Source organism: Musca domestica, unplaced genomic scaffold (assembly GCF_030504385.1).
Source record: "Musca domestica strain aabys unplaced genomic scaffold, Musca_domestica.polishedcontigs.V.1.1 907, whole genome shotgun sequence".
In the NCBI taxonomy this organism is placed as follows: Eukaryota; Metazoa; Arthropoda; class Insecta; order Diptera; family Muscidae; genus Musca; species Musca domestica.
In genome coordinates, this window is record NW_026712437.1 from 10,122 (window position 1) to 82,210 (window position 72,089).

The following is a 72,089-nucleotide window of genomic DNA, read 5'->3' on the forward strand; positions in this document are numbered from 1 at the left end:
CAAACAAAATGCACAAATGCCCTGACCACCTTGTGGTGTAGGGTATAACAAGTGGACTGGAATTTTATACATTTTTAAATTTTATTAAGTGTACTACCCGCTACTTCGTCAGCGAAAAGTCCACCTTAATATTTTAGATTCTTTCCAACCGTTCGAGCTAGGCTTTTTTATACCCTCCACCATACATAGTATGGAGCCTATTTTAGACATATATTCCTGATCAGGGTAAAATTTTAAGACGATTTAGCTCTGTCCGTCTGTTGTAATCACACTAGAGTCAAAACAAATAAAGATAGGAAGCTAAAATTTTACACAGATCAGTCTTTTGTATGCAGGTCAAGTTCGAAGATGGGCTATATCGGTCCACGATATCGTACAGCGGTACCCCCCCGATATTCGGTAGTTTGATGATTTTAGCCACATTTTCCAATGGAAGTGCCTGAAAATCCACACAAGGAGTTCTTTCTGAGTACTTTACCCTCTGGAAGAGAATTGTTAATATTGGTCAACGATATCGTATAGCCCCCATACAACGGTACGCCCCGATATTTGGTATTTTGATAATTTTAGCGACATCATTCACCGGATTTGTTTCAAATTTCGTATTGAGAGTTCGTAAATAAAATTGTACTTAAATGTATATTATGTCTGCAGGACTTTTGGTATTGAAAATGGGTCATATAGGCCCACGTTTTGGTATAGCTCTCATATAACGGTACCTCTCGAAATCACTCCAGCTTGCGAACGAAATGAAGTAGGTTGATAAAATGTTACTTAAATGTACATTATGTCTGCAGGACTTTTGGTATTGAAAATGGGCCATGTAGGCTCACTTCTTGGTATAGCCTCCATATAACGGCACCTCTCTATATTCGGTATTTTGATGATTTTAGCGACATTATTCAGCGAAATTGTTTAAAATTTGGTATTTGAAGTTCGTTATGGATACTACAGCCTAAGACAGAAAATCGTATGTGCAGGTCCACGTTTTCGTATAGCCCCCATATAACTGTACCTTCCGATATTTGGTATTTTGATGATTTTAACGACATTATTCACCGGAATTGTTTCAAATTTTGTATCTGAAGTTCGTAATGGGTAATACAGCCTATGACGGAAAATCGTATGAGCAGGTCCACGTTTTGCTATATCCCCAAATATTAATACCTCCCTATATTCGGTATTTTGAAGATGCAGGTCTACGTTGTCGTATAGACCCTAATATAACGGCTACATTCGGTATTTTTAAGATTTTAACAGAATTTTTAACGGATTTTTTTTTTTTAATTGCCAAATTCGTTCCAAATGGTGGAGGATATTCAAAGTTCGGCCCGACCCAACCTTTTAGCTTTTTAACTTGTCCTTATTACCAAATTAAGTACATTTAAAGTACAGACACGTAGAGTGACATCCATATCAAAGTTCAGGATTCCTCTCTCCAATACCAAATTTAGTATGATTCAGAACTTTTCGTACAACTAAAGTACACATTTCCAAAAACCACCTCCATATCTCCCTTCCAGATTTCAACCGAGAGCATTGAGGATTTTGAGGATTCCACCTAATACCAAATTTAGTACCATTAGGTTCTTTTCACACAAATATAGGACGCATTTCCAAACCATTGTCAAATCTGAAACGCAGATATCGTCAGTAATCTAAACATAAATTTTCAGAATTTTATCTCTATCCCTTTACTCAATAACATATATTGTACCATTCCGTACTATTCGTACGATTGTAGAACACATTTCTGAAATAACCTCCATCAGTCCACTCTATACATGAACAACGATCCTAATTCCAATTTTAGATCTGTTCACCAAATTTATCCAAGTATAGTATCATTTTCCAGGAACCCCAGTCCAAAATTTCAAAATTCCAGCTTTATCCGTTTAGTATAAAACAAACAATTTCAAATTTAGTACAATTGACTTATTTAGCACACATTTTCCCAAAATCACCTTAATATCTTAACTACAGACAGCAACAGTGATATTTATATCAAATTTCAGGTGTTTAGTCCCATCCCTTTAGTCCAATCCCTTCATCTAATATTCAATTTGGTACCATTTGGTACTTTTCATAAAATTATAGTACACATTTCCAAAACCACCTTCCAAATCTCAATCACAGATACAAGCAGAGACCACAATATCAAGTTTGAGGATTCCAGCCCTATCCCTTCACCCAATACCAAATTGAGTATCATTAGGTACTTTTTGCAAAAATATAGGGCGCATTTCCAAACCACCGCCAAAACTCAAACCCAGATCGGTAATCTTAATATAAAATTTTAGAATTTTTCCTTCTATTCCTTTAATATAGTACTTTTTATACAATTATGGAACACATTTCTGAAACCATCTCCATATGTGTAGGTTACACATCAACAGCTACCCAAACACTTAGTTTCATATTTCAAGCAATATCTGTTCACCCAATACCAAATTGTACCGAATACAGTACTATTCAGTACTTTTCGTACAAATTTCCAAAAACAACTTTTTTTTTCACAAACCTCCCACCAACACATAATGAAATAGTTAATTTATTAACATTAACATTTTATTTTCACACATTTTCCGATATTCACAAATAGGGTAAGAGGACCAGTAGTCGCCACTGTTAGGATTTTCGATTTTCCAATCTTTCAACATTCTGAGTGAAATCTTTCAATTGCTAAAAAAATAAAGTTGTTCAGATTCCAAATTTTATTTAGTTTTCGAAATAATAAAAAAAATTGAATTTGCAATTTTACAAATAGCAAATAGCTGATTTAAAAATCCTACATAATTTAGAAAAGTTGGTCAAAAAGCACAAATAAAAGCAACTGCCGACTGAAAACCTTTTTATACCCTACACCACAAGGTGGTAAGGGTATTATGTCTTTGTGCATTTGTTTGTAATAGGCAAAAGGAAACGAGATAGACCCATAGTTCCTTTTGATGATCTGCATAGAATCACTTTCTGAGTTGATTTATGCATGTCAGTCCGTCCGTCCGTCCGTCCGTCTGTCCATGTATTCTTGTGAACAAAATGCAGGTCGCATTTAATTTCCGATTGAGATGAAATTTTGCAAACAACATTTGTTTGGCCCAAGGACGAACCCTATTGAAATTGGAGATAATCGGTGAAAATTTAGATATAGCTCCCATATATATCTTCGCCCGATTTGCCTTTTATTGTGCACCAAACGTGTAATATCAGCCCGAATTGTATGGAATTTTGCACATACAACCAAATTAGGCCTAAAAATAAGTGTGACAAATTTTATCGAAATCGGTTCAGATATAGCTATAGCTCCCATATATATTGTTCATCCGATTTGTTATTTTTGTCCTCCGCAGCCGTAATATGCACTCTGTAACAACAATATTTGGGGAAATATATCAAATGCAGCTCAGAAATACCTTTGATAAATTTTATCGAGATCGGTTCAGATTTGGATATACCTCCCATATATAACTTCGTCCGATTTACCATTTATTGTGCACCAAATGTCTAATATTTGTCCAAATGGGATGGAATTTGGTACATAGACCCGAATTTAGTCTAGAAGGTAGTATGCCAAATTTGGTGAAGATCGGTTCAGATATAGTTATAGCTCCCATATATATTGTTCAACCTATTTATTGTATTTGTTACCCACAGCCGTTATATGCACTCCGTAACAACGATATTCAGGGAAATATATCAAATACAGCTCAGAAATATCTTTGCCAAATTTTATCGAGATCGGTTCAGATTTAGATTTAGCTCCCATATATATCTTTATCTGATTTAGAATTAATTTTGCACCAAATGGGCAATACAAGTCCGAATTTAAAAGATACAAATGCTTCGGCGTATTTAGTCCTTTAAATTTTAAATTATAATTATAATCATAGGTCGTATGATTGAATTCTCCCATAAAAACTTTTACTTGTTATATGGAGCTCAACTAAATTAGCAAAGTGGTGTAGGGTATCATAAAATCGGCCCCGCCCGACTTTAGGACTTTCTTTACTGGTTTTCATTTGAGTAGTTTTTGGATTATTTTTTAATATTTTCCTCAAGTTTTGGTGAAATTGGCCAAAAATGATATTTTTCTAGTAATCGGCACCCCCTGCCGACTACTGGCAAATATCTTGTTTTGTGTTCCTAATGTCGGCATTAAATAATAATACAGAAAATGCTTGATTTGTATATTTTTTAGTTATAAAATGATCTTTAGACTGTTATTTACTATTTTAAAATATTTCTGATTCCAAAAGTATTAAATGTAGTTTATTTAAATCGATTATTAAGTTGACGCCACCACTAATTTTTATACCCTCAGCCATATGGCTACAGAGAGCATATATCATTTGATACGGTCAAAACGTGCCTAGTCGAAATAACGGTTTTAGACCCTAGGTCTCTTTGGACCAAATCCGTTTCAGAACATTTGGAGTCGATCTAGCGATGTCCGTCCGTCCGTCCGTCTGTCTGGCTGGCTGGTGCGCACGATAACTCTCGAAGGGAGTATCCGATTTGGTCCAAACTTGGTACATCGTAATATTTTTGTCAAACTTAGATCGAGTTCGGAGATGGGCAATATCGGTCCACTCCTTCTGGTACCTCCCCCACAAAAGTTCGTAATTTTCAAAAAAATATTTTTTGCACAGAAAGATAAACGGTAATCCGATTTTGCTCCAACTTTGCTCCAACTTTGCAAATCTTAATATTTGCGTCAGTGCTAGGTCAAGTGTGAAAATGGACAATATCGGTCCACTCCATCAAATACCTCCCCCACAAATGGTCAAAATTTTGAATAATTACAACTCTTATAAAATGTGATATAAGAGTCCGATTGTCTTCAAATTTCACACATTTTGAATAATTATAACATTTTGAATAATTATAACTCTTATAAAATGTGATGTAAGGATCCGAACGTCTTCAAATTTCTGTATCGGTCCACTCCTTCTGGTACTTCCCCCACAAAGTGTCGAAATGTTGAATACCCATGAAGCTCATAAAACGCCACATTAAGATCCGATTCCATTTAGACTTGGCACATCCAATATTTCTATCAACACAAGATCTGTTATAAAGGTGGTATAGATCGAACCATTTCTTCTGGTACTTCACCCATAATTAGGGTTCAAGATTTTGAAAAACAAAACGCTCCAAAAAAGCAAAATAAGCGTTTAACTCTCTTCAAATTTCACACATAAAAATATTTTTGCTAACACAAGATCTGTTATGAAGTAGATATATATCTGCGAACCCCGTCTGGTACCTCACCCACAAAGGGTCTCAATCTTCATTAATTTTATATGTCATAACTTTCGAAACAATTTAGCAATTCTTTACTACTTGCTATGCTCAAATATTTCTCTCAATAAGAAGCATGATATGAATATAACATTTATCGGAATTTATGATTTCGCATATTTCGATCAATATTTTTTTATTTGTATCAGATGAAGTATAAAAATGGAATATTTCGGTAGACTATATATGGTTCATCATGCACATTTTAACATTTTCTAAAAATTATTACATACCTCATATAAAGTGAAGGAGTGAGTCAATATATTCCATACCAGGAACGTTGGAATATTAATATCATATTTTTGGGTCTGATACAAAATGGACAATATTGGCCCATTTCTTCGGAACCGGCTCCATAAAGGGTCAAACGTTTGAATAATTGTAACACTAGTCTAATATATTTCGATTATTTAATCGAATATAGGCTGAGGGTATATATCTGTCGGCAATACCGACTGATACTTTTTAACTTGTTTCTTTACAAACAAGCACTATCGCACGCGTTGGAAGACACTCACTGACGAAAACCGTTATTCTCCCGTAATAAATGATCGGAGCTCATTGTTTTTTTTTTTTACAGAAAGAGAGTCGAGAACACTGTTGACTTTTTTTTTGCAATTATTTAATTATTTGGTCAATTCTGTTCTTAGTTATTTAAGTTTAAATTTCAAAACTGCCGACTTACCCTATTTCCCATATCAATATTAATAAAGATTTATAATTACCAAAACAATGTGACCATAAAAAAGAAAGAAAGAAATTGCACAAAATTATATTGCCAATTTGGTTGGAAAAGATCTTCCTTCACTTATTGTCACTTTGAATATTGAACAATGTCTTTGCTTTCGAGATAGGCGTTAGACTCCAACGACTCGATCTTTAATTCACACCTTGTTTCGCATCTCTATACACTTACGTTTACAAATTGAATGTGAGTGTTAATTTTTCAATACTGCCGCACCACAGGCGAAGAAACATTAAAAATAATTGACTTCGAAAAGACGAATGAAAAAAAAAAAACAATCAGAGTGTTGCTGAATGAATTTGCAAAAAAAAGAAAAAACCCCAACCCCTCGATTATTTGAACGCAGAAATATTATTTTTATTCACTTTCAAATGCTTCGCTGAATATTGCATATCTGGCAAAAACAGAAATCTCAATGAAAATCATAAATGCAGGAATATCTATCCCAACATTCGAATAAATCATATTTCCCTTGTGCACGACTTCCTTGCTACCATACCCAAACCGACTCAGCCATGTCGACGGTGTGTGCCTAGGTGAGCCTAGAGATTTCGACTTGAAATATACAAATTTGCTAATTTACCATAAAACTTTGAATATTTATTTAAGTTTTAGAAATGTTCGTTCGGCTACATGTGTTGCGTTGTCATGCATGGTCTGAAGAGATCCGTCCGTCCGTCCATGGGTGGAGATGCAACAAGACTTTCAGTCTTCTTATTCTTTTTTTTTTATTAACACAAAACGCAACGTAAAAAGTAGAGTTGTTGTTTTAGTTGTTATTGTTTTTAGTTGATGTTTATTGAAATCATTTTTGAAATTTTGATTAAATTTTGGCTCATATCCAATAGAAAACTTTAGCTGGCAATAATGAGTACGTACACCCATTTGATATTATCAATACCCAAATTGCAAAAGTTGAAGGGGGGGGGGGGAGGGGATGGATTTTTTGAAAGTAAATTGAAGTGTTTTGGATGTTGTACCAATTATGGATTGTTGTTTAAAATCGCTATTGAGTTTTAAGATTTTGGTGTGTGTCATCTAGAAAAAATCTTGTGATTCAAAATAGTTCAGATCAACAAGTACTTAATATTGATTACACCGTGCAAACAACAACAAATATTCGGATTATCAATTCTGGAAATCCTTGCTTATCAATTTTACTGATAACAATATGAAGATTATTTTGGTCGAATTTTTTTAACCCTCAGATAAGTCATCAAAGGAATCTTTTTGGTCCTTAGTTCATAAGAAGTACTCAAAAGTCCCTTTACAGGGGATTGTATGAAGTAAAATTAAGCTGCAAAACTATTTGTCATAAAATTTAACTATAGGCCTCAAAATCTATATTCCATAAAATTAAAAGTAACAAGTAAAAAACATTAAGTTCGGCCTGGCCAAACCTTAGGGTAAAGGAAACATTAGAAGAAATGTGGCAAAAACCATTAAAATGCCGAATATCGGGAGGTACCGTTATATGGGGGCTCTACCAAATCGTGGACCTACACATGCAAGGTTCCGCCAACGGAGCTAGAACCCATTATGACTTAAAAATACCAATTTTCAGACAAATACGTGAAAAAAAAAATGTGGCAAAAATCATCAAATTACCGAATATCGGGAGGTACCGTTATATGGGGGCTATACCAAAACGTGGACCTATAATTACAATGACTCGCCACTCGAACTGGGACCTATTATGATCTACAACTACCAAATTTTCAGTGAAATTCGTGAAAAAAAATCAGACAAAAATCATCAAAATACCGAATATTGGGAGCTACCGTTATATAAGGACTATACCAAAACGTGGACCTATACATACAATGTTTCGCCACACGAACTAGGACCCATTATGACTCACAAATACCAATTTTTAGACTAATCAGTGAAAAAATGTGGCAAGAACCATCAAAATACCGAATATCGGGAGGTACCGTTATAGGGGGCTATACCAAATCATGGACCCAAACATACAATGTTTCGCCACCGGAGCAGGAACCCATTATGACCAACAAATACCAATTTTTAGACAAATCCGTTAAAAAAAAATGTGGCAAAAATAATCAAAATATCGAATATCGAGAGGTACCATTATATGGGGGCTATACCAAAACGTGGACCTATACATGCAATGTTTTGCCTCACGTACAGGGACCCGTTATGACCTACAAATACCAATTTTCAGAAAAATCCGTGAAAAAATGTGGCATAAATCATCAAAATACCGAATATCGGGAAGTACCGTAATATGGGGACTAAATTTTGGCGCTCTACGTCAAATAATGTGGGCTGTATCGTGATTTCAACAGACAGACGGACATACGGACATCGTTAAATCGACTTAGAATTTTATGCTGATTATGAATATATATACTTTATGGGGTATACGACGAATATTTAAGGATGTTACAAACCGAATGACAAAGTTAATATACCCTCCTTTCCAAGCTGGAGGGTATAATAAAACATATTTTAGGGTTAAATGATTTATTCATATGAGTTTATGCAAAATTCTCCTACAAAGAGTCATTTTAGAAGAATAATGTTAAAGAAAACAGGTAAAATAGCAGCCAAGTTCAACATTTTGAAAGAACTTGACAAATTTCAAAAAAAAACCGCCTCAAATGAAACCCGTTATACGGGGGCTATACGAAGATGTGGCCCTGCATAAGTATTTTTTTTTTTTGTGTCATAGGCTGTAGTACCGATTCCGAACTTCAAATACGAAATTTGAAAAAATGCCGGGGAATTGTGTCGCTAAAATCATCAAAATACCGAATATCGCTAAACCGATATCATTATACTATACGAAGACCTACATATGCTATTTTCTGCCATAGACTGTACTACTCATTACGAACATCAAGGATGAAATTTGAAACAATTCTGGTAAATAATGTCGCTGAAGCTATACGATATATACTACATCTCAATTCGTTCCAATGATAGCATGATTACAACAGATAGACGGACAGACAGACGACATCGCTAAATCGACTGCAAATTTTATGCTGATCAAGAATATATATAATTTGCGGGCATGATTATTTCGAGGAGACACCACAGTAAAAAATTTACACATTTCACAAAACCGACCCCTTTGGTGACACGCTTGAGGGTAACAATTATCTACCAAAATAGCTCTCAATAAACGTTTAATGAAATCTTAATCCCAAAATTTCAAAACATTGAACAGATAGAAGAAATTGGTACCCTTTAAAAATGCCGATACACGTGACTGCTATTTTAGCACTACTTTAACAATTATTATAATTTACAAATTTTTTCCTCTAACGGTGGACAAATTTAATTTTGCCGTACTGTGTTATTGTCGATAATTTTAAATTAATTAGCTGAAGCCTGTCTGTACCTTCCTGGTCAATTAAATACCTTTTCGCCTAAAAATTAATTCTATTTGCAAATATTTAAAAAAAAAAAAAAAAATTCTATAAAAATTAAGGTCAATGCATGCTTGAAACTGATGTTCAATGGCTTGAAACTAATTTCGAAAGCATTTTTGGATGTCCGCCCATGTACATGTTTTTTGTGAAGAAGGTGTCATTTATAATCCGATTTAAATACAACTTTACACAGATGATTTATTTCACGCAAGGAAACCCCCTATTGAAATTGGAGCTAGTCGGTCAAAATTTAGATTAGCTGCCATATGCATACATTGTGATATTTGTGCAAATGGGATGCAAATTGGCACATTAGTGCCTAGAAGCAAATATGTCAAATTTGATGAAAATCGGTTTAGGTATAGCTGTAGATAATAAAAATATTGTTCATTAGTTTGTTAATTTTGTCCCCCATAGCGATAATACGCTCCATAACAAGGATATTCGGAAAAATATATATCGAACACAGCTTAAAAATTTGTCGAATGTTAACGCGATCGGTTCAGATTAGGATATAGCTCCCAGATATATCATTAAAACAAGTAAGCAAAGGCTATAGTCGTGCGGGGCCGACTATGTTATACCCTACAACACTACATATGTTAGAAGCCCCCTTATGTCAAAATCCATATTGGAAGATTTCTCTTTTGAAATTAGGATTTTGACTAGGGACATTTGCCCAACATTTATGCACTCCGTCGGGCTGTTAGTTGTTGTAGTCCATTTTACAGCTAAATATAATCCAATGGTCCTCCAAAATGCTAGAATTCTTCCCTGTCCTTAACTCTCTTTTGGCTTCAATTGTGTGATCGGAAAAACATTTCTGTTTTTGGTTAATTTGAACCCCTAAATATTTTTCAATCATCTCCAAAAGCAAGAAGTCCTTCTGTATCTCCAAATTTAGACTCATCTATATGATTTGCTTGTCTACGATATTTGGCTATATTCGTCAACGAAATCAGCATGAAAAAGCCAGAAGTTCGCCTTTTGTGTATTTCAGATATCGCCTGTAAGTAATGCTGGTATTTTTTCACACAAAATTAGTGTACCCGCTGTCCTAAACTCTAACTTTATGCGAGATTTTGTGTCCTTTGGTTTCTATTTGTGACTTTTATAAGGGCTGCAAAATCAGGAAAATTTTTAGTTGTTGGTCCATTTCGACCCCCTAATATATTGCGGACATCTTTGAAAATAGTAGGCCTAGCCCTTCTGAGCCCAACCCTACCCTTGTGAAAATTTTCGTGAGGATCGGACGATATTTGCAATACTTATATAATATCCCCAACCTGTGTTGTAAGGTGAAAAAATATTACAAAATATTATAAGTCAAATTGAAAAAATCGCATGCGATAAAAAATATGAAAAAATAAAAATATGTCACAAAATATAAGCATTCTAACTAATATCCCCTTCTTTTGTATATACACATTGTATATATTTCGCCATATATAACCGCTATATATTTACTATGTAACGGTCAGAATTGTTCGTCTATTTGTGATTTCGCCGGGATTAAAAATATTCCCGGTTTAATGGAAAATTTGACTTTTATTTATCACAAATGTTATGGCCTATTTCACCCGCTAAATATTACCCGATGACCATCCCAGCCCTAAGCTCTAGCCCCATACTAACTTCCGCTTTGATTGGTCTATAATTGCGACCTGTAGAGCAACTGCAAAATCAGGAAATTTTTTAGGTTTTGGTCCATTTCAACCCCTTAATATTGTGCGATCATCTCCAAAAGAAATAGGGTTCTGTTCTGACCCTAGCCCCACCTCCATTCTAAATTTCGGACAGACGGACGGACATATAGCTAGATCGACTCAGCTCGGCGAGATAGGAAGATCCATATATACTTTCCTATGTGAGAAAACAATATTTCGTGGTGTTACATAATTTTTGGCCCAATCAAACTAATAATACCCCCAACACATAGTGAATTGTAACCATTTCCAGAAAATTGTGAAAATCGGCCCAGCGGTCCTTGACTTATAAGCCGAATAAATAACATTTATTTCTTTTACATATATTTCTTAGCTATCAGCATCACTTTAATAGTTAGAAGTGACCTTTGTGACTTTGTGATTTGGATGGGATTAAAAATATTCGCGGCTTAGTGGAACTTTTCGTATATTCTTAAAAATTAGGTTATATTTTACCCGCTAAATATTTTCCGATGGCCGCCCAAATTGGTAGGCTTCTGTCCAGTCCTAAACTCTAACTCCATGCAAATTTCCGTCGATTGGTTCATAATTGTGGCCTATAGAGCAACTGCAAAATCAGGAAAATTTATTGTTTTTGGACCATTTCAACCCCTAAATATTTTGCAATCATCTCCGAAAATAATAGGTTTCGACAGTCGAGCGGGGCCGACCGTTTAATACCCTACAACACTACAACAATATTTCCCAAAGACCTATAATCTCTCAGAAGTGGGAAAAAATTAACATTTATTATTGGTTTTTGACTGAAACGCATCTATGTGAGATACAGACATTTGAATATATTCTTCAACGAAATCAGCGTTAATGAAATTGTCAGAGGTGTGTCTTTCCTGTATTTGTGAATTCTCCAAAAAGTCACTGGAATGGACATTTTCGTATTTTGTCTACAAAAGTTGGCAATCTCCTTCACACATTGAATATTTTTGGATGGCTATCCAAAACCGCTTGGCTTTTACAATGTCCAGTAACCCCCATTCAAATGTGCGTGAGGATCGGGCGATAATTACGACCTGCTGACAATTTTGCCGTTTTTTTGGTCCATTTCAACCCCTAAATATATGGCGATCATCTCCAAAACGAGTAGACTTCTATTCTGACCCTCATCTTATCCCCATGCAAAATTTCGTAAGGATCGGTCCATAAATGCGATCTGTATATGATATCCTGATATCCTAACTACTTAGTTTTGTTAGCTGTAGAAATATTACCAAATGTTTAATTCAAAATGAAAATATGACAAAATGGAAAAAATATGAGAAAATGTTACAAAATCAATATTTTCATCTTTAGGGAGATATTTTTATGCGATTTTTTAGACGTTCTTTTCTTTTCTGCCAAGAGGCCATTCTGAATTAATGAGAACTGTCGAAATCAGTTCAGCCGTTCTCGACATATATGAGATCTTTCAAGCATATCTTCTTTGATAGACATATATATCGTACATAGTTTGCTATCTATCCGATTTGTTGGATCTTAACATCAATGTAAAGATCAGAAGTAACCTTGTCATGGCTTTGTGATTTCGCCGGGATTTAAAATATTCGCGGTTTAATGAAAAATTTTGAATTTCTTCATCACAAAAGATATGGTCTATTTTACCCGCTAAATATTATTGGATGGCCCCCAAATTGGTAGGCTTCTTCCCCGCCCTAAACTCTAGCTATATGCGAAATCCCGCGTCGATTGGTCTATAATTGCGACCTGTATAGCTACTGCAAAATGCGACATTTTTTCAGTATTTGGTCCATTTCAAACCCTAAACATTTAGCGATCATCTCCAAAAGAAATATTCTGACCTTAACCCCACATTCGTGCAAAATTTCGTAAGGATCGGGCCATAATTGCGACCTGTAGCGTGATTACAAATTAACATGGACAGGCGGACAGACGGACGGACATACATAGCTAGATCGACTCAACTCGGCGAGCTAGGAAGATCCATATATACTTTCCTACATGGGAAACCAATATTTCGAGGTGTTACATAATTTCTGGCCCAATCAAACTTATAATACCCCCAACACATAGTGTTGTAGGGTATAAATAATCTAGAAAATTTAAAATTCAAAATTGTAAGTCAAATTGAAAAAATCACATGCGATAAGAAATATGACAAAATTGAAAACATGGAACAGAAGATATTCACTTTTTTATTGATATATTTTTCCGCGATTTTCTTAGATGTTTTCCTTTTCTGGCAAAGACCATTCCAGAAAATCATGAATCGTGACCATTTCCAGAAAAATGTGAAAATCGGCCCAGCGGTTCTTGACTTATAAGCCGAATAAATAACATCTATTTCTTTACATATATTTCTTAGCTATCAGCATCACATTAATGGTTAGAAGTGACCTTTGTGACTTTGTGATTTGGATGGGACTAAAATATTCGCGGTTTTGTGGAAATTTTCGTATTTTTTTACATAAAAGTTATGGTCTATTTTACCCGCTAAATATTGTCCGATGGCTGCCCAAATTGGTAGCCTTCTGCCCAGTCTTAAACTCTAACTCCATGCAAATTTCCCTCGATTGGATCTTAATTGTGGTCTATAGAGCAACTGCAAAATCAGGTAAATATTTTGTTTTTGGACCATTTCAACCCCTTAATATTTTGCATTCATCTCCAAAAATAATAGGGTACTATTCTGACCCTAATCCAACCTCCAATTTCAATTTCGTGAGGATCGGGCCATAATTGCGTCCTGTAGCTTGATTACAAATTAACATGGACAGACGGACATACATAGCTAGATCTACTAAGCTCGGCGAGATAGGAAAATCCATATAAAGTTTCCTATGTGGGGGAGCAATATTTCGAGGTTTTAAATAATTTTTGGCTCTATCAAGCTTATAATACCCCTAACCCCATAGTGTTGTAGGTAATAAAAATCCAAAATTTCCGCTCTGGTAGTCCTCTAAAAACATGTGTAAAAAATTCACGATAATAGTTCGGTTTGTTCACCCAATTATGTGTATAAACAATCACGATCATTGGCTATGTTGGTCTCTGTTGGTCTCTATTGGTGCTTTTTCTTTAAAAAATCCACTAGAATAGCTCTCTTGGGCCTTCAGGAAATAAATGGTAACATGTAAAAAAGCTGTAAGTTCGGCCGGGCCGAACTTTGGATACCCTCCACCATTTGGTACAAATTTGGCAACTTTCGAAAAAAAAAAAAAAACAAAATCCGTTAAAAATTCTGTTAAAATCTTAAAAATACCGAATGTAGCCGTATATTAGGGTCTAGGCAACTTTTTTCAGAAGCTATTACATAGGCAACTGTTTTCAGAAGCGATTACAATATTCAAATGCGGAATTCGAAAAAAAAAACTGTTTATAATGTAGCTAAAATCATCAAAATACCGAATATAGGGAGGTACCATGGGGGCTATAAAACACGGGGATATGCACAGACGAATTTCTGGCATAGGCTGTAGTATCCATTACGAACTTCAAATACAAAATGTGAAACAATTCCGGTAAATAATGTCGCTATAATCATAAAAATACCGAATATCGGGGGTACCGTTATATGGGGGCTATACGAAGACGTGGACCTGCACAGACAATTTTCTGTCATAGGCTGTAGTATTCATTACGAAATTCAAATACCAAATTTGAAATAGTTCCGGTAAATAATGTTGCTAAATTCATCAAAATACCGCATATTTGGTGGTACTGTTATATGGGGGCTGTTTTATGCTGTAGTATCTGTTACGAGCTTCGAATATCAAATTTGAAACAATTCCGGTAAATAATGTCGCCAAAATCTTCAAAATACCGAATATAGGGAGGTACCATTATATACTCTGAGCAGATAAACTATCAACTATGCTAGGCCCATAAAAACTGTTTCATTTGTTCCCCTCACTCTGTTACAAAAAAATACCACCATAAATACTCACCATATCCCCTTTCTGATGTGGGGCATAATTAAAAGGACCACAAAGCTAATCACAAAGGCGTTTACACGATATTTCGCCAGATCATTAGACAACAAAAAACGTTTTGAAAAACAAACACTTGAACACTTTTGTATTACAACAATTTAGACAATTGTTGGCATCTTGTTTGTGGTTCAATGAATTTTAATTGGATTCACATTTGGCCAACAAACAAGAACAACACAAAGACGACAAATAAATACCAACCAAAATACTTGACTGGTGTCGGGCATATAATGATCTCAAAATGCTTCATCATTTTAGATGTGCATGCATTTAAATAAGTCTGAACCTTTGTATGGCCGTCTCATATCAATATCATCATGCAATGCAATGAAATGGGCAAATGCAATTTTTGGATGCTGTTGCTGTTGTTATTGTTGTTGCTTAGTCAGTCGGTGACAAAAGGACAGACAGACAGAAGGCCTTTTTTTATTGAAACGCCTTTCCCTACCATACACGAACTGTGGTGTAGCCGCAGCAGCAGTAGCAGCTAGCAAAGCGATGTGTTTATCTAATTTGGCCAACAATTAAAAAACATAAATTTTGGCCTAATCTCATCATTAGACTAAATATTTTGTTTTGCTTAGATACAAATAAAAGCAAACACACACGCGCACGTGTATAGTAAGCTAATTACAGATTTACAACGAGATAATATGTTGGGGCATTTGCATATGGGACACTGCGCGAAGACTGGTTCAATATGTTAGGAGGTGAAAACGCAACGAAAAATAAGAATAAAAATTTAACGGATATGCAAGGAGTTACTGAAAAATAAAAAAATCTACAAAGGTTTGCTATTTCCTAAAAATCCCCGCTCCTACAACTCAATGATTATAGCTCAGAATGTTATGAAAGATCTTTAAAAAAAAACTCCATTCAAATACTAAAAAAAGTAGAAAAATTAACCAAAAAATTGTAACTATAACTCATAACGAGTAAAAAGCTGTAAGTTCGGCCGGGCCGAACTTTGAATACCCTCCACCATTTGGAACGAATTTGGCAATCGTCAAAAAAAAATCCGTTAAAAATTCTGTTAAAATCTTAAAAATACCGAATGTGACCGTTATATTAGTTCCTATACGACGACGTGGACCTGCATATGTAGGTTTTGTCATATGGCGTTACAATATTCAAATGCGAGACTTGTAAAAAAATCGGTGAGTAATATGTGAGTAAAATGAAAGTATAAAAATACCAAATATAGGGGAGTACCGTGTAACCTGGACCTGCACAGAGAACTTTCTGTCCATTACGAACTTCAAACACCGATTTTGAAACAATTCGGTGAATAATGTCGCTAAAATCATCAAAATACTGAAAATACTGGAGTTATACGAAGACGTGGGCTTGCACAGACAATTTTCTCTCTTAGGCTCTAGTATCCATTACGAACTTTAAATATCGGGATGTACCGACAATTTTCTGTCATAGTCTGTAGTATGCATGACGAACTTCAAACACCAAATTTGAAACGATTCCGGTGAATAATGTCGCTAAAATAATCAAAGTACCGAAAATCGGGAGGTACCGCTATATGGCTGCTATATGAAGACGTGCACCTGCACAGACAATCTTCTGTCATAGGCTGTAGAAACTTCAAATACCACATATGAAACATTTCCGGTAAATAATGCCGCTCAAATAATCAAAATACCGAATATCGGGAGGTCAACCTACTTCATTTCGTTTGAAAGCTAGAGTGACTTCCAAAGACGGACGGACAACGCTAAATGGACATAGAATTTTATGCTGATCAAGAATGTATATACTTTGTGGGGTTTATAATGTATACAAACGGAATGACAAACTTAATATACCCTCCAATGGTGGAGGGGATAAGAATAAGATAAGAATCCATGAACGTGGTTGATCTTGGCAAAATCTCTTAAAATATCCACGTTTATATTGCTATTGGAAAATATGTTTGAAAAAAAGCCCTATAGTGATCTGAAGAATTCGTTTAAGATTTCGACGATCATAGCTCTTTCCGTTGAAAAACTTTGGATTATAGACCTGTAGGCTCTTGAAAAAATCTAAATTTATTTCTCTATTGATCCTTAAACATTTTTTTAAGCCCGTCGATTATAGCTCTGCTGGTACTTGAGTCCATGGTCCTAAATAATTTGAAAAATATATCTAAAAATCCATAATTATAGCTCTGTTTGGTCGCGATTTTAGCTCTATTGGTCCTTGAAAAAATCCACGATCAAAAAATGTTACTCATTGAAAAACAATACGTTTAAAAATCCTAAAATCTTATCCACGATTATAGTTCCCATGATCGTTAAAAGTCTAAGCTTATAGCTCTATTGATCCTTGAAAATGTATTTATACCCTACAGCAGTTTGATTGTTTGACCGAGCCAAAAATTATGTAACACCTCGAATTATTGGTTTCCCATATAGGATGGATCTTCCTATCTCACCGAGCTGAGTCTATCTAGCTATAAATGGCTGTCCGTCCGTCCTTCTGTCCATTTTAATTTGTAATCAAGCTACAGGTCGCAATTATGGTCCGATCCTAACGAAATTGAATATGAAGGTGGGGTTTGGGTCAGAATAGAATCATATGGTTTTGGGAGATGATTTCAATATATTTAGGAGTTGAAATGGTACAATATTAGATAGTTGCTCTGTAGGCCACAATTATGAACCAATCGACGCGGAATTTTGCATAGAGTTAGAATTTAGGACTGGGCAGAAGCATACCAATTTGGGCCATCGAACAATATTTAGCGGGTAATATATATTATAATATTATAATATTAATACATTACATTACAAATACATTAAGAGGTGACTTCTGTCCATTAAAGTGATGCTAATAGCCACGATATCGGATATGTAGCAGAAATAGATCTTATTTATTCTGCTTAAAAGTTCAGAACAGCTGGGCCGATTTTCACAATTCCCATCAATTTGAAATGGTCTCTTGTCACAAAGGGAAAAAATCTAAGACAATCGCGGAAAAAATATACTAATAAAAAAGTGAATATTTTTTTATCGCACGCATTTTTTCAATTTGACTTAAAATTTTGAATTTTAAAATTTCTTAATTTTTACATCCCGCAACACTACGTTTTGAGTGTATTTTATACATGTCGCAGTTATCGTCCGATGCTCACGAAATTTTGCATGGGATTAGATTTAGGCCTATTGTTCTTAAGATGTACATTTAGGGGTTCAAATGGACTAATCATCAGCATCAGAAGAGAGTTAAGGACAGGGAAGAAGTCTAGCATTTTGGATGACCATTGGGTTATATCTAGCTGTAAAATGGACCACAACTTTCACGTGAAATTGTTTTGAATACCTAACAACACGACGGAGTGCGTAAAAATTGGTCAAATTCCCAGGGTCGAAAACCAAAGGGTAACATCTGTGCAGGTCTTTTTGACATTATTCCAAAATCGAAATCTTCCAAAATGGATTTGGACATAAGGGGACTTCGGGACATATTGTAGTGTTGTAGGTATCACATGGTCGGTCCCGCAAGACTATAGCCTTTGCTTAGTTGTTAAAATATACGTTTATAGCTCTGTTGATCTTTAAACAACCTTACTTTGTTTAATTTCCATTTGTTTAATATCCATATTTATAGTCCAGCTATATATAGTATAGTGTATAGATGGACCTTGAAGGAGTATGTTAAAGCTATTCACGATCATTGGTCTGTTGATCCTTGAAAAAAAATGTTTTAGCTCTGTTGGTCCTTATAATTTATGTCCGAAAACCCCAAAAATGTTAATGAAATCTATGATCATAGCTCTATAGGCTCTTAAAAAATATTAAAAAAGTCGTGTCTACCACTCTGTTCGTTCTTGAAGAAATATGTTTTGAAAATCCATGATATTATAGACCTTTTAGTCCTAGAAACTTGCGTTTAAAAATCCTCGATTATAGCTCTACAGGTATATCTTTGTCGTTCTAAAAAAATCCACAATTGCACCAATGTTTGGTCTTCGAGAAATATGTTTAATTTTCATGAATTTAGCTCTGCTTCTCCTTAAACAAATTGTCTACAAATCCAAGATGTTGTGGATAGATAAATAAATTAAAATATAACAAGTAAAAAAAAACATTAAGTTCGGCCGGGCCAAACTTTTAATACCCTCCACCTTAGGGTAAAAGAAACATTAGAAGAAATGTGGCAAAAACCATTAAAATACCGAATATCGGGAGGTACCGTTATATGGGGACTATATCAAATCATGGACCCATACATGCAATGTTTCGCCACCGGAGCTGGAACCCATTATGACCAACAAATACCAATTTTCAGACAAATCCCTGAAAAAATGTGGCAAAAATCATCAAATTACCGAATATTGGGAGGTACCGTTATATGGGGGCTACACCAAAACGTGGACCTATAATTAAAATTTTTCGCCACACGAACTAGGACCCATTATGACCTACAAATACCAATTTTTAGACAAATCAGTGAAAAAATGTGGAAAAAACCATCGAAATACCGAATATCGGGAGGTACCGTTATATGGGGGCTATACATGCAATGTTATGCCACCGGAGCTCGAAACCATTATGACCCACAAATACCAAATTTTAGGCAAATCCGTGTAAAAATGTGGCAAAAAAAAACTAAAATACCGAATATTGGGAGGTACCTTTATATGGTGGCTATACCAGAACGAGGACCGATATATCTCATTTTCAATACAAACCATCCTAGACACAATGCAAATTGCTCTGTTAAATTTTGACACTCTACGTCAAATAATGTGGGCTGTATCGTGATTTCAACAGACAGAAAGACGGACAGACAGACAGAAGGACAGACGGACAGACAGACAGACGGACATCGTTAGATCGACTTAGAATTTTATGCTGATTATGAATATATATACTTTATGGGTCTAAGACGAATATTTAAGGATGTTACAAACGGAATGACAAAGTTAATATACCCTCCTTTCCAAGGTGGAGGGTATAAAAAAAAACATTGTGGTTTCTTTTATCAGCATGAGGTGGAATACCCCATAATGCCCCTACCACTTTTCTCCTTACTAAACTTACTGTGACTGTGTCATTGATTTCTGTGCAACAACACACAGAAATACATTTTTGACGTTGTCATTTAATGATGGCGAGCAATGTTGAGGCGGTGATGAAATCGTTGCCATTCCATGGTGGGCATTTGTGTTTTTTTTTTTTGTATTTTAATTATTCTTTAAAGTTCTCAACCGTTAAACCCGATTAAAAAGATATTTGCTCCCCAATACTTTAAGTCTAAATGCCGAGGTAAAAAAAAGTCCAAATTGCATTACATCCAACAGGGATAAACATGCGTACATATGTGCGCTGCATGGGGAAGAAATAAATTGCAGTGGATTTTTCTCTCTGCCATAAATAAGATTCTAAATGCTTGGCATTTATCGTAACTTCTATGGGCGTTGTTATTTTGCCACAGGGAATTGCTCGTGTCTTTGCTTCCTGTGTTCGCTCGTTGGTCTGTTCTTTTTTCTGAGTGTGAAAAAAATAATAATAAAACTTAATTTTTAATTGCTTAAGTTTTGTTGTCATCATCATCATCCACAATGATGATCATCAAACCGGAGGATCATCTCTTTGTTGAAATTTCCGAAAAAAAAAATATTTTTAAGTTAATTTATTTACAATAGCTAATACTCCAATTTGTTAAATCATTTAACACACAAACACATTAAGGTTTTTTATTTATTTTTCGATTCTTCTCTTTTCGTTTCAGAATTCGTATACAGGTGCGTATATCTCTGACAGATTGAATTTCTACAACCGTTTATGCGACACATTTCAAGGTATTTAGATTTATGGATCCATTTTGAAATTTATAGCAAATTTGGTGAAATGTTTTTAGTTTTTTTTTTTTTTGTATTCGTTGATTTTAATGGTATTGAAATTGTCTTAAATGTTTATCGTAAATTTTCTTGACATATTTTTTATACGCGGAGGGAGGCTGAAAGACGTCAGAGTAAGGAAATTTTAGAATTTTTATAACTTTTTAAATATTTTCAATATCATTGGCAAGAATAAAGATTTCCAAACATAAATGTATGTTGACAAAATACTAAGGAAGAAATTAAACAGTTTATCCACACTTGTTTCAAATTTCAGAGGTCTTCTTCAGAATAAAGCTTTAATATATACATCTACGGTTAAATTAAGGTTAAGGTTTAATGTATATATATATATGTATGTAAGTATATATAAAAAATTCCTTCATTAAAAGGCAATTTCAATCATTTCGAATTTTTTTGAGATATCCGGATTATGATCTCAATTACAATATTATTACAAAACAAGTAAAAGAACATTAAGTTCGGCCAGGCCAAACTTTTAATACCCTCCATCTTAGGGTAAAGGAAACATTAGATGAATTGTGGCAAAAACCATTAAAATGCCGAATATCGGGAGATATCGTTATATGGGGGCTATACCAAATCGTGGACCTACACATGCAAGGTTTCGCCACACGAACTAGGACCCATTATGAACTACAAATACCAATTTTCAGACAAATACGTGAAAAAATGTGCCAAAAATCATCAAATTGCAGAATATCGGGAGGTGCCGTTATATGGGGGCTATACCAAAACGTGGACCTATAATTACAATGACTCGCCACACGAACTGGGACCCATTATGATCTACAACTAACAAATTTTCAGAGAAATTCGTGAAAAAATGTGTCAAAAATCATCAAAATACCGAATATCGGGAGGTACCTTAATATGAGGGCTATACCAAAACGTGGACCTATACATGCAATGTTTTGCCACACGAATTAGGACCCATTATGACCCACAAATACCAATTTTTAGACACATTCGTGAAAAAATGTGTCAAAAATAATTAAAATACCGAATATCGGGAGGTACCTTTATATGGGGGCCATACCAAATCATGAACCCATACAAGCAATGTTTCGCCACTGGAGCTGGAACCCATTATGACCAACAAATTCCAATTTTTAGACAAATTCGTGAAAAAATGTGGCAAAAATAATCAAAATACCGAATATCGGGAGGTACCTTTATATGGGGGCCATACCAAAACGTGGACCTATACATGCAATGTTTTGCCACACGTACAGGGACCCGTTATGACCTACAAATACCAATTTTCAGACAAATCCGTGAAAAATGTGGCATGAATCATCAAAAGACTATACCAGAACGTGGACAGATATATGTCATTTTCAATTCCAACCATCCTAGACACAATGGCAATTGCTCTGCTAAATTTTGGCGCTCTACGTCAAATAATGTGAGCTGTATCGTGATTTCAACAGACAGACAGGCAGACGGACAGACAGACGGACATCGTTAAATCGACTTAGAATTTTATGCTGATTATGTATATATATACTTTATGGGGTCTACGACGAATATTTAAGGATGTTACAAACGGAATGAAAAAGTTAATATACCCTCCTTTCTAAGGTGGAGGGTATAACCAGAGTTATTTTGATGGACAATTTTTAAATTAAATACTAGCTGTAAAGTTTCTCTAGATCTGAAATTATTTGGACCGGAGATAACGAATAAGGAAAAGCATTTTGCGAAACATAATAGGGCCTCTTAAGAGATCATTCTAAATATCCAAATTCAATTAATGTACTCTGTAAGAAAAGGACTAAAAATTTAATACGTTGCATTGGACAAAAGAAATGCGATTCAAGTTTATTTAATTATAAATACAGGGTGTGATAAAAAGACTGCAACAAAGTCAAACTTTTTACTTTTTTTTTAAATTTTATTGAATGAAAACAAAATATGTCGAAAATAGCATCAAATTTTAGAATAAGTTTAGATTTGTTCGCTTTTGGCACGAATTGTGGCCTTCAAACGGCCACACACACACGCTACCCGAATGTTGCTCTGCGGTATTTTAACCCATTCCCGGCGAAGCGCTTTCTTGAGGTGATCGACACTTTGGTAATTTTGAGTGCCAACTTTGCTTTCTAAAATACTCCAGACACAATAGTCCAACGGATTGGTATCCGGAAATTTTGGTGGCCATTGTGCGTTGGAAAAGAAGCGAGGAACATCAATGGCTTTACCCCGAGCTCAGTTTTCAATATTTGCCGAATGGAATATTGCGATATCTTCAGCTCACGAGCCATTTTTCGGTCACTGCGGCGTGGGTTTCAATCAAGTCGCTTCTTTACTTTTCGAACCATTTCTGCTGATGTTGCTGTTTTCTTCCGTCCACTTCCTTGACGTCGGGCTACGCTACTAGTATTAAATGCTACTTATCTTGGTATTGAGTGAATGTATAGGCCTGGAATACCGAAATTCGTTATTGAGGTCTTTGCTGGTATCTAGTATGAGTTTTGCAAGTGTGTACTATAATTGTTAGAAATGAACTAAATGGTACCAATTTAGAATCAATCTTGGTGTCTAGGATGGAGAGATGTAGATCTTTTTGGATATGTTACTAAATTTGTTTCTGGGTGAAGGAATTCTGAAATAGTTTTGGACAGAAAAAATCAATGTGGTCCATTGTGCAATGGTTATATATATATCCTCTTTGGTAAACTTCAACATGAATTATGTTGAAGATTTTTTGATGTGAAGGATAAACATTTTCCTTTTAGTCTCTCCGAAAAACTTGAATAATATATAAAATTGTAAAAATTCTGGAAATTTAGTACAATATTGAAGTTTTGATAAAAAAAAATTGTCAAACTGTGCATTTTAGGTACTAAAAAGCCTAACACTAACTGTTGTAGATTTTGTAGTGTTTTTTGACATTTTTTGAATTTTTTCATATTTTTTATCGCATGCGATTTTTTTTATTTCAATTTAACTTATAACATTGAAGTGTATACTTTGTAATATTTTTTCACTTACAACACAGGTTGAGGTTATTGTATACAGATTGCAATTATCGTCCGATCTTCACGAAAATTTTCACAAGGTTAGGGTTAGTCTCAGAAGGACTAGACCTATTGTTTCCAAAGTTGTCCGCAATATATTTAGAGGTTGAAATAGACCCACAACTAAAAAATTTTACTGATTTTGCAGCCGTTATAAAGGTCACAAGTAGACACCAAAGGACACGAAATCTCGCATGAAGTTAGAGTTTAGGACAGCGGGTAGAATGGACCACTACTTTTGTGTGAAAAAATAAATACCAACATTTCCATTCTACCGATTTCGCTACAGGCGAAATTCAATATACATAAAAGGGGAGCTTCTGGCTTTTTATATCCTCCACCATACATAGTATGGTCATCGAAATAATAATTTTAGACCCAACAAAGTATATATATTCTTGATCAGCGTAAAATTCTAAGACGATTTGGCCCTTTCCGTCCGTCTGTTGTAATCACGCTACAGTCAAAACGAAAAATATAGGAAGCTAAAATTTTGCACAGATCTGTCTTTTGTCTGCAGGCAGGTCAAGTTCGAAGATGGACTATATCGGTCCACGATATCGTATAGCTTCCATATAACGGTACCCTTCGATATTCGGTATTTTTATGATTTTAGCCACATATTTCAACGGAACTGTCTGAAATTCTACACAAGGAGTTCCTTGTGTGCAATTTACGCCCTGAATGAGAATTGTCTATATATGTTCACGATATCGTATAGCCCCCATATAACGGTACCTCCCGATATTCGGTATTTTGATAATTTTAGCGACATTATTTACCAGAATTGTTTCAATTTTGGTATTTGAAGTTCGTAATGGATACCACATCCTAGGATAGAAAATGAAGCATGTAGGTCTACGTCTTCGTATAGCCCCCATATAACGGTACCCCCGATATTCGGTATTTTGATGACTTTAGCGACATTATTTACCGGAATTGTTTCAAATTTGGTATTTGAAGTTCGTAATGGAAATTACAGCATTAAACAGAAAATGGTCCATGTAGGTACACCTCTTCATATAGCCCCCATGTAACGGTACTCCCCGATATTCGGTATTTTGATCATTTTAGCGACATTATTTACCGGAATTGTTTCAGTTTTGGTATTTGAAGTTCGTAATGGAAACTACAGCATAAAACAGAAACATGTAGGTCCACCTCTTCATATAGCCCCCATGTAACGGTACCCCCCGATATTCGGTATTTTGATGATTTTAGCGACATTATTTACCGGAACTATTTCAAATTCGGTATTTGAAGTTCGTAATGGATGCTACAGCCTATGACATAAAATTGTCTGTGCAGGTTCAGGTCTTCGTATAGCCCCCATATAACGGTACCTCCCGATATTCGGTATTTTGATGATTTTAGCGATATTATTTACCGCAACTGTTTCACATTTTGTATTTGAAGTTCGATCTTCGGTATTTTTATGATTTTAGCGACATTTTTTTCATCGGAATTGTTTCAAATTTCACATTTGAAGATCGTGAAGTTCGATATAACAGCCTATGACAGTAAATTCTCTGTGCAGATCCACGTTTTATAACTACCATGGTACCTCCCTATATTCGGTATTTTGATGATTTTAGCTTTATTATAAACAGATTTTTTTTTCAAGTTTCGCATTTGAATATTGTAATAGCTTGTGACAAAAGGTCCACGTCGTCGTAAAGACTATAACATACGACTATATTAGGTATTTTCAAGATTTTAACAGAATTTTTAAGGGATTTTATTTTTTTGAAAATTGTTAAATTTGTACCAAATGGTGGAGGGTATTCAAAGTTCAGCCCGGCCGAACTTACTGCTTTTTTACTTGTTTATGCTGATTTCGCTGACGAATATAGCCAAATATCCTAGTCAAGCAAATCATATAGATAAGTGTAAATTTGGAGATACAGAGGAGCCTCTTGCTTTTGGAGGTGATCGGAAATTAGTTTGGGGTTCAAATGAACCAAAAACAGGAAAAAAAATCCTGATCACACAAGCTAATCGACACGCCTGAGAAGAGAGTTTAGGACAGAGAAGAATTCTACCATTTTGGATGACCATTGGATTATATTTAGCTTTAAAATGGACCACAACAACCAAAAGCACGACGGAGTGGGTAAATATTGGGCAAATGTCCCTGGTCAAAATGCCAAGGGTAATATCTGGGCAGAGCTCTGTGACATAATTTCAAAAGTGTAATCTTCCAAAATGGGTTTGGACATATGGGGACTTCTACCATTTTGTAGTGTTGTAGGATATCACATGGTCGGCCCCGCACGACTATAGCCTTCAATTACTTGTTTAGGGTTGTGGTTGTCATTTTTCCAATATTTTGTTCAAAAATGAGAGCCACAAGACAATGCCAAATTGGCTGGCAATTGCCTTTATCAATAATTATGCACTTCTACGTTGTCCTAAACTTCAATCCCATGCAAAGTTTTGACCTGTAGAGCAACTTTAAAATAAGCAAAAAATTAATCTGTGGGCGAACGTCGCCAAAAATCAAAAAGCTATTTTTCTAACCCTAAATCCATGCAATATTTCATGAGGATCGGGCCATAACTGCTATCTGAATCGTGATTACAAATTAATTTGGACTGACGAACAGATACACGGTCATGGCGAGATCGTCTTAGCTCACACATTGTGCTGTTGGCTATAATAACAAGGAGTGCTTAAAAATATTCTATAAGAAATGTAAACTATAAATGTGAAGAACTCATTTTATATGTTTAGACTAGCCTTTACCCTTACACTCAAAAAGCTACCAATATACCATACTTCAAGGTTCTTAGACTTAGTGCCTTTAATTCGATTTCAAATAAATAGATCTAAATACGCTACAGCTTGTGTCGCATACATTTTTTTGAATAATACACTTTTTATTTATTTTTATAAATCTTATACCCCTTTGATAAGTTAAAACCATTCTTTCTCTCTTTGCAGATTCCTACGATTCATCGTCGTCCCCGAATGGTTCCAGCTTGGATTGTCTCAATTTGATCGTTCAAAATATCAACAAATGTACGACAACAACGACTGGCATTAAGACAGCAACAATATCTCCGACAAATTTACATGGAACAACAACAACATATCCCACAAACAGTTTACATCACAACAGCAGCAGCAAAAGCAACAACAATAACAATATCAATGGCAGACATACAAGTTCCAGCAACAATATTTTCTCTGACATGTCAGTAAGAGGAGGATGCAGGATTGGTGGCGGTGGTAATGCGGCATTAAAAAATGCGACAAACACACGACTGGGGGGACTTGGACATGGATCACCAACAACACCGGCAATGGGTGTTGTTGTCGCAACAGTGACAACGGCAAACGCAACAACATCATCCGCAGCAGTCACAACAACAACATCAACTCATTCATCATTAAATGCAACATTTAAGCAGAAATGCACAACATGAAGAAGAAGAAGAAGAAACTGAGGAAGAAGAAGAAGATGATGAGAAAGAGGAAGCATATAACGATTGGTAAATCCCTAGACAGAATGATGGGCCGGAATATACATATATTTTCAATCTTTTCGTGTTGAGCGCGTCAAAACGAATGTGCCTATGTGTGGGGCCGACTAGAGATTAACCATAGGAGCAGAACAAACAAACCAAAGATTTAAACATAATTTAGAATAATGATATATATGTATGTAGAAATATTGTAAGATAGGAATAAAACAGAAAACAACTGTAAGATAAATTAAACAAAAAAAAATATTGTGATTTTTTTGTCGAAAAGGGAGGGAAATGGGCATTTATGTTAATGCAGACAATTTGGCGCCCAAACAAATAAACAAGAACTCCGTTGACGCGTCCAGGATGCCGCATATAAACTATTTAATTTAGACTTCTTCACATTGTCGTCCGAATTATGACTTGCAATATGATTATTCAAAATGTTGGTCCTTTATGGAGAAGATACCAAAGAAGTGGACCAATATTATACACTTCTCTCTATATATTACAACGTGCCTGATTTGTACTTCATCGACCTTCACTTTACATGATACTTTTTATACCCTCCACCATACTATGGAGGGTATATTAATTTTGTCATTCCGTTTGTTACTCCTCGAAATACTTATGTCAGACCCAACAAAGTATATATATTCTTGATCAGGGTAAAATTCTAAGACGATTTAGCCAATCACGCTATCTTTCGAGCAAATTGAGATAGAAGGCTGAAATTTTGCACACATGTATATTTTGCCAGTAGGCAGGTTAAGTTCGTAAATGGGCCATGTAGGTCCACGTTTTCATATAGCCCCCATATAACGGTACCTCCCTATATTCGGTATTTTGATGATTTAAGCGACATTATTCACGGGAATTGTTTCAAATTTGGTATTTGAGGTTCAAAATGGATACTACACTCTAAGACAGAAAATTGTCTGTGCAGGTCCACGTCTTCATATAGCCCCCATATAACGGTACCTCCCTATATTCGGTATTTTGATGATTTTAGCGACATTATTCACCGGATTTTTTTTCAAAATTGGTATTTGAAGTTCGTTATGGGAACTACAGTCTGTGACAGAAAATTGTCTGTGCGGGTCCAGGTCTTCGTACAGGCCCCATATATCAGTACCTCCCTATATTCGGTATATTGACGATTTTAGGTACAATACCCATCAAAATTGTTTGAGATATGGTATTTGAAGTTCGTAATGGATGCTACAGCCTGTGACAGAAAATTGTCTATACTGGTCCAGGTCTTCGCACAGCTCCAATTTAACGGCACCTACGATACGATATTTTGATGATTTTAGCTACATTATTCACCGTTTATATCAAGTTTCGAATTTGAATTTGGTAATGGCTTATGACAAACAATGCTTATGTATATCCACGTCGTATAGACCCCAAAATAACGGCTATATTCGGTATTTTTAAAATTTAAACAGAATTTTTTAAGGATTTTATTTTTTAAAAATTTCCAAATTCGTTGCAAATGGTGGAGGTTATTAAAAGTTCGGCCCGTCCGAACTTACAGCTTTTGTACTTATTATACCCTACAAAACATAGTGGTAAGGGTATTATGTCTTTGTGCATTTGTTTGTAACACGGAGAAGATAGCGAGGTAGACCCATAGTTACTTTTGAGAACATTCTTAGAATCACTTTCTGAGTCGATTTACGCATGTCAGTCCGTTTGTCCGTCCATCAATGTATTCTTGTGAACAAAATGCAGGTCGCATTAATTATCCAATTGAGATGAAATTTTGCAAACAATATTTTTTGGCCCAAGGACGAACTCTATTGAAATTGGTTATTATTGGATCAGATTTAGATATAGCTCCCATATATCTTCAACCTATTTCGGATTAATTGTGTACCAAATGGCTAATCTTAGTGAAAATGACCTGCATATTATTACATCCGACCGAATTCAGTCTAGAAGCAAGTAAATCATATTTGGTGAAAATCGGTTCAATATCGGTCCCATATAAATATTTCATCCGATTTGGGTTTTAAGTCCCTCATATGCGTAATATGTACTCCAGAAGAATGATATTTGGTACCCGACATCAGATACTGCTCGAAAATACCCCTGTTTAATTTTGTCGAGATCGGTTCAGATTAGGATATAGCTCCCATATATATCTTTATCCGATATCAGGTTTATTGTGCACCAAATGAACTGAATGAATTCATGAATTCATCGTATAAGTCAGTACTTATAATTTGGTGTAAATCGGTTAAGATATAGCTATGGCTGCCATAATTCTGGCAGTTACAACTGAATTCATCCTATAAACTAGTATTTCCAATTTGGTGTAAATCGGTTCAGATATAGCTATAGCTCCCATATATATCCTTTATCCGATTTGGGGTTTAAATATTAATTCCACAACAATGATCTTTAGTTCCAGATATCTTTTAGAGCTCGGAAATACCTCTGCCAAATTTTATCAAGATCGGTTCAGATTTGGATATAGGTTCCATATATATCTTCAACCGATTTCGGGTTAATTGGGCACGAAATGACCAATATCTGTCACAAATTCCTGAATTTTGGTACATCCGACCGAATTCAGTCTAGAAGCAAGTACATCAAATTTGGACAAAATAGCCAAAAGGGGTAAGCCATTATCTATCATTTTCACATCAGAACTTGCGTTAGTAAACATATTGGGATATGTAAAACTTGAAGAGAATCGGGTGCTTATGTCGCATTTTAATTATTCAAAATTTTTACCAATTTCTGGGGGGGGGGGGGGTACCAGAAGGGTTGGTCCGATATTGCCATCTCCGAACGCGATATACGACTGACAATAATATTACAATGTACCAAGTTTTCATCATATCGGATACTCCCTTTGAAAGTTATCTTGCGCACAAGCCAGACAGACGGGCGGAAGGATAATAAAGCGACTCCAAATGTCCGGAAACGGATTTGGTCCAAAGCGACTTTGGGTTTAAACCCGTAATTTCTATGATATACAGGGTTGCCCATATTCGACGGACCCATGACTCTTTGGTCAAAAGTTATGGCGTTGCCAGATGAGTCCGTCGAATATGGGCAACCCAGTACATCCTCCGTGGCCTTATGGATGAGGGTATAATAATCTCTTCAATATACTTCAAAAGATAAATGTAAATAACCCATAGAGAGGTTATATATCATTTGATACGGTCAAAACGTGCCTAGTCGAAATAACGGTTTTAGAATCTAGGTCTCTTTGGATCAAATCCATTTCGGAAAAAAATAAAAAATTACAACTCTTCTAAAATGTGATGTAAGAGTTCGATTGTCTTCAAATTTCACAAATACCAATACTTTTATTAACCCAAGGTCTAGTGTTAAGATGGAATATATCGGCCCACTTCTTCTAGTACCTCCCCCACAAAAGGTCGAAATTTTGAATTTCTATTTAGACTATCAACACAGGATATGTTATAAAGGCGGTATGGATAGGACCATTCCTTCTGGTAACTCCAACAACACCCCCCCCCCCAAATGGGACAAAGTTTTGAATAAGCAAAAATTTTATAAAATCGGAAATAAGCATCAGGTACTGTTTAAATTTCACACATTTCATTATTTCTACCAACACAAGATCTGTTGTGAAGATGGGATATATCGGTCCTCTCCTTCTGGTTCCTCCCCCTCCATCGAATCGAAAAAAACATATGCCAGATTTTCGAAAATGATATGCACTTCTTTAGGCAATGTACCTTGCTGTGGCACATGAGATCTTGATCTTTATTCGCCATTGTTATCGTTTTCTTCACATATACTAAAATTATCTGCCTCCAGATAAGGAGTAAAATATGTCTCAATTCTCCCTTGTTTAGGAATTTCCCAATGTCCAATGGAACCACAAATGAAAGATGAAGTTCCCACTTCACTGCCAACTGAATCGCATATTGGAAAACCGTCTGCGATGGATTTCAGTAACTGCATCATGTGAAAGAAGTTCTCCGATTTTGGCATAACATTATGATTATGTTCCAAACTCGTCATGATCAGGTCGGTACATTTTTCCAACTCTTCGAAATATTCCGAAATAATTGGATTTGAATTGATTTGCTCGTCCAGCTGGCGGATTTCATCGTTGGGTGTAAGATAACGAAAGTGCTGACAATAGGCCTGTATAAATGGACATCCATCTGTCTCGGAGCGTAGAGATAGAAAATTATTTGGTACACTATACAACACGGTGGTGTTACGCTTCAAATAACTGTTGTCGGTGACTGCTATGTTCTTCAACTCACTGTAGGTGGCCCATTCAATATCCGTCTCACCTCGACACTTGTTTATGACGAATTGTATTTCGGTGTGTTGTAGAAATTGGTTGTTTTGAATAGGCTTTATTACAGCTTCGGGAATATTAATTTGGCCATCGTTGGTGTAAAGAAGGCCATCCTGCCCACCGTGTGACATAAGGAATACCAAGAGGTTTTTTAGTGGACGAAAATCTTTACTGGATATATAATGAACGATTTCCAGAAGCTGATCCCGATTGCAATCTTCAATTAGTATATAGGGTATCCGGGCAATTTTCAATTCCCGAATTAGTTGTATGACATCCCGCTCACTACCCCTTCGCACAGTTAGGGGTTGGGTGAAATAATAATTATTAATTATTATGGCCAAGGCGGGGTTTATGCTGTACACGTACAAGTCAGCGGCCGTGCTGGAACTGGAGGTGACTGCACACCCTGCCGATGAGAAACTTTCCTGTAAAGCCCCCTCCAAAGGCTGCAAAATTTGTATTAGCACCGAAAATAACATCAAACCATGTGTCTGATATTGACACATATCGTCGTGTCGATACCACTGAACCAATATGCAATTATCCACATTAGACTCTCTGAACATCAACAAATCTCTCCGAGCCTCCGCCACATCAATGTTAATATTTTGATTGTAAAGTTGAAAAGTGTTTGCCGCCTTACATTGAATATAAGTTCCCAAATTTTGAAAGATATTTTTAATGCCCAACAATTTATTCCTTTGCTGGCTGGGGGACAATGTCGTTTTTTCATTCGATGTCATATTCGTATTGATCTGCAAATGATAACGATTCATTAAGACTTTGGATTTGTAACGCAAATGTGGATTCACCTCCATGGCTCTTATCACTTTGGCTAAAAAGCTATTCTGTTGCAGTAACACAAAAACACTGGCATATCCAATGAACTTGGAATTTCTCAACTGGTGTAGAATCTGTTCGGGTGATTGGCAGAGGAAATCAACTGCAGGTAAATTTTCAAAAAATCCACTGGACTCTGTGGTATGTTGCAGTTCTTCATGGGGATTTTGTAACAAAAATATAGCCACCTTAAGGCCTGCCTCACCCAGGGCTAATTCTTTGATTCCATGAAATTGCCATAGTGTTTTAGTAAGCGTTTCCAAAATACTTTGCTTTGGCTTGGTCGTCTGCGATTTTGGACATTTCCCCGGCATACGTTTGAATAAATTACTCTCTTTCTTTGCCGCCATACTCAACTCAACTGCCGCTGTGAGTAGAAAATAAAGCACTGGCTGGCTGAGCTTTAGCTTGCGAAGGCTCTCGGAATTTTATCAATGCACTTATCGATGAAATTCTCATTAATTTTTATACCCTTCACCATATATAGTATGGGGGGTATATTAAGTCCGTCATTCCAATAAAGTATATATATATTCTTGATCAGCGTAAAATTCTAAGAAGATTTAGTCCAGTCCGTCCGTTGGTCTGTCCGTCTGTTCTATTCACATTACAATCAAAACGAATTAAGATAGGAATCTAAAATTTTGCACAGATCTGTTTTTGTCAGCAGGCAGGTCAAGTTCGAAGATGGGCTATATCCGTCCACTATATCATATAGACCCCATTTAACGGTACCCCCCATTTTCGGTATTTTGATGATTTTAGAAACATTTTTCAATGGAATTGTTCAAAAATCCACACAAGGAGTTCATTGCGAGTACTTTATCCCCAAAAATAGAATTGTCTATATAAGTCCACAATATCGTATATCCCCCATATATGGGCAACTTCTGATATTCGGTATTTTTAATACTTTAATAGAATTTTTAATGTATTTTATTTTTTGCAAAATTTCCTAATTTGTTCCAAATGGTGGAGGGTATTCCAAATTCGGCCCGGCCGAACTTACTGCTTTTTTACTTGTTTTTTTTTTATTTATTTATTTTTTTTTTTTTTTTTTTTTTTGAGATAAAACTTGACGCTTTAACCATTGCGACACAAAATGTCGTATGCTCAGTCGATGACTAATGCAAACACCCGTTTGTTAGCTTGATTATGGTTCGGCATTTGTAATGGGGCAAGTAACGAAGTTCGTTTTAACAAGTAAAATAGTATCAGTCGGTTTTGTCGACAGATGTATACCCCCAGCCTTAAGTTATAAATGTGACATATTTGGATTATATAGACTACTTCTTGTGCTTCTTGAGATATGTGCATATTTTCGGAAATATGCGTCAGGTAACAGATATAGCGGACTGAAGCATTCCATTTTCATAATTCATCTAATACATATAATATATAATAATGGGTATATGCAAAATTTGAAGAAAATCGAACATTCGTATCCAATTTTATGCGAAATCATAAATTCCGACAATTTACATATTCATATCAGAATTCTGGTTAAGAGAAATATTTAGATATAGCAAGTTGTTAAGAATCACCGACTTGTTTCGCAAGTTATGGCAACTATAAGTTGGCAGATTTTGTGTTGATGAAAATATTGAGAAGCTCCAAGTCTGAATAGAATCGAATGTTAAATTTGCGTTTTAGAGCTTCATGGATACTAAATATTTTGATCTTTTGTGGGGGAGGTACCAGATGGAGTGGACCGATGTATTCCATCTTGGCACCGGACCTTGGGTTAATAAAATTATTGGGATATGTGAAATTTGAAGACAATCGGTCTCTTACATCATCCAAGTCTGAATAGAATCGGATGTTAATTTTTCGTTTTATGAGCTTCATGGATGCTCAAAATTTTGATTCTTTGTGGGAGAGGTACCAGAAGGAGTGGACCGATATATCCCATCTTCACACCAGATCTTGAGTAAGTAGAAATAATGGGACGTGTGTAATTTGAAGAGAACCGGATGTTTATTTCGGATTCTTTGCTCGTTTTGATTATTCAAAACTTAGGTCCTTTGTGTGGGAGGTACGAGAACGAATAGTTCGAGCGTTTATAAAAATTTTGAGACGTGCTAAGTCTGAATGGAATCGGATGTTAATTTAGAGTTTTAAGAGCTTGATGTATATTAAAAATTTCGACCTTTTGTGGGGGAGGTACTTGATGGAGTGGACCGATATATTCCATATTAACATCAGACCTTGGGTTAACATAAATATTGGCATGTGTGAAATTTGAAGACAATCGGACTCTTATATCACATTTTATAAGAGTTGTAATTATTCAAAATTTTGACAATTTGTGGGGGAGGTACTTGATGGAGTGGACCGATATTTTCTATGATATTTTCTTGACCTAGAACTGACGCAAATATTAAGATTTGCAAAGTTGAGGCAAAATCGGATTACCGTTTCTCTTTCTGGGCAAAAAAATTTTTTTTTTGAAAATTTGACCTTTGCCCATCTCCGAACTCGATATAAGTTTGACAAAAATATTACGATATACCAAGTTTGGACCAAATTGGATAAACCCTTCGAGAGTTATCGTGCGCACCAGCCAGCCAGACAGACAGACGGACGGACGGACGGACGGACATCGCTAGATCGTCTCAAAATGTTCTGAAACGGATTTGGTCCAAAGAGACATAGGGTCTAAAACCGTTATTTCGACAAGGCACGTTTTGACCGTATCAAATGATATATACCCTCTGTAGCCATATGGCTGTACTCATGTATTTAGTACAATTTGAATTTGGAGAAAATTGGAGCTGGAATCTTGAAGTTTGAAATTAATATTATTGGCGGAGTGTAGGATCAGGATATGGAGGAAGTTTTCGAAATTTGTATTTACGTGCACAAAAAGTACTAAGTGGTGCTAAATTTAGTACAATTTCAATTCGGGTGAACAGTTAGAGCTTGAAGTCTGACATTTAGATATAAGATTACCATTGCATTCTACTACTGAGTAATCTAGGCACTTTTGGAAATTCGGACTTATGTGTACTAAATAGTAGTAAATTTGGTACAATTTAAAATTTTGAGAGAACCAATGGAGTTGGAATCCTCAAATATGGAAATACGATTAATATTGCATTGTACGACTGAGGTATGTAGGTAGTTTTCGAGATTTGTACTAATGTGTACTAAATGGCTCAATTTAAATTTTGGGTGATCCGGTAGTGTTGGAATTCTGAAATTTAACAAGTAAAAAAGCAGTAAGTTCGGCAGGGCCGAACTTTTAATACCCTCCACCATTTGGTACAAATTTGGCTATTTCCAAAAAAAAAAAAAAAAAAAATTAAATCCGTTAAAAATTCTGCTAAAATTTTAAAAATACCGAATGCTTATACGACGACGTGGACCTGCATAGGCAACTTTTGTCATAAGTTATTACAATATTTAAATGCGAAACTTGAAGAAAAATCTGTTGATTATGTAGCTAAAATCATCAAAATACCGATTATAGGGGGTACCGTTATATGGGGGCTATACGAAGACGTGGACCTGCACAGACAATTTTCTGGCATGGTCTGAAGTATCCATTACGAACTTCACATGCGAAATTTGAAACAATCCCGGTAAATAATGTCGCTAAAATCATCAAAATACTGAATATCGGGGGATACGGTATATGCTATACGAAGACGTGGACCTACATGGCCCATTTTCTGTTTTATGCTGCAGTATCTATTACGAACTTCAAATACCAAATTTGGAACGATTCCGTTAAATAATGTGGCTAAGATCATCAAAATACCGAATATCGGGGCGTATTGTTATATGGGGGCTATATGAAAACGTAAACCTACATGGCTCATTTTTTTGACTTAGGATGTAATATCCGTTACGAACATCAAATACCAAATTTGAAACGATTTCGGTAAACAATGTCGCTAAAATCATCAAAATACCGAATATCGGGGGGTACAGTTATATGGGGGCTACACGAAGACGTGGACCTGCACAGATAATTTTCTGTCTTAGGTTTTAGTATCTATTACGATCTTCAAATGCCAAATTTGAAACAATTCCGGTGTATAACGTCGGTAAAATCATCAAAATACCGAATATCGGGAGGTACCGTTATATGGGGGCTATATGAGAACTTGGACCTACATGGCCCATTTACGAACTTAACCTGCCTACTAGCAAAATATACATGTGTGCAAAATTTTAGTCTTCTATCTCAATTTGTTCGAAAAATAGCGTGATTACAACAGACAGACAGACAGACAGACGGACAGACGGACAGACAGACAGACAGACAGACGGACATGGCTAAATCGTCTTAGAATTTTACGCTGATCAAGAATATATATACTTTGTTGGGTCTGACATGAGTATTTCGAGGAGTTACAAACGGAATGACAAAATTAATATACCCTCCATAGTATGGTGGAGGGTATAAAATAACATTTATATTGGACTTTATGATATAGTTAGTTATGAAACTTTGTACTTAAGTGTACTAAATTTGGTATTATTTGGATTTGGGTGAACCAATATTTAGGTTATTTTAGTTGTTATTCACTAAAATGTACTAAATTTGGTACAATTTGGATTTAGATAGAATCCGTAAATTTGTAATTAAGATTACTATTGTAGTGTAGGATTGGGCTATGTAGGAAACTGTGGAAATTCGCATTTATCTTTACTATATGGTATTACATTTGCTAGATTGGGAATTGTGATGAACCGATGGAGCTGTAATTCTGAAATTTGGAATGAGACTCACTGATGCAGTGCAAGAGAGACCCACAAAAGGGTTATGGGAAATTCGAACTTTAAATTTAGAAAATGATCTAAAATGTTACTAATTTTCTAAAATGGTACCATTTGGTATAAATAACCATTTGTGGAAATAAAGCGAGGAACCTCATTATACCCTCCACCTTGGAAAGGAGGGTATATTAACTTTGTCATTCCCTTTGTAACATCTTAAATATTCGCCTTAGACCCCATAAAGTATATATATTCATACATTTTTTCACTAATTTGTCTAAAAATTGGTATTTGTGGGTCATAATGGGTCCTAGTTCGTGTGGCGAAACATTGTAATTATAGGTTTACGTTTTGGTGTAGCCCCCATATAACGGTACCTCCCGATATTCGGCATTTTAATGGTTTTTGCCACATTTCTTTTAATGTTTCTTTTACCCTAAGGTGGAGGGTATTAAAAATTTGGCCCGGCCGAACTTAATGTTTTTTTACTTGTTTTGTAATCATTTTTGGTCGGCGCGTGCTGAGTCCCGTTGGAATGTCCAAGGTCTGCCTCCAATATGTTTGCATGCCCAAGGCTTTAATACGCTGACCTCTTTTGCAAGTAAACACGATCATTTTGTTTGTTTACAAACTGCTGGACAACGAATGTTTTCTCATCGGAGAAAACCAAATTCGGCAGTTCAACACTTTCGGCCAAGCGAAGCAACTCTTTAGCTTTTTTTAGTCTATTTTCTTTCCGTTGCGGTGTAAGTTCTTGCACTTTTTGGAATTTCAATGGCTTTACACCGAGCTCATTTTTCAATATTTGACTTTGAATGGAATATTGCGATATGTTCAGCTCCCGGGCCATTTCTTCTTCTTTACGTTTCGAACCATTTCTGCTGATGTTGCTGTTTTCTTCCGTCCACTTCCTTGACGTCTGGCTACGCTTCTAGTATCACGGTAACGAGTGATGGTACGAGACACAAAAGATTTATTTACATTTAAATGCTGGAGTGCTCTAACGTTATCCACTTGTGGTTTCAAAGCCAAATATAAAGAAATCACACTATCACGCTTGAATCCCGTCACGAATAACTTTTTTTCTGGAAAATTCTCACCAAAATGCTTTTGTACGCTTGTAAAAAACATAATGAGCTGTCACTGGAAAAATTGTAACAGCTGAAGAACGAGTGCCTTAAAAATGACAGCGGTCTGAAGTTGGTTGCAGGAAATGTGTACTTTAATTGTAACAAGTAAAACAGCTGTTCGGGCCGAACTTTTAATACCCTCCACCATTTGGTACAAATTTGATAATTTCCAAAAAAAAAACAAGTTAAAAAGCAATAATTTCGGCCGGACCGAACTTTGAATACCCTCCACCATTTGGAACGAATTTGGAAAATTTCAAAAACTAAAGTCCTTAAGAAATTCTGTTAAAATTTTGAAAATACCGAATATAGGCGCTATATTGGGATCTATACGACGTGGACCTACATAGGTCTTGCTTGTCATAAGCCATTACCATATTCAAATTCGAATCAATTTTCAGTCACAAGCTATAGCATCCATTACGAACGTCAATACGACATCTCAAAAAATTTCGTTGGGTATTGTACCTATCATCAAAATACCGAATATCGGCAGGTACCGTTGTATGAGGGCTATATGAAAACGTGGACCTACATGGCCCATTTACGAACTTAACCTGCCTACTGGAAAAATAAACACGTGTGCAAAAATTTAGCTTTCTAGACAGACAGACGTACAGACAGACAGATGGACAGACAGACAGACAGACAGACAGACGGACATGGCTAAATCGACTTAGAATTTTACGCTGATCAAGAATATATATACTTTGTTGGGTCTGACATGAGTATTTCGAGGAGTTACAAACGGAATGACAAAGTTAATATACCCTCCATGGTATGGTGGAGGGTGTAAAAAACAATAAAATAAAAAATAAAATCCGTTAAAAATTCTATCAAAATCTTAAAAATTCCGAATGCCTATACGACGACGTGGACCTGCATAGGCAACTTTTGTCATAAGTTATTACAAGATTTAAATGCGAAACTTGAAGAAAAATCTGTTTATAATGTAGCTAAAATCATCAAAACATAGGGGGTACCGTTATATGGGGGCAATACGAAGACGTGGACCTGCACAGACAATTTTCTGACATGGGCTGAAGTATCCATTACGAAGTTCACATGCGAAATTTGAAACAATCCCGATAAATAATGTCGCTAAAATCATCAAAATACCGAATATCGGGGGGTACGGTATATGGGGGCTATACGAACACGTGGACCTACATGGCCCATTTTCTGTTTTATGCTGCAGCATCTATTACGAACTTCAAATACCAAATTTGGAAAGATTCCGTTAAATAATGTCGCTAAAATCATCAAAAATAATGAATACCGGGGGTACCGTTATATAGCGGCTATACGAAGACGTGGACCTACACAGATTATTTTCTGTCTTAGGCTGTAGTATCCATTACGAACTTCAAATGCCAAATTTGAAACAATTCCGGTGAATAATGTCGCTAAAATCATCAAAATACTGAATATCGGGAGGTACCGTTATATGGGGGCTATATAATAACTTGGACCTACATGGTCCATTTACGAACTTAACCTGCCTACTGGCAAACTATACATGTGTGCAAAATTTTAGCCTTCTATTTTAATTTGTTCGAAAGATAGCGTGATTACAACAGACAGACGGACAGACAGACACACAGACGGACATGGCTAAATCGTCTTAGAATTTTACGCTAATCAAGAATATATATACTTTGTTGGGTCTGACATGAGTATTTCGAGGAGTTACAAACGGAATGACAAAATTAATATACCCTCCATAGTATGGTGGAGGGTATAAAAAAGGAACAGAATGGTAGTACATTCTGCATGTATTGGGTGAAGGGATCGAGATACAATTCAGAAATTTGATATTTAGATTTCTAGTCGTATTTGTGTTTGAGATTTGGCGATGGCTTGGAAATTCATCCTGAATTTATACGAAAAGTTGTATATGGTACTAAATTTGACATTGAGTGAATATACAGATCTGAAATCTCGAAATTTGATATTGGAGCTATGTTGGTATATGTGGAGGTGGTTTTGGAAATGTGTACCATATTTGTACTAAACGATACTAAATTTGGTATTTGATATAGATGTAACGGTTGGTGTCAGTGGCTAAGATATGGAAGTGGTTTCCAAATGGTGTACTTGTTTTGTACGATAAGTACTAAATGGTAGTAAATTTGGTATTGGGTGAAAAGAATTCTCAAATTTGATATTGAGGTTTCTGTTGGGATTGGAAATTTAGATGTGGAAGTGATTTTGGGAATGTGTTTGGGAATAGTTCGATAAGTACTAAGTAGTACTAAATTTGGTTTTGGGAGAATGTATAAAACTGGAATACTAAAATTTGATATTGAGGTCTCTCTTGGTATCTTGTGTTGAGATATGGAGGTTGTGTTGCAAATGCGTGCTATAATTGTTCGAAAAGTACTAAATGGTACTAATTTTGGATCACAGTAAATTCGTTTTGGATTACCGTACTAAATTTGGTATTGGGTGAGGAGAAAGTCAATGTTGATTTCTAGGGCTTACATTTGGAGATTTGGAAATAGTTTTGGGCAGAAATATTGGATGTGGGTGGGTCCATTGTGCAATAATTATACCCTCAGCCATATGGCTACAGAGGGTATATATCATTTGATACGGCCAAAGCGTGCCTAGTCGAAATAACGGTTTTAGACCCTAGGTCTCTTTGGACCAAATCCGTTTCAGAACATTTGGAGTCGATCTAGCGATGTCCATCCGTCCGTCTGTCTGTCTGTCTGGCTGGTGCGCACGATAACTCTCGAAGGGAGTATCCGATTTGGTCCAAATTGGCTACAACGTAATATTTTTGTCAAACTTAGATCGAGTTCGGAGATGGACAAAATCGGTCCACTCGAAATGTTCAAAAAATATATTCTTTGCACAGAAAGTGAAAGGATAATCCGAATTTGCTCCAACTTTGCAAATCCTAATATTTGCGTCAGTGCTAGGGCAGGTGTGGAAATGGACAATATCGGTCCACTCCATCAAGTACCTCCCCCACAAATGGTCAAAATTTTGAATAATTACAACTCTCATAAAATGTTATGTAAGAGTCCGACTGTCTTCAAATTTCACACATCCCAATATTTATATTAACCCAAGGTCTTGTGTTACGATGAACAATATCGGCCCACTCCTTCTGGTACCTCCCCCACAAAAGGTCGAAATTTTCAAAAAAAAAAAAAACAAATTTTTTGCACAGAAAGAGAAAGGCTAATCCGAATTTGCTCCGATTTTGCAAATCCTAATATTTGCGTCAGTGCTAGGACAGGTGTGAAAATGGACAATATCGGTCCACTCCATCAAGTACCTCCCCCACAAAATATTGAAATTTTGAGTACCCATGAAGCTCATAAATCGCTAAATTAACATCCGATTCCATTTAGACTTGGCACATCTGTCGAAATATTTATATCATATTTTGGGTCCGATAGGAAATGGGCAATTTTGGCCCATTTCTTCGGGATCTGCTCCATAGAGGGTCAAACGTTTGAATAACCTTAACACTAGTCAAAATATATTTAGATAATCGAACATAGGCTGAGGGTATATCTCTGGCGGCAATACCGACTGATACTTTTTAACTTGTTTTTTTTTTAAATCCTCCAAGATAAAATTGAAAATTAATTATTTTGAAGACTTTTTGGTGTAAAAGTTTTGACTTAGAAATGCTGTCAAACTTAAAAAATTGTGAATTTGTTTTGTTTGTTTAATCTAAAATTATAAGGTTGAGGATCTAAAATTACCAAGATGATTGCCAATAATTGGTTAGGAAATTCATTTCTTCTGGATGGTTGTTAAATACATACAATTCTAATTTATATGTTTAATATATACAATCCTCAAATACTAATCCACATTTAATTTACGAAATGAACCATTCAAACCGGATAACAAGGAAATCTCCAAATTGTTTCCAATGCTAACTCGTAGTTTTTCATTCGTTCCATAATTATCATCTGTGGCAAAGTAGTCCTGGTATTTCAGCATTATTAACTCCCAATGTTTTAGAGCTTCGAACTGATAGCCATTATGACCGCCATATTCCACGGGCATGGCATCTCGCGGTATATGGGCATACAAATCCTCCGCTTTTTCATGCAACACAAACTAAAAAGTAAAAATAGGAACACAATACCAAAATGAAGTCATTAATCCAATTTTGTGTCCACATACCTTTGTGCAAAGTTTTTTGGGTAGGAACGATGTGATGAAATTAAAAATGGTCCGCCTCTCTTTGTGCACATTAAGCAAATGGATCTCCTTGAATTCCAAAGGAAAACAATGTTCCATCAGCATCCAGGTTTTCTTCAGCAATGAAGGATGATATTGCATCATTTGTTCCATGTAGACATCACGGGCATCCACAATGTATACGATTCCGGTTGCACCGGCAGTCACCTCCTCCATGGTCAGGATTTCCAATAGCATGAAGAGTAATTTAAATATATCGTTGGCATTACATATCTTTGGATCATATTTGCTATACTGTGATATGACAAAACGAGGACCATCGCTGGATGTTGCTTTCAGAGATATTGTGTGGATGCTGTTAGGAGAGAATTTCAACCGGACTTTTAATACCATTTGGGAGGAACTTGCAAAATGTAAAGAAATTGCATTGAAAAATGCTGCTAAATGTTAAAGATTTCGAATATCTGAAGGTACACTTATTTAAGGGCTATACGAAAACGTGTATAGGAGGCGGGGCCTATTACGAACTGCAAATGCCATTCTGTAGAGATAATTCTGTAGAAAAATTTAGCTAAAATTCTTAAAATACCGAATAAAGTAAGGTACCGTTATTTCCGAATCATTCATAAAAATACCGAATATAAAGAGATACCCTTATATGGGGACTATATCAAAAATTGAACATATATAAACGGTTCTCTGCAAGATTGTTTCCTATATACTGGAAACAAAGCTGCCAATTTACAGAAAATTAAGGTTGAAATTGTGACAACCAAATAGCCCATTTTCAATACCAGAAGTGCAGACAAACACCAGTAAAGAAAGGACAAAAATCGGACCGTCCGACTTTACGAAATTAAAATAATTCTGGTAAAAAAAATCATCAAATACCGAAGTTGAGGAGAGACATCAATATAGGGCCATACGAAGCTATGGATTTTTATGGACAATTTTCTGCCATAGGAAGTAGTACCCATTACGAACTTGGAATAAAAAAATTTTAAACCATTCCGAATCATTCATAAAAATACCGAATATATGGAGATACAGTTATATGGGGACTATATCAAAACTTAAACCTATACTATAAACAGTTATCTGTAAGGGTGTTTCCTATATATTGGGAACAAAGCTGCCAATTTACAGAAAATTAAGGTTGAAATTGTGACAAGCAATCGATTTTAAATCTGCCGGTAAAATATATGGGAGCTATACCAGAACGTGGATCTAAATAGCCCATTTTCAATACCAGAAGTGCAGACAAAAACCAGTCGGTCCATCCGACTTTATAATACCCTACACCACTTTGCATATTCAGTAGAGAATTTATGAGAATTTATACCAAATATAATCGTTTTTGAGTAGATATTATGGTTTCGAAGCCGAAAGCAACTAATATATGGGAGGAATATTTACCTCTTAATTTCTAAATGAAATTTGACAAAATCGGATAAAACATATATATGGGTCCTATAGCTATATCTTAACCGATTTTCACCAAATTCGATACACTTTTTATACCCTACAAGACTATGTGTTGGGGGTATTATAAGTTTGATTGGGCCAAAAATTATGTAACACCACGAAATATTGGTTTCCCACATAGGAAAGTATATATGGGTCTTCCTAGCTCGCCGAGCTGAGTCGATCTAGCTATGTATGTCCGTCCGTCCGTCTGTCCACGTTAATTTGTAATCAAGCTACAGTTCGCAATTATCAACCGATCCTCACGAAATTGAAAATGGAGGTGGGGTTAGGGTCAGAACCCTATTGTTTTTGGAGATGGTCGCACTATATTTAGGGGTTAAAATGGACCAAAAACAGGAAAATTTCCTGATTTTGCAGTTGCTCTATAGGTCACAATTATGAACCTATGGCAGAAACCTACCAATTTGAGCGGCCTTCGGACAATAATTAGCGGGTAAAATATACCTTAACTTTTATGTTAGAAAATAGGAAAATTTTCACTAAACCACTAATATTTTTAATCCCAGCCAAATCACAAATACATTAAAAGATTACTTCTGACCATTAGGGTGATGCTGATAGCCAAGAAATCGGATATATAGCAAAATAGGTACAATACATATGTAAAAGAATTGATCTTATTTATTCTGCTTATAAATCAAGAACCGCTGGGCCGATTTTCACAATTCACATCACTTTGGAATGGTCTCTTGCCAGAAAAGGATAAAATCTAAGAAAATCGCGGGTTAATATACGAATAAAAAATTATATCTTTTGTCTCATTTTTTTTCATTTTTGTCATATTTTTTATCGCATGCGATTTTTTTAATTTGACCTACAATTTTGAATTTTCTAAATTTTTACACACCCAACACTACGTTTTGAGGGTATTATATGTACGTCGCAATTATCGTCCGATCCTCACGAAATTTTGCATGGGGGTGGGTTGGATTTGAAGCCCATTGTTCTTAGGATGTGCATTTAGAGGTTGAAATGGCTAAAAAATTTAAAATTTTTTTAATTTTGCAGTCGTTCTATAGGCCAAAATTGAAAACTAATTGACACGGAATTTCGCATAGGAAGAGAATTGAGGACAGAGAAGAAGTCTAGTATTTTGGATGACCATTGGATTATATTTAGCTGTAAAATGGACCACAACTTTCGTGTGCAATTATTTTGAATACTTCACAATACTACGGAGTGCGTAAATATATGGCCAAATTCTCCGGGTCAAAAACCTTAGGGTAACCTCTGGGCATTATTTCAAAAACGAAATCTTCCAAAATGGATTTACATATAAAGGGACTTCGAACATATTGTAGTGTTGTAGGGAATCACATGGTCGGCCCCGCACGACTATAGCCTTTGCTTACTTGTTTCTAGACTGAATTGGTTCGTATGTGCCAAAAACCATCAAATTCGGGCATATATTAAAAATTTGGTGCACGAGAAACTTGAAATCGAGTGTATACATATATGTGAGCTACATCGAAATCTGAAACGATCTCGATCAAATTTGGTAAAGGTATTTCTGAGCTGTATTTGGCACATACGAACAAATTCAGTCTAGAAAAATGTATCGAATTTGGTTAAAATCGGTTAAGACAAGACTTTGAACACCCTCCACCATTTAAAACGAATTTGAAAATTTTCAAAAAAATAAAATCCGTTAAAAATTCTATTAAAATACTGAAAATACCAAATATAGGGAGGTACCGTTATATCGGAGCTATACGAAGACCTGGACCTGCACAGACAATTTTCTGTCACAGTCACACAGTACCTATTAGGAACTTCAAATACGACATCTCAAACAATTTCGATTAATATTGTACCTAAAATACGGAGTATAGGGAGGTAGTGATATATGGGACCTATACGAAGACCTAGACCTGTATAAACAATTCCCTGTCACAGACAGTAGTTCCCATTACGAACTTAGAGGAAGCTTCTTCGGAGGACTTTCAGACAATTTCATTGTAAAATTTGGCTACAATCACCACAAAATCGAATATCGGTGGTACCGTTACATGGGGGTTATACGATATCGTGGACCTATACAGGGTGAAATAAAAAAAATTGCAACAAAGTCAAACTTTTAATTTTTTTTAATGTTATTGAACGAAAGCAAAAAAAAAAGTCGGAAATAGCATCACATTTTACAATAAGTTTAGATTTGTTCAAATTGGCCTTTAAACGGCCAATTAAACGGTCACACGCTGCCCGAATGTTGCTTTGCGGTATTTGGGCCCATTCCCGGCGAAGCGCTTGCTTGAGGTGATTAACACTTTGGTATTTTTTAGTGCCAACCTTGGTTTTCAAAATACTCCAGACACAATAGTTGAACGAATTGGTATCCGCAGATTTTGGTGGCCATTGTGCGCAGAAAACAAGTTAAAAAGTTTCGGTCGGTTTTGCCGACAGATGTATACCCTCAGCCAATGTTCGATTATTTTAAAATCTTTTGACTTCTTGTTTGATTGATAAAATGTTTAAACCTTTATGCAGTTGATTCCGAAGGAATTGGCCAATATTAGCAATTTCTTGTCGGACAAATAAATATGATATGATATAAATATTGCGAAGTGCTAGGTTTGGACTGTGTTGTGTTAATGGAAATTTTTGGATGTTCCAAGTCATGAATAGAATCGGATGTCAATTTCCCTTTTTGTGAGCTTCATGGATTTCAAAATTTTGAGCCTTTGTGTGGGGAGGTACCAGAATGAGTGGACCGATATATCCCATCTTCACAACGGATCTTTTGTTAGTGGAAATAATGGGATGTGTGAAATATAAAGAGAGCCTGATTTCAGGTTTTATAAATGTTTTGGTTATTCAAAACTTTGACCCCTTGTGGTGGAGATACCAGAAGAAGTGGTCCGATATATTCCATCTTAACACTAGATTTTGGATTTAGAAAAATATATGAATGTGTGAAATTTTAAGACAGTCGGATTCTAACATCACATTATAATTATTCAAAATGTTTACCCTTTGTGGGGGAGGTACTTGATGAAGTGGATAAATAATATCCATTTTTGTACCAGACCTAGAACTGACGAAAATAGTAGGATTTGCCAAGTTGGAGCAAACCCGGATTGCCGCTTCTCTTTCTGCGCAGAAAAAAATATTTTTTTTGACCTTGTATGGGGGAGTTACCAGAAATAGTGGACCGATATTGTCTATTTTAACACCAAAACATGGGTTAATATAAATATTGGGATGTGTGAAATTTGAAAACAATCTGGCTCTTACATAAAATTTTATGAGAGTTGTAATTATTCAAAATTTTGACCATTTGTGGGGGAGGTACTTGATGGAGTCGACCGATATTGTTCATTTTCACACTTAACCTAGCACGGATGCAAATATTAGGATATGCAAAGTTGGAACAAAATCAGATTATCCTTTCTCTTTCTGTGCAAAAAATATTTTTTTTGAAAATATCGACCTTTTGTGGGGGAGGTACCAGAGGGAGTGGACCAATATATTCTATCTTAACACCAGAGCTTGGGTTAATATAAATATTGGGATGTGTGAAATTTTAAGACAATCGGACTCTTACATCATATTTTATGAGAGTTCCAATTATTCAAAATTTAGACCATTTGTGGGGGAGGTACTGGATGGAGTGGACCGATATTGTCCATTTTCACACTTGACCTAGCACTGACGCAAATATTAAGATTTGCAAAGTTGGAGCAAAATCGGATTATCGTTTCTCTTTCTGTGCAAAAAATAATTTTGTTTGAAAATTTCGACCTTTTGTGGGGGAGGTACCAGAAGGAGTGGACCGATATTGCCCATCTCCGAACTCGATCTAAGTTTGACGAAAATATTACGATGTTCCAAGTTTGGACCAAATCGGATACTCCCTTCGAGAGTTATCGTGCGCACCAGCCAGCCAGACAGACAGACGGACGGACGGACGGACATCGCTAGATCGACTCCAAATGTTCTGAAACGGATTTGGTCCAAAGAGACCTAGGGTCTAAAACCGTTATTTCGACTAGGCACGTTTTGACCGTATAAAATGATATATACCCTCTGTAGCCATATGGCTGAGGGTATAATGAAGCGAGGAACCTCATTATACCCTCAGCCATATGGCTACAGAGGGTATATATCATTTGATACGGTCAAAACGTGCCTAGTCGAAATAACGGTTTTAGCCAGTATGTCTCTTTGCACCAAATCCGTTTCAGAACATTTGAAGTCGATCTACCGATGTCCGTCCGTCCGTCCGTCCGTCCGTCCGTCTGTCTGTCTGTCTGTCTGTCTGTCTGGCTGGCTGGTGCGCACGATAACTCTCGAAGGAAGTATCCGATTTGATCCAAACTTGGTACATCGTAATATTTTTGTCAAACTTAGATCGAGTTCGGAAATGGGCGATATCGGTCCACTCCTTCTGGCACCTCCCACACAAAATGTCAAAATTTTCAAAGAAACGAATTTATTGCACAGAAAGAGAAAGGATAATCCGATTTTGCTCGAACTTTGCGAATCCTAATATTTTCATCAGTGCTATGTCAGGTGCGAAAATGGACCATATCGGTCCACCCCATCAAGTACCTCCCCCACAAAGGATCAAAATTTTGAATAATTACAACTCTTATAAAATGTGATTTAAGAGTCCGATAGTCTTTAAATTTCACACATCCCATTAATTTTATTAGACCAAGGTCTGGGGTGAAAATGGAATGTATCGGTCCACTCCTTCTGGTACCTCCCCCTAAAAAGTAGAAATTTTCAAAAAATATTTTCTGCACAGAAAGAGAAACGATAATCTGATTTTGCTCGAACTTTGCAAATCCTAATATTTGTGTCAGTCCTAGGTCAGGTGCTAAAATGGACAGTATCGGTCCACTCCATCAAGGACCTCCCCCACAAAGGGTCAACATTTTGAATAATTATAACTCTTATAAAATGTGATGTAAGGATCCGAACGTCTTCAAATTTCACACATTCCAATATTTTTATAAACCCAAGATCTGGTGTTGACATGGAATGTATCGGTTCACTCCTTCTGGTACCTCCCCCACAAAGTGTCGAAATTTTGAATATCCATGAAGCTCATAAAACGTTAAATTAACCGGTACCTCACCCACAAAGGGTCACAATTTTCAATAATTTTATCTGTCATAACTTTCGAAACAATTTAGCAATTCTTTACTACTTGCTATGCACAAATATTTCTCTCAATAAGAAGCCTGATATGAATATGAAATTTATCGGAATTTATGATTTCGCATAAAATTTGACATAAATATCTTGTAATTTTGCCTCATATTTCGCCCAATATTTTTTATTTGTATCAGATGAATTATAAAAATGGAATATTTCGGTAGACTCTATATGGTACGTCACGCACATTTTAACATTTTCTAAAAATTATTACATATCTCATATAAAGTGAAGGAGTAAGTCGATATAATCCATACCAGGAACGTCGGAATATTTATATATACGATACGAAATGGACAATATTGGTCCATTCCTTCGGAACCTGCTTCATAGAGAGCCAAACGTTTGAATAATTGTAACACTAGTCAAATATATTTTGATCATTTAATCGAACATAGGCTGAGGGTATATTTCTGTCGGCAATACCGACTGATACTTTTTAACTTGTTTTTATCCATTCTTGGGTGGCGCATGCTGAGTGCGACGGTGCTGAGTCCTTTGCTCTGATGAGGCCAAATAGAAAGAAATCACACTGTCACGCTTGAATTTCATCACGAATAATTTTTTTCTGAAAAATTCTCACATAAATGTTTATGCTTAATATACCCTGCTTAATATACCCTCCATTCTATGTATACAAATGCAAAATAAGGGAAATCAAATCGGTTTATGATCAATTTTCTCTCCTACATATTTTGCGTACCCCAAAATTCCAAAAACTTCTATCTACACCCTAGCAGTATACAATCAGTAAAAGGTAATTGATTACATTTGTGTCAACGTTTTTTCTTCTTACCCTTGCCTGTACAGTGTCATCATATGGTCGTCCAAGCGGCGATTCATTAAAACTTCTGGAAAAACACCCTTCAGGGAATAAAAACTATCCAAACGTTTCTTCGTCTCATTCAAATCGAAACGACAATAGCGTAAAAATGCCAACAGCGATTTCGGATCCGGTCGGGCCTTTAAATGTGGTGTCTTCTTAAGCCAACTCTGCAGAGAGGCCAAACTGGTATCACATATATCCTTACTGCCATTGCTTGTTGTCTCGGTTGTTATTTCCACTTCGGAACGGGGCGATTTGGGCATTTGTTATGGACGTTGGACGTGGTATAACCTCGACGGTGGCTAGATTTTAACTGATAATGTTTCCCCTAATTTACATATATTCAATCAATTTTCAGGAACAGCAGCAGCGCCAGCAGATAAACAAACGTCAGACATTGTCGGATTTCTATGTCCATGCAAAGTAAAATGGTCTCTTATCGCTGTAGATGTGTGAAACATGTTTTTGCGATAAAAGCAAGTCTGCTTTTCCAATCGTTTCGCTGAATTGCAATCATTGTGGGGGTGCGAATGCGAATACTGACATTGTGTGGAACATCTGCGTAGTCGCGATAAGAAACAAAATGTTTAGCTAATTTAATCAATCAAATATATTGAATGATTAGTCATTTTTGCTGAAGACATGTACTCTGGGCTTACCTTTGGCAGCAAAAAATAGGATAGCAAAAATAATTGTAACTTTTTGCAAAACAACGTCCTGGGCCCTTTTTAGCAATATCGATTTTCAAAATGTGGTCAAGGCCCTCGTAATAGGTTGTAACTCTTTATATGCGCTACTATGAAACATTCACCTACATTGAACATTTTTTGCGAAGAGGTTTCCTACCCCCTTAGAAGACATGATGCCAAATAAGGACCACATCAATTAAACCAGTAAAGAAAGTCTTAAAGTCGGGCGGGGCCGACTTTATCATACCCTACACCACTTTACTAATTTAGTAGAGCTCCGCATAACAATTCAAAGTTTTTATCGGAGAATTCAATCATACACGCTATGATTATAATTATAATTTAAAGTTCAAAGAACTAAATATGCCGAAGCATTTGTATCTTTTAAATTCGGACTTGTATTGCCCATTTGGTGCTCAATTAATTTGAAATCGGATAAAAATATATATGGGAGCTATATCCAAATCGGAACCGATCTCGATAAAATTTCGCAAAGATATTTCTGAGCTGTATTTGATATATTTCCCCAAATATTGTTGTTAAAGAGTGCATATTACGGCTGCGGAGGACAAAAATAACAAATCGGATGAACAGTATATATGGGAGCTATAGCTATATCTGAACCGATCTTCACCAAATTTGACATACTAGCTTCTAGACTCAATTCGATCGTAAGTGCCAACTTTTTTCCAATTTGGGCAAATATTAGACGTTTGGTGCACAATCCAAGGTAAATCGGACGAAGTTATATGTGGGAGCTATATCCAAATCTGAACCGATCTCGATAAAATTTAGCAAATGTATTTCTGAGCTGTATTTCATATATTTCCCCAAATATTGTTGTTAAAGAGTGCATATTACGGCTGCGGAGGGCAAAAATAACAAATCGGATGAACAATATATATGGGAGCTATAGCTATATCTGAACCGATTTCGATCAAATTTGGCATACCTTCTTTCAGGTCCAATCGGATTGTACGTGCAAAATTCCATACTATTCGGACTGATATTACACGTTTGGTGCACAATAAAAAGCAAATCGGACGAAGATATATAGGGGAGCTATATCTAAATTTTGACCGATTATCTCCAAATTCAATAGGGTTCGTCCTTGGGCCAAACAAATGATTTGTGCAAAATTTCATCTGGATAGGGCAATAAATGCGAACTGTACTTTGTTTACAAAAATACATGGACAGACGGACAGACGGACGGACATGTATAAATCGACTCAGAATGTGATTCTATGCAGATCATCAAAAGGAACTATGGGTCTATCTCGTTTCCTTTTGCCTGTTACAAACAAATGCACAAAGACATAATACCCTGACCACCTTGTGGTGTAGGGTATACAAATGTGACCAAGACCCCGGATAACTCGAAATGTGGGGATACCTTCATATGAATGTTTTACAAGTTTTGCTTGGACCATTACTTATAATTTTTCGAAAATGTGTTTTCTTCTTACCAAAATTTTGAAGAAATTAGTTTGAACATTTTACCTAAAATATTAAAAAATACTTGAAATCGCATGCCTTTATATGGGGCCTATGTCAAAACGTATACCGACATGACCCATATTTTGTACAAATGATTGTAGATGGACTGTATCAAATTTAAAATTCTTTTGTAAATTTTGCGAAGTGTAGAGAGTTTGAGGCTCTTTGTGTTTGGTAAATAATGGGCTATATAATGGGTCTCCAATAAAACTTGGCTTGGGAACCCAAACCCCTGTTGGGATTTTAATCTCCAAATACCAAATGTGCTACTAAACACCTTCTTATCCCAATCCTAGACACCAACATAGACCTTTATATCAAATTCCGGTTCCATACCTTCACGCAATAACCAATTTTGTACAACGAAGTGCTTTTCGAAAAATTATAGTAAACATTTCCAAAACCATCTCCATATCTCAACCCCAGATATCAACAGTGACCCAATACCAAATTTAGTGCTATTTACTACTTTTTAGTACACACATAAGTTAAAAAGCCGTAAGTTCGGCCGGGCCGAGCTTTGAATATCCTCCACCATTTGGAACGAATTCGGCAATTCTCAAAAACAATAAAATCCGTTAACAATTCTGTTATAATCGTGAAAATGCCGAATGTAGCTGTTATATTAAGGTCTATACGACGACATGAACCTGCGTAGGTATCATTTGTCATAAGCCATTACAATATTCAAATGCGAAACTTAAAAAAAAATCGGAGGTACCGTTATATTGGGGATATACGAAGACGTGGACCTGCACAAACAATTTTCTGTCGTAGGCTATACTATCCATTAGGAACTTCAAATATCAAATATGAAACAATTCTGGTGAAAAATGTCCCTAAAATCATTAAAATACCGAAAATCGGGTGGTACTGATATATGGGGGCTATACGAAGACGTGGATCTGCACAGACAATTTTCTGTCTTAGGATGTAGTATCCATTATGAACTTCAAATACCAAATTTGAAACAATTTCGGTGAATAAATTCGCTAAAATCATCAAAATACCGAATATTGGGAGGTACCGTTATATGGGGGCTCTACGAAGACGTGGACCTGCACAGACAATTTTCTCTCTTAGGCTTTAGTATCCATTATGAACTTCAAATACCAAATTTGAAACAATTCCGGTGAATAAATTCGCTAAAATCATCAAAATTCCGGAATTCGGAAGGTACCGTTATATGGGGGCTATACGTAGACGTGAACCTGTACAGAAAATTTTCTGTCATAGACTGTAGTATCCATTACGAATTTCAAATACCAAAATTTAACTATTTCGGTGAATAATGTCGCTAAAATCATCAAAATACCGAATATCGGAAGGTACCGTTATATGGGGGCTATACCAAAACGTGGACCTACATGGCCCATTTTCAATACCAAAAGTCATGCGGACATAACATACATTTAAGCAAAATTTTATCTATCTACTTCAATTCGTTCGGAAGCTAGAGTGATTTCCACAGACGGACGTACATCGCTAAATCGACATAGAATTTTATGCTAATCAAGAATGTATGTACTTTGTGGGGTCTAAAATGTGTACTTCGAGGTGTTTCAAACGGAATGACAAACTTAATACCCTACATACTATGGTGGAGGGTATAACAAGATTCCAACAAAGAGCTCAATATCAAATTTCGGGATTTCAGCCCTATCACTTCACTCAGTACCCAATTTGGTACAAATAACTGTTTTTCGAACAATTATAGTACACATTGACCTTCGTGTCTTAACCACAGATACCAACAGTGATATCTATATCATATTTCAGGATCCCTTCACGCAATACCAAATTTTTTACCATTTAGTAATTTTCTACAAATATAGGACGCATTTTCAAACTACCGCTAAATCTCAGCCATCTAAATATCAAATTTCCGAACTTTATCTCTATATCCTCCCTCAATACCAAATATAGTACCATTCAGTACTTCTCGTACAAATATAGTACACATTCCTAAAACAAACTCCATATTTCCAAGCGACGACCCTAATACAAAGTTTCAAACTGCAAACACTTTCGGTTCACCCAATACCAAATTGTACCAAATATTGTACTATTTAGTACTTATCGTGCATATTTTTTACATATTTTCAAAACTACCTCTTTACCACAAACCTACCACCAACAGCGACCCCAATACAAAACTTCAAACTTCCAGCTTCATCCGTTCACCCCTAAACTTAACTGTTAAATTTAGTACCATTTAGTACACATTCCCAAAGCCACCTTCATTTGTCAAAGTTACTTTCCGACCTTGATTCTCTACTAAATGTCAAGTTTATCCGTACTATCATAATAACACTAAATGGTACCGCTTATTACCATTTTAGAACTTTGCCTAACCTTAACCAGTAAGGAAAGCTCAAAAGTCGGGCGGGGCCGACTATATGGTACCCTACACCACTATGCATATTTAGTAGAGCTCTCGTAAAAAGGTTTATACAGGGCATTTCAGAGCTCTATGAGATATTTGGTACAAAATCAAAATCTATCTAATTCTATCGTGCATTTTACGAACTATAGCTATCTCTGAACCGGGTTTCTCCAAATTTTACGTATTAGCTTCTAGACTGAATTCGGTCTTATGTACGAAAATTCATGCCATTTGGGCTGATATTGACCATTTAGTGCACATTTAACCCGAAATCGGATGAAGATATATATGGGAGCTATATCCAAATCTGAACCGATTTCGATAAAATTTAAAACAGATATTCCTGTGCTCCATCTAATACCTGGTACCAAATATCACGGTTGTGGAGTGAATATTACGAATGTATGGGACTAAAATACTAAATCGGATGAAACTTATATATGGTTGCTATATCTATATCTGAACCGATTTTCACTAAATTTGATATACTTGCTTCTAGGCTTAATTTGGTCCGATGTACTAAAATTCAGTCCATTTGGACTTATATCGGCCATTTGGTGCACAATTAACCCGAAATCGGATGAAGATATATATGGGAGCTATATCCAAATCTGAACCGATTTCGATAAAATTACAAACAGCTATTTCTGGGCTGTATCTTATATCTGGTACCAAATATCATTCTTGTGGAGTGCATATTACGAATGTGAGAGGCTTAAACACCAAATCGGATAAAACATATATACGGGAGCTATAGCTGTTTCTGAACCGATTTTCTCCAAATTTGTTGTATTTGCTTTAAGGCTAATCTCGGTCACATGTGCCAAAATTCGGGCCATTTGGGCTGATATTGGCCATTTGGTGGTCAATTAACCCGAAATCGGATGGAGATATATATGGGAGCTATATCCAAATCTGAACCGATTTCGATAAAATTTAAAACAGCTATTTCTGTGCTCCATATAATACCTGGTACCAAATATCACGGTTGTGGAGTGCATAGTAGGAATGTGAGGGACTTAAAGATCAAATCGGACGAAAGATATATATGGGAGCTATAGCTATATCTGAACCGATTTTCTCCAAATTTGATATACTTGCTTCTAGGCCGAACTCGGTTGGGTGTGCCAAAATTCAGGTAATTTGGACTGATAGTGGACATTTGGTGCACATTTAACCCGAAATCGGATGAAGATATATATGGGAGCTATATCTAAATTTGATCCGATTCTCACCAATTTCAATAGGGTTCGTCCTTGGGCCAAAAAAATATTGTTTGAAAAATTTCATCTCAATCGGATAATAAATGCGACCTGCATTTTGTTCACAAGAATACATGGACAGACGGACGGACGGACAGACGGACTAAATAGACTCAGAAAGTGATTCTATGAAGGTTCTCAAAATTAACTATGGGTCTATCTCGTTTCCTTCTCCATGTTACAAACAAATGCACAAAGACATAATACCCTTACCACTATGTGGTGTAGGGTATAAAAATCGAATTTCCAAAAACCCTTTCGTACATCTAACCTGAACTCCATCAATGATTGTCATATCATTGACAGCTCATTCCGTTCATCCAAGACAAAGTTTTGAATTTTTAGGACATTTTAGTACTTTTCGTCAAAAATATAATTCCAATGTATCCAGTCCAGTCTATTATAAGGAACACTTAAGCATGACACCGACAATATATGCACAAATAATTTCCAACTGTAGCATTGTGTTCTATTGCTTTTAGATAATAATCTATTATTGATTGTCGGGGAATAAGTGATATTGGTAAGGTGAGCCAAAAAAAAAAAGCAAGCCCCTAAACAGTAGCTTATCTCGCCAAAAGTCACATCAATTATCCATGACTATCTGGAATTTACATGGAACGCATTAAGAACCCACAAATATGTGTCACCATACATCTATGTGAGTAGAGTTAAAACGCATGGAATTGTAATTACAGCTATCAGTTTGTAATTATAGTTCGGACCGAGCAGATGACCATTTCGGTTGGCGGATTGGCTATAAAGTATGCGGCCCCTATCTCCCACACTGGCTGAAATCGCACGCCGAGATCTGAATGAGACTCCGGAGCGTATTCAACAGGACCTACACATACTACGCGAATGGATACGAAAGCAACGCCATTTGAGGGCACGAACAAGTGATGAATTCCTGATAGCCTTTTTACGACGATGCCGATACAGTCTGGAGGAGACGAAGCGCCGCATCGATCGGTTCTTTACGTTCTACAACATTTTTCCAGAGGTCTATAGGAATCGTTGCATTACCCGACGTATCTTTGATATTAATCGAATGGGGTGAGTGTGTTTTGCTGTGGGCGATGGAGTTTCCAAACTATTCCAACTTCATCTCTTCCGCAGTGTCCATTATTATCCCGAGTTTCCCAAATGTTCAGACAAATCGGCCATACTTATAGCCCGTTTCGGTCAATTCGATCCGATTAATTACAACGTTAAAGAGATCTTCCAGTTCATTATGATGGCCATGGAAATGATATCCTTGGAAAATGATTATGCCACCGTGGCGGGGGTGTCACAAATCCTGGACTTGCACAATATCAAATATGAACATTTGCAACGTTTTGATCGCAGCATTTTCCAGCGTTACTTCGCCTGGCTTCAGGAATGCTGTCCGTTGCGCATGAAGGAGGTCTATGTCATTAATGCCTCCAAGGAGATTCAACGGCACATAAATATGATGTCGATATTATTGAAAAATCAGAAATTTCAAACGGTAAGCAGGAGTATTGGACTATGGGGTATTAAGATCATATTTTAAACATCTTGAGATTTTTAGGTTCATGTCCTAAAGACCATGGACGATTTATATGCGCACATACCGAAATGTAATCTGCCCGAAGAGTATGGCGGCAGCAATGGCCACATCGCAGAATGCATTGCCTACATGGAAGATCTTTTGCAAAACTATCGCAACTATTTTGATGAGGATCCACTTTATGGTGTTTCGGAAGAATTAAGGACTGGCGATGTGGTTACCTATGAAGCTGAGTTTGGTCTATATGGTACATTTCGACAATTGCCGTTTGATTAGTATCCCAAATAAATCGAAAATCAAAAACTGACTTGGTGGATCGTCAAAGGTGTTTTAAAATTCATACCAAAAAGGTGTTTGAAAAAAGGGAAGTTACGGAAAATTGCGAAAATCGTATATACAAATTTGTATTAAACTGGTTAAATTATTGGATTTTAATAGGTAGAATTTTAATCTTCTATACTCGAAATATATATAAAGTTGCGAAAGAAACTCACCGATTGCTTTAGACTTTATACTCCCACGAGATGACACGTGTATCGATGTTTTTCCCTATCTCATCAAATAACCAGTAAAGAAAGTCTTAAAGTCGGGCGGGCCGACTTTATGATACCCTACACCACTTTGCTAATTTAGTAGAGTTCCGTATGACAATTAAACGTTTTTATGGGAGAATTCAATCATACACCCTATGATTATAATTTAAAGTTCAAAGGACTAAATATGCCGAAGCATTTGTATCTCTTAAATTCGGACTTGTATTGCCCATTTGGTGCACAATTTATTTGAAATCGGATAAAGATATATATGGGAGCTATATCCAAATCGGAACTGATCTCGATAAAATTTGACACAGACATTTCTGAGCTGTATTTGATATATTTCGCTGAATATCGTTGTTACGGAGTGCATATTACGGCTGTGGGTAACAAATATGACAAATCGGATGAATAATATATATGGGAGCTATAGCTATATCTGAACCGATCTTCACCAAATTTGACATACTAGCTTCTAGACTCAATTCGGTCGTAAGTGTCAAATTTCATCCCATTTGGGCAAATATTAGACGTTTGGTGCACAATCAAAGGTAAATCGGACGAAGTTATATATGGGAGCTATATCCAAATCTGAACCGTTCTCGATAAAATTTAGCAAATGTATTTCTGACATGTATTTGATATATTTCCCCAAATATTGTTGTTACAGATTGCATATTACGGCTGCGGAGGACAAAAATTACAAATCGGATGAACAATATATATGGGAGCTATAGCTATATCTGAACCGATTTCGATCAAATTTGGCATACTTATTTTTAGGCCTAATTTGGTTGTATGTGCAAAATTCCATACTATTCGGGCTGATATTACACGTTTGGTGCACATTAAAAATATGTGGGATATATGTGGGAGCTATATCTAAATTTTTACCGATTATCTCCAATTTCAATAGGGTTCGTCCTTGGGCCAAACAAATGTTGTTTGGAAAATTTCATCTAAATCGGATAATAAATGCGACCTGCATTTAGTTCACAAGAATACATGGACGGACGGACAGACGGATGGACGGACATGCATAAATCGACTCAGAATGTGATTCTATGCAGATCATCAAAAGGAACTATGGGTCTATCTCGTTTCCTTTTGCCTGTTACAAACAAATGCACAAAGACATAATACCCTGACCACCTTGTGGTGTAGGGTATAAAAAGTGTGGGGCCTAAATGACGAATAGAATTATTTTGTGAGGCTCACAATTTCATAGAATAGAAAACAGGTTCCATCTCTGATTTGTGTATATACAATGAACAGGGTTGCCCATATACGACGGACCCATCTGGTAACGCCATAACTTTTGACAGAGATGTCACATCGCTTAATGACATACCGCGTTTGAAGCGTAAGTCCAAGCAGATTTTTACCATGAACCAATAAACGCCACGCGAGCGCTCTGAAATTTACATTCAACAGAAGAAGTCAATTGTGAAAACTCAACGTGCTTTTAAAACATTAAAAAATGTGAGAAGTGCGCCTTCTAAGAACACCATTAAGCGTTTATTCGAAAAATTTTCGACTGGTAAGGCTCTTTCTAATCCTAAGAGGCCATATAAAAGTCGACCAAGGCGATCGGCCGAGAATATCGCTGCCGTACGAGCCAGTGTTGAGAGGTCCCCAAGAACATCCCAAAAACGCCCTTCTCAGCAGTTGGGCATGGCTCGGTCCACTTTACAACGGATTATTCGCATTGATTTGCATTTTTCCCCGTACAAAATTCAATTGACGCAAAGAAAGTTGCCTGCGGACAAGCCTCGTCGATTGGAATGGGCCCAAAGAGTCATCGAAAAAAACATGGGTCCGTCGAATATGGACAACCCTGTATATCTATAAAAGAGTAGTGAAATAACTTACTGAATGAGAATCATCGCCCAGACGAAACGGCTGTAGGCATGTGATAAGGGATTTACACTAAGAGGGTACGAAATGTACTAAAAGTTACTGCATTCAACGGAATGACCTGGAATTCTGAAGTAGTTGGTATTATGTGAACGGATAGAGCTAAAAACTTCAAGGTTGACAAATAAGTTTGTTATAAGAAGTTTATTTTGTACTATACTACAAGTACTATATTTGGTACAATTTGGTATTGGGTGAGCAGAAAGAGCATGAAATCTGAAATTTGGTATTAGGGTCGCTGCTCATGTGTTCTCGGCTAAGCGCTTGCTTGAGGTCATCGACTCTTTGGTATTTTTTAGTGCCAACCTTGCTTCCCAAAATACTCCAGACACACGGATTGGTATCCGGAGATTTTAGTGGCCATTGTGCGCTGGAAATGAAGCGAGGAATCTCATTTTGTAACCATTCATGGGTGGCGCCTGCTGAGTGCGATGGTGCTGAGTCCTGTTAGAATGTCCAAGTTCTGCGGCCAAAATGTTTGCATACCCAAGGCCTTAATACACCTTCCAGAATATTTTCGCCATAATATTCGGCATTTATTCTGATGGTGTCCAACGGAAGGTGCACATTTTCAGCTGACCTCTTTGACAAGTAAACACGATCATTTTGTTTGTTTACAAACTGCTGGACAACGAATGTTTTCGCATCGAAGAAAACCAAATTCGGCAGTTCACCACTTTCCGCCAAGCGAATCAACTCTTTAGCTCTCTTGAGTCTATTTTCTTTCTGTCGCGGTGTAAGTTCTTGCACTTCTTGGAATTTAAATGGCTTTGCCCCGAGCTCAGTTTTCAATATTTACCGAATGGAATATTGCGTATATTCAGCTCTCGAGCCACTTTTCGGCCACTGCGACGCGGAGTTCAATAATCGCTCCTTTAGTTTTCGAACCATTTCTGCTGATGTTGCTGTATTCTTCCGTCCACTTCCTTGACGTCTGGCTACGCTACCAGTATCACGGTAACGAGTGATGGTACGAGACTTAACAGATTTATTCACATTTAAATTCTGCGGTACTCTTAATATAGCCACTTGTGGTTTTCCAGCCAAATATAATGAAATCACACTATCAGGCTTGAATTCCATCACGAATGTCTTTTTTTCTGGAAAATTCTCACAAAAATGTTTTTGTACGCTAGTAAACAATATAATGAGCTGTCACTGGAATAATTTTAACAGCTGTCGGACGAGTGGTTTAGAAATGACAGCAGTCTGAAGTTGGTTGCAGTTTTTCATCTCACCCTCCACCATTTGGAACGAATTAGGAAATTTTCAAAAAAATAAAATCCATTAAAAAATCTGTTAAAATCTTTAAAATATCTAATATAGGAAGGTGCCGATACATGGGGGGATATACGATATTGTGGACCTATAAAGACAAATCTATGTCTGCGTGCTCTCTCAGGGGCTGAAGTACTCATAAGGAACTACTTGTGTGGATTTTAAGACAATTCCATTGAAAAATGTGGCTAACATCATCAAAATACCGAATATCGGGGGTACATTTATATGGGGGATATACGATATCGTGGACCTATAAAGACAATTCTTTTTGAGTGGCTAAAATGCCCACAAGGGACTGGATTTGTGGAATTTCAGACAATTCCATTGAAAAATGTGGATAAAATCATCAAAATACCGAATACCGTGGGGGTACTGTTATATGGGGGCTATACGATATTGTGAACCTATATTGATAATTCTCTGCCGAGGTATAAAGTACCCACAAGGAACTCCTTGTGTGGATTTTCAGACAATTCCGTTGAAAAATGTGGGTTAAATCATCAAAATACCGAATATCGGGGGGTACCGTTATATGGGGGCTATACGATATTGTGGACCTATATTGATAATTCTCTGCCGAGGTATAAAGTACCTACAAGGAACTCCTTGTGTGGATTTTAAGACAATTTAATTGAAAAATATGGCTAACATCATCAAAATACCGAATATCGGGGGTACCGTTATATGGGGGCTATACGATATCGTGGACCGATATAGGCCATCTTCGAACTTGACCTGCCTGCAGACAAAAGAGGGATCTGTGCAAAATTTTATCTTCCTATCTTAATTCGTTTAGACTGTTGCGTGATTACAACAGACGGACGGACAGGGCTAAATCGTCTTAGAATTTTACGCTGATCAAGAATATATATACAGTATTTTTTGCTTACCTGCACAATCAAAAATTGCACGACATCTTGTGCAGCAATGCCCAAAATGCAGGTAGCTTCATTGCATTTATCTGCACAATGAAGCAGGTATCTTTAATTTTACTTACGTGCACAAAAAGTGCAGGTATCTTTAATTTTCTATTCGTGCACAACAAAGCAGCAATCTTTATTTTACTTACGTACGTGTAATAGCCAGCCAAAATCAATGGAGAATCTTTTAAAGTTTATAATACATTTATTAAGTGGTTTAATTATATTAAACACAACAATTTAACATAAAATAAATAATTCATAATTCTCATAAATTGTCTAGGCAAGCAATGCTCACCATTAGCGTCATCGAAACTTCAAACAAAAGAGTGTTCTCTTTTAGCTCATCAAAAGTAGTTAAGTAATGGATAGACAAACTCAGAGAGACAAATTCACAACATATGTATTTGAGCATCAGTGGTGTTTTATCCAGCATAACCATCTTTTAGTGTGGGAGAGGAAGCGAGAATATGTTCTTAATGCATGCTCTTTTCTTGTGTTGTTATTGTTTTTGCAAATACAAAAACAAAAAAGAAGTGGTAGTTTTTAGTGTCTTCTTTAAGTTTGCAAAAAATTTTCTTGTGCAGATAAATACAACTTTTGTAACCAAATTAAAAAAAAAATACCTAACTTTCGAGGCAGGAATGTCCAATGTGCAGCTATCGATTGGGCACTTAAATACAATTCAAATAAAGGGATTCAGAAAAAAATGGCATAAAAAAAGTTTTTTGGCCTGCAAAGGCCAATGCGCAGCTAATGTTGATGCAGGTAAATAGAAACCACTGTACTTTGTTGGGTCTAAAATGATTATTTCGATGAGTTACAAACGGAATGACGAACTTAATATACCCTCCATACTTTTTTGGTCGAGGGTATAAAAATTCTAGTTTGAACGCGTATTATGGCTTTGGATCACTTAAAATGTGAAATCGAATGGAACTAACGTATGGGAGGTATATCCTACTCTGAATCGATTCTTTTTTGCCTTAGTCGCATGTGCCAAATTTGATGCTAATCGGGCTTATATTACACATTTGGTGCACTATGACTGACAAATCGGACGAAGATATATTTAGAAGCTATATATAAATATTGACCTATTATCTCAATTTCAATGTGATTCGTCCTTGAGCCAAGCAAATGATTTGTTCAACATTTTTTTTGGTCAGTTTTGTAATAATTTTAAAAGTGGATATGGATTTTTTTAAGAATTTTCTTTGATGCCCTCCTCACAATTAATTGCCCAACTCCAATAAAAATATTATCTTGTCATGGGATGAAGCATAAACCTGGTGTACACAAAGTACTTCACTTATGTAAGTGACTACATCCGGAAGGTGTCAATCACTTGAGTTTTTATTTATCTTTAGGGTTTACAACTTCCATCCACCCGTCTCCTGGACAACGCTCATTGAAACAATTACCACTGCGGCCTCTTAAGATCAACAGAAATGGTGAATTAAATGAATCCTGTTTTTTTTTTTTTTTTTTTTTTTTTTTTTGGAAATTTGATCACTGCTCTGAACTAGAATGTCAACAATGTTTGTATTACGTCAAGCCAAGTACCATCAATGCTCACTTTGAGATCTTAATTAGGATTCGCATTTAACGCGCTGAGGATAAGTACTTGAGGCAACAGACAGTTGAGTGGGTGGCATCGTTTAAGTTGTTGACAGTTGCATTTTGTGTGTCGTTTTTTGTTGGTGGTGTTGTTGTTGTTGTTGTAAATGAGCATCTCGGGATGAAGAAAACATTCCCCTTGTACTTGTTGCATTACCTAACGCTGGACGGTGTTGTTGTCAACGCCAGTTTGATGTGCATGACGTTCGAGTGCATCTGAATGTTTGGCCGTAACATGGCAAATTAGCCTGACACACGTTGTCAGCTGTGTTGACATCGCATCACTCCCTTGTGGAGATATTTGAGCACAAACAGCACTATTTGTATCGTAGGTTGTCTTAAAAGTGACTCCTCTATATTCGTTTTTTTATAAGCGATTATCGGTGTGCATGATCGACGTACACAGTGGGCATTTTGTATTATTCGTAGTAATATTTGAAACAGTGACAAAGAATCTTCGAGTCTATAGTTCAGTTTAGACGTTCAAAAAAAATTTCTCCCCTTCTCTCACTCTGAAGACCTATTAATCATTTTTATACCCTCCACCATAGTATGGAGGGTATATTAAGTTACACCTCGAAATATACATTTTAGACCCCACAAAGTATATATATTCTTGATCAGCATAAAATTCTATGTCGATTTCGAAAAGTCCGTCCGTCTGTGGAAATCACTCTAGCTTCCTAACGAAATGAAGTAGGTTGATAAAATTTTACTCAAATGTGTATTATGTCTGCAGGACTTTTGGTATTGAAAATGGGTCATGTAGGTCCACGTCTTCGTATAGCCCCCATATAACGTTACCTCCCGATATGGGGTATTTTGATGATTTTAGAGACATTATTTACCGAAACTATTTCAAATTTAGTATTTGATGTTCGCAAGGTATACAGCCTATGACAGAAAATTGTCTGTGCAGGTTCATGTCGTCGTATAGCCCCCATATAACGGTACCCCCGATATTCGGTATTTTCATGATTTTAGCGACATTATAAACATTAACAAGTTAAAAAGGACTAAGTTCGGCCGGGCCGAACTTTTAATACCCTCCACCATTTACAACGAATTTGGAAGTTTTTAAAAAATAAAATCCTTAAAAAATTCTGTTAAAATTTTAAAAATACCGAATACAGCCGTCATGTTGGGGTCTATACGACGTGGACATACATAGACATTGTTTGTCATAAGCCATTACCATATTCAAATTCGAAACTTGAAATAAACGGTGAATAGTGTAGCTAAAATCATCAAAATATCGTATATAAGGAGGTGCCGTTAAATTGGAGCTGTGCAAAGACCTGGACCAGAATAGACAGTTTTCTGCCACAGGCTGTAGCATCCATTACGAACTTTAAATACCACATTTCAAACAATTTCGGTGTGTATTGTACCTAAAATCGTCAAAATACCGAATAGGGGGAGGTACTGATATATGGGGCCTATACGAAGACCTGGACCCGCACAGACAATTTTCTGTCACAGACTGTAGTATTCATTACGAACTTCAAATACCAATTTTCAAACAATTCTGGTGAATAATGTCGCTAAAATCATCAAAATACCGAATATAGGGAGGTACTGATATATGGGCCCTATACGAAGACCTGGACCCGTACAGAAAATTTTCTGTCACAGACTGTAGTTCCTGTAACGAACTTCAAATACCAAATTTGAAACAATTTCCGGTGAATAATGTCGCTAAAATCATCAAAATACCGAATATAGGGAGGTACCGTTATATGGGGACTATATGAAAACGTGGACCTACATGGCCCATTTACCTGCCTTAACCTGCCTACTGGAAAAATAAACATGTGTGCAAAATTTTAACCATCTATCTCAATTCATTCGAAAGATAGCGTGATTACAACAGACAGACGGACAGACAGACTGACAGACAGACGGATATCACTAAATCGACTTAGAATTTTACGCTGATCAAGAATATATATACTTTGTTGGGTCTGACATGATTATTTCGAGTAGTTACAAACGGAATGTCAAAGTTAATATAGTATGGTGGAGGGTATAAAAACAGAATATTGTAATAGCTTGTGACAAAAGTTGCCTATGCAGGTCCACGTCGTCGTATAGACCCTAATATACGGCTACATTCCGTATTTTTAAGATTTTAACGGAATTTTTAACAGATTTTATTTTTTTTGAAAATTGCTAAATTTGTTCCAAATGGTGGAGGGTATTCAAAGTTCGGCCGGGCCGAACTTACAGCTTTTTTACTTGTTCATATTAAAAAAAAAAAACAAGAAGAAATCTATATATCGGTAATAATTACATGGTGAAATTGGGGTTTAAGCTTAATAACCAATTTTTTAAAACAATAATTTTTGAGACAACCCTTCTATATAAAATTTGAAGCTCTGTCTTTAATAGAGTTTGCCTTAAAATTACACATATGTGTGCTGTGAGACTCATAACGAAATTTGATATAGAATAGGGTAAGTGTACCAGTAGTCGGCACTTTTAGCATTTTCGATTTTTCAATCTTTCAACATTCTGAGTGAAATCTTTCAATTGAAGAAAAATAAAGTTTTTCAGATTCCAAATTTTGTTTACTTTTGCGAAATAATAAACAAAACTTGAATTTGTTTTTATTAAATTGGCAAAATTTGCAATTTTACTAAAATAGTGTTTTTTTTTTCCAGTAGTCGGCACCATTTTCCTATGCTCGGCATATGGTATTTCAGTAAAAAAATATTATTTTGTATACACCACAAGGTGGTCAGGGTATTATGTCTTTGTGCATTTGTTTGTAATAGGCAAAAGGAAACAAGATAGACCCATAGTTCCTTTTGATGATCTGCATAGAATCACTTTCTGAGTTGATTTATGCATGTCAGTCCGTCTGTCCGTCCGTCTGTCCATGTATTCTTGTGAACAAAATGCAGGTCGCATTTATTATCCGATTGACATGAAATTTTCCAAACAACATTTGGACGAAACAACAAGGACGAACCCTATTGAAATTGGAGATAATCGGTAAAAGTTAAGATATAGCTCCCATATATATTCGTCCGATTTGTCTTTTATTGTGCACCAAACGTGTAATATCAGCCCGAATAGTATGGAATTTTGCACTTAGAACCAAATTAGGCCTTAAAAAAAGTATGCCAAATTTGATCGAAATCGGTTCAGAGCTATAGCTCCCATATATATTTTTTCATCCGATTTGTTATTTTTGTCCACCGCCGCCGTAATATGCACTCTGTAACAACAATATTTGGGGAAATATATCAAATGCAGCTCAGAAATACCTTTGCTAAATTTTATCGAGATCGGTTCAGATTTGGATATAGTTCCCATATATAACTTCGTCCGATTTACCTTTTATTGTGCTCCAAACGTCTAATATTTGCCCAAATGGGATGGAATTTGGCACATACGACCGAATTGAGTCTAGAAGGTAGTGTGCAAAATTTGATGAAGATCGGTTTAGATATAGCTATAGCTCCCATATATACTGTTCATCAGATTTGTCATATTTGTTACCCACAGCCGTAATATGCACTCCGTAACAACGATATTCAGGGAAATATATCAAATACAGCTCAGAAATACCTTTCCTAATTTTTATCGAGATCGTTTTCGATTTGGATATAGCTCCCATATATATCTTTATCCGATTTCAAATTAATTGTGCACCAAATGGCAATACAATTCCGAATTTAAAAGATACAAATGCTTCGGCATATTTAGTCTTTTGAACTTGAAATTATAATTATAATCATAGCGTGTATGATTGAATTCTCCGATAAAAACTTTTAATTGTTATGCGGAGCTCTACTAAATTAGTAAAGTGGTGTAGGGTATCATAAAGTCGGTCCCGCCCGACTTTAAGACATTCTTTACTGGTTTTTTATTTGAATAGTTTTTGGACTTCTCTCAAGTTTTGGTGAAATTGGTCAAAAATTATATTTTCTAGTAATTGGCGACTACTGGCAAAGCTCTATTTTTCTATTCCTAATGTCGGCATTAAATAATATAACAGAAAAATGCTTGATTTGTATGTTTTTAAGTTTGAAAATGTTCTTTAGACTGTTATTTACTATTATAATATATTTCTGATTCCAAAAGTATTAAATTTAATTTACTTAAATCGATTATTAAATTGACTCCTCCACTAATTTTTTCTTTACAAACAAGCACTATCGCACGACACTCACTGACGAAAACCGTTATTCTCTCGTAATAATTGATCAGAACTCATTGTTTTTTTTACAAAAAGAGAGCAGAGAACACTGTTGACGTTTTTTTGCAATTATTTCATTATTTGGTCAATTCTATTCTTAGTTATTTAAGTTTAAATTTCAAAACTGCCGACTAATGGGACATGCCGAACTTAGGCACACTTACCCTATTTCTTCCTTTAAATATTTCCCCAAAAAATGAATTTTAAGTGGAACCTGTGAAGGATTATCCACAAATATCGTATACATTTCTAATGTCATTTTCTTAAATACTATTGTATCTAGATGTATGATGCATTTGATACTTACAGGGTGAGATTAAAAAACTGCAACTGCTGTAATTTCTAAGCCACTCGTCCGACAGCTGTTAAAACCACAAGTGGCTATCGTTAGAGCACTCCAGCATTCAAATGTGAATAAATCTTTTGTGTCTCGTACCATCGCTCGTTACCGTGATACTGGTAGCGTAACCCGACGTCAAGGAAGTGGACGGAAGAAAACGGCAAAATCAGCAGAAATGGTTCGAAAAGTAAAGAAGCGACTTGTTCGAAACCCGCGTCGAAGTGGCCGAAAAAGGGCTCGTGAGCTGAACATATCCCAATATTCCATTCGGAAAATATTGAAAAATGAGCTCGGGTAAAGCCATTGAAATTTTCAAAAGTGAAAATATACTCAAAAGAGCTAAAGAGTTGCTTCGCTTGTCTGAAAGTGTTGACCAAACAAAATTATCGTGTTTACTTGCCAAAGAGGTCAGCTGAAAATGTGCCCCTTCGGTTAGCCACCAGAACTCAAGTGCTCACAATGGCCGCAAAAATATCCAGATACCAATCCGTTGGACTATTGTATGTGGAGTATTTTGGAAAGCAAGGTTGGAGCTAAAAATACCAAAGTGTCGATCACCTCAGAAAGCGTTTCGCCGGGAATGGGCACAAAATACCGCAGAGCAACATTCGGGCAGCGTGTGACGGTTTCATTAGTCGTTTGAAGGCCACAATTCGTTCCAAAGGTTGGCAATTCGAACAAATCTAAACGTATTCTAAAAGTTGATGCTATTTCCGACATTTTTTGCTTTCATTCAATAAAATTTAAAAATAATGTATGAATTATGGCTTTTGACTTTGTTGTAGTTTTTTTTGTCACCCTGTATACCTAAAATTCATGCATTCTGCGGAATCTTAATCGGAAAAGTGTTGAAGAGAGGGAAAATTTTTATACCCTCCACCATACTATGGAGGATATTCACATTGTCATTCCGTTTGTAACTCCTCGAAATACTTATGTCAGACCCAACGAAGTATATATATTCTTGATCAGCGTAAAATTCTAAGTCGATTTAGCCATGTCCGTCTGTCTGTCTGTCTGTCTGTCCGTCTGTCTGTTGTAATCACGCTATCTTTCGAATGAATTGAGATAGAAGGCTAAAATTTTGCACACGTGTTTATTTTTCCAGTAGGCTAAGTTCGTAAATGGGCCATGTAGGTCCACGTTTTCATATAGCCCCCATATAACGGTACCTCCCGATATTCGGTATTTTGGTGATTTTAGCGACATTATTCACCGGAATTGTTTCAACTTTGGTATTTGAGATTCGAAATGGATACTACAGCCTATGACAGAAAATTATCTGGGCAGCTCCACGTCTTCGTATAGCCCCCATATAATAGTACCTCCCAAAATTCGCTATTCTGATGATTTTAGCGCCATTATTCACCGGAATTGTTTCAAATTACGTATTTAGAGTTCGTAATTGGAACTACAGTCTGTGACAGAAAATTGTCTATGCAGGTCCAGGTCTTCGCACAGCTCCGATATAAATGTACCTCCCTATATACGATATTTTGATGATTTTAGCTACATTATTCACCGTTTATTTCAAGTTTCGAATTTGAATATGGTAATGGCTAATGGTAAACAATGGCTATGTAGGTCCACGTCGTATAGACCCTGGCAATATTCGGTATTTTTAAAATTTAACAGAATTATTTAAGGGTTTTATTTTTTTAAATTTCCTAATTCGTTCCAAATGGTGGAGGGTATTCAAAGTTTGGCCCGGCCGAACTTACTGCTTTTTAACTTGTTTTGTTACTTTTCGTTAATCCATTCAACAGTTTCGTTGATCCATTTTTTCGAATAGTAACAATTTTGAGGGCATACGAAAACACGACTATCCTGTTTATCTGTCACAATCAAACTTACAATCTATAATGACTGATATTATAGTTTTCCTTCGCTGTCAAACATCTTCAGTTTGGTCTATTATTCGCAAACGAACTCTGTTAAGAACAGAGTGCAGATTTGCTCATTTTCACTCGGGATCGAAACTTGCACGCGAGCAGGATTGGTCGAAGAGTGGAAGTTTTTTACGCAGTCTACTTTTCACTCTGTTATTTTGTGCGGAAGCACTCCCGAGTCACTCTTGTTGCTGTATGCTGAAGAAAATTGGTGAGGAGCTGGGAAGAGGGGGAGGTGATCTTGTACAGAGTGTTGTTTCGCGAAAAATTGTTAATTCCATCATTATACTTTAGCAGCCACTGTGTCCACTGAGGTATTAGTAATTAATTTAATAATGTATTTTAAGTTCCATATATCAAAAGCATAATTATCATTTGCGGTCGTTGCTTAAGAGCTTGTCCTTCTTATAGTAGTAGTATTCATCTTCAACAAAGACCATCCCACACCCCCTCTGAAGAGGTCCACAAAAATGTAAGTATGAATCGATGTTGATATTTTGTTTTAATGCCTCCTTTTTTCGTTTTGCTTTGATCTTGATGACAACTTTTACAAATTTCGAAATGGACTATATCCAAGTCTGCTCAAGTATCACTTTACTCCCAATACATTCCATGACTGCAGACAACAACCCTCTCCCCTTCACACACAATGACGGTCGAGTGAATGCCTTCACAATTAAAATTCAACTTCAACAAAAAAGGGGTAGTCATCGGTGGCTGGCTGGCTAGCTGGTGATGAGTTGTTGTGTTGTCATGTACTTTTTTCCATAAAATTTTGAATATGACATGACAGGGTGTATTTAATATTAATAGCTACTCATTAGTATAGCTTAACACAGTGAGAGGGGGTAAACCAAAAAAAAAAAAAAAAAAAAACATTGCCTCTCTAATGGAGAACAAGATTATAAAATGTTCCTCCTCGACAAATGCCGTCGTTGTGAGAATGTGTCAGAAATGGGGATAAGTGGGAAGCCAAATCCATTTACATTTCTCATCTAAAATATTATGAAAATCAATTTTTCACTGGGAATGAGAATAAAAATGCCGCCCATGGAAATCTTGTTACCGGAAATAGCGATTTAGGTTGTTTTTCAATCGAAAGCGAAAGAAATTGATGCACATCTTTGAGTTCAGCATGAAGTATGCATGTCCAAGAGATCGATATGGTGCTATATATATGAGATTAAATGGACTATTAGTTAGGGCAGAGTACTACGAAATACATCCATATTAGTGGAGGATGTCCTCAATTTTCTCAAAATTAAAATAATTTTTGGAACATAAGTCATAGGAAAATAGACTTGAAAACACTTAAAAATAATAAAGTTTTGCGAATCCAAGAAATCAAATTTTAGCCCATTCAATACAAAAACTTAGCTTAGAGCTTTTAAAACCCATTTAGATGGGGCTACCGTTCCAAAAGCTAGATATGCATTGTTATATGTACCAGCACTACCCCAATTTTTATACCCTCCACAATTCCATGAAAGGAATATTAACGTTGCCATTCCGTCTGTAACTCCTCGAAATATTCATAAGAGACCCTACAAAGTATATATATTCTAAAATAAAAAATTTAATTTAATTTTCTATCTCAATTCGTTTGAAAGATAGCGTGATTACAACAGACAGACAGAGGGAAATCGCCAAGTCTTGGCGATTTCCCTCTGTCTGTCTGTTGTAATCACGCTATCTTTCAAACGAATTGAGATAGAAGGCTAAAATTTTGCATACATGTATAGTTTACCAGTAGGCAGGTTAAGTTCGTAAATGGGCTATGTCGATCCACGTTTTCATATAGCCCCCATATAACGGTACCTGCCGATTTTCGGTATTTTCATGATTTTAGCGACATTATTTACCGGAGTTATTTCGAATTTCGTA

The 72,089-nt window shown here is 36.1% G+C and overlaps 4 protein-coding genes across 4 annotated transcripts; 2 read left to right on the forward strand and 2 right to left on the reverse strand.

Moving 5' to 3' along the window:
- Positions 1-14,252: 14,252 nt before the first annotated feature.
- LOC131806962 (uncharacterized protein DDB_G0288805-like) lies at positions 14,253-27,735 on the forward strand. The gene is made up of 3 exons (XM_059131947.1): positions 14,253-14,273; positions 20,849-20,861; positions 26,945-27,735. Exons 1-3 carry the CDS (start codon positions 14,253-14,255, stop codon positions 27,427-27,429), a joined length of 519 nt encoding a protein of 172 aa, XP_058987930.1. The 3' UTR covers positions 27,430-27,735.
- Positions 27,736-31,035: 3,300 nt separating this feature from the next.
- On the reverse strand, positions 31,036-32,991 carry LOC131806961 (uncharacterized). The gene has a single exon (XM_059131945.1). It carries the CDS (start codon positions 32,965-32,967, stop codon positions 31,225-31,227), a length of 1,743 nt encoding a protein of 580 aa, XP_058987928.1. The 5' UTR covers positions 32,968-32,991; the 3' UTR covers positions 31,036-31,224.
- A 9,237-nt stretch (positions 32,992-42,228) lies between these two features.
- On the reverse strand, positions 42,229-50,416 carry LOC101887875 (alpha-tocopherol transfer protein). Its single transcript, XM_005175200.3, has 3 exons — positions 50,096-50,416; positions 42,631-43,003; positions 42,229-42,564 (listed from the first exon to the last, which is right to left on the reverse strand). Exons 1-3 carry the CDS (start codon positions 50,386-50,388, stop codon positions 42,304-42,306), a joined length of 927 nt encoding a protein of 308 aa, XP_005175257.2. The 5' UTR covers positions 50,389-50,416; the 3' UTR covers positions 42,229-42,303.
- A 6,057-nt stretch (positions 50,417-56,473) lies between these two features.
- On the forward strand, positions 56,474-57,797 carry LOC101888046 (alpha-tocopherol transfer protein-like). The gene is made up of 3 exons (XM_005175201.3): positions 56,474-57,017; positions 57,081-57,453; positions 57,517-57,797. The coding sequence occupies exons 1-3, from the start codon at positions 56,728-56,730 to the stop codon at positions 57,769-57,771; spliced, it is 918 nt and encodes a 305-aa protein (XP_005175258.2). The 5' UTR covers positions 56,474-56,727; the 3' UTR covers positions 57,772-57,797.
- The last annotated feature ends 14,292 nt before the right edge of the window (positions 57,798-72,089 follow it).

Excerpts from the sequence above, each read along its gene's own strand:
- LOC131806962 (XM_059131947.1), top strand. The coding sequence starts at position 14,253 with ATGGTAACATGTAAAAAAGCT.
- LOC131806961 (XM_059131945.1), bottom strand. The coding sequence starts at position 32,967 with ATGGCGGCAAAGAAAGAGAGTAATTTATTCAAACGTATGCCGGGGAAA.
- LOC101887875 (XM_005175200.3), bottom strand. The coding sequence starts at position 50,388 with ATGCCCAAATCGCCCCGTTCCGAAGTGGAAATAACAACCGAGACAACA. Across the intron at positions 43,004-50,095 it reads ATGACACTGTACAGGCAAGG|CATCCACACAATATCTCTGA; the intron begins GTAAGAAGAAAA and ends CTCTCCTAACAG. Across the intron at positions 42,565-42,630 it reads CCAAAAAACTTTGCACAAAG|TTTGTGTTGCATGAAAAAGC; the intron begins GTATGTGGACAC and ends TTTACTTTTTAG.
- LOC101888046 (XM_005175201.3), top strand. The coding sequence starts at position 56,728 with ATGCGGCCCCTATCTCCCACACTGGCTGAAATCGCACGCCGAGATCTG. Across the intron at positions 57,018-57,080 it reads TTTGATATTAATCGAATGGG|TGTCCATTATTATCCCGAGT; the intron begins GTGAGTGTGTTT and ends TCTCTTCCGCAG. Across the intron at positions 57,454-57,516 it reads AAAATCAGAAATTTCAAACG|GTTCATGTCCTAAAGACCAT; the intron begins GTAAGCAGGAGT and ends TGAGATTTTTAG.